The sequence below is a fragment of the Oncorhynchus tshawytscha genome, unplaced genomic scaffold (assembly GCF_018296145.1).
Source record: "Oncorhynchus tshawytscha isolate Ot180627B unplaced genomic scaffold, Otsh_v2.0 Un_contig_1763_pilon_pilon, whole genome shotgun sequence".
Lineage (NCBI taxonomy): Eukaryota > Metazoa > Chordata > Actinopteri > Salmoniformes > Salmonidae > Oncorhynchus > Oncorhynchus tshawytscha.
Genome location: NW_024609008.1, coordinates 953 through 73,041, shown reverse-complemented (window position 1 = coordinate 73,041; position 72,089 = coordinate 953). Strand labels below are relative to the sequence as shown.

The 72,089-nt window shown below is 41.1% G+C and overlaps 2 protein-coding genes and 2 long non-coding RNA genes across 5 annotated transcripts; all 4 read left to right on the top strand.

Annotated features, from left to right (window-relative positions):
- The first annotated feature begins 12,984 nt into the window (after window positions 1-12,984).
- LOC121844112 lies at window positions 12,985-18,417 on the top strand. Its single transcript, XR_006081850.1, has 2 exons — window positions 12,985-13,037; window positions 17,290-18,417. It is a non-coding gene; the product is annotated as an uncharacterized LOC121844112 (long non-coding RNA).
- A 15,715-nt stretch (window positions 18,418-34,132) lies between these two features.
- On the top strand, window positions 34,133-36,038 carry LOC121844111. Its single transcript, XR_006081849.1, has 3 exons — window positions 34,133-34,242; window positions 35,704-35,793; window positions 35,948-36,038. It is a non-coding gene; the product is annotated as an uncharacterized LOC121844111 (long non-coding RNA).
- Window positions 36,039-39,335: 3,297 nt separating this feature from the next.
- Window positions 39,336-55,550, top strand: LOC112242217 (nuclear GTPase SLIP-GC-like). Of its 2 annotated transcripts, XM_042314000.1 has the most exons (11): window positions 39,336-39,763; window positions 40,013-40,101; window positions 40,477-40,563; window positions 42,215-42,308; window positions 42,404-42,626; window positions 48,147-48,374; window positions 48,553-48,753; window positions 52,201-52,461; window positions 52,822-52,915; window positions 54,900-55,021; window positions 55,122-55,550. In XM_042314000.1, exons 4-11 carry the CDS (start codon window positions 42,247-42,249, stop codon window positions 55,320-55,322), a joined length of 1,392 nt encoding a protein of 463 aa, XP_042169934.1. In that variant the 5' UTR covers window positions 39,336-39,763; window positions 40,013-40,101; window positions 40,477-40,563; window positions 42,215-42,246; the 3' UTR covers window positions 55,323-55,550. The 2 variants fall into 2 exon arrangements, with proteins under 2 accessions (XP_042169934.1, XP_042169936.1); XM_042314002.1 differs by lacking the exon at window positions 52,822-52,915 and having other exon boundaries at window positions 39,337-39,763; window positions 55,122-55,295.
- A 2,319-nt stretch (window positions 55,551-57,869) lies between these two features.
- LOC112242216 (NACHT, LRR and PYD domains-containing protein 1b allele 2-like) lies at window positions 57,870-70,481 on the top strand. Its single transcript, XM_042314003.1, has 11 exons — window positions 57,870-57,910; window positions 58,032-58,149; window positions 61,057-61,165; window positions 62,810-62,937; window positions 66,565-66,649; window positions 67,291-67,442; window positions 67,550-67,626; window positions 67,997-68,202; window positions 68,862-69,112; window positions 69,298-69,417; window positions 70,217-70,481. The coding sequence occupies exons 1-11, from the start codon at window positions 57,870-57,872 to the stop codon at window positions 70,370-70,372; spliced, it is 1,443 nt and encodes a 480-aa protein (XP_042169937.1). The 3' UTR covers window positions 70,373-70,481.
- The last annotated feature ends 1,608 nt before the right edge of the window (window positions 70,482-72,089 follow it).

Here is a 72,089-nt window from a genome sequence, read left to right as displayed (position 1 = left end):
TCACTCTGTAGTGACTTCTTCGTCGACCCCCATTTCCCCTTTTGTCTAACAAGCCGCGATGCCGGTTTAGCCCACTAGGGCACATTCCCCTGTCATTTCTTGTAACCTCATTTACCTTGTTTGTCTATGCATTTCTGTGAATTACTTAGTTAGTAATAAATAAATGATTTAAGACAATTGATGTATGGATGACTCATAGTGAAGACTGGGTTCGTGCAGATAACCAACAATTTACGATGTTTGGAATGAGACTAACGTGAGGTAAAGTAAATAATTCATTAATTCGAAGACTAATTGATCAGATAAAATATCTGAAAAGTTATTTTAGGAAATGATAACTTTGTAATCTGAATATTTTTTCTTAGTGCCCTGACATCCTAGTTAATTACAGTTACACGATTAATCAGTTGATCGCGTAATACTAATTACAGAGAATCTTTGATAAAAACTTTAAGTCTTCAATTTAATGATAGTAAAGACACGACAGAAGTATAGGAGACTGTAAGAGATGTGAAGTATAAAACACAGTAGTTGATGTGAATTATAGAAGATAGTAAGAGATGTGAAGTATAGGAAACAGTCAGAGATGTTAAGTATAGGAAACAGTCAGAGATGTGAAGTATAGGAAACAGTCAAGATGTGAAGTATAGGAAACAGTCAGAGATGTGAAGTATAGGAAACAGTCAAGATGTGAAGTATAGGAGCCAGTCAGAGATGTGACATAAAGGAGACAGTCAGAGATGTGAAGTACAGGAGCCAGTCAGAGATGTGACATAAAGGAGACAGTCAGAGATGTGAAGTACAGGAGCAAGTCAGGGATGTGAAATAAAGGAGACAGTCAGAGATGTGAAGTACGGGAGCCAGTCAGAGATTTGACGTAAAGGAGGCAGTAAGAGATGTGAAGTATAGGAGACAGTAAGATATTTGAAGTATAAAAGACAGTACAAGATGTGAAGTATAGGAGAGAGCTGGTGATGTGAATTATAGGAGACAGTAAGATATGTGAAGAAAGGAGACAGTAGGTGATATGAATTACAGGAGACAGTAAGAGATGTGAAGTTTAGAAGACAGTAAGAGATGTGAAGTATAGGAGACAGTACAATATGTGAAGTATAGGAGAGAGCTGGTGATGTGAATTATAGGAGACAGTAAGATATGTGAAGATAGGAGACAGTAGGTGATATGAATTACAGGAGACAGTAAGAGATGTGAAGTATAGGAGACAGTAAGAGATGTGAAGTATAGGAGACAGTAAGAGATGTGAAGTATAGGAGACAGTAAGAGATGTGAAGTATAGGAGACAGTAGTTGATGTGAATTATAGAAGACAGTCAGAGATGTGAAGTATAGGAGACAGTAACAGATGTGAAGTATAGGAGACAGTAAGAGATGTGAAGTACAGGAACCAGTAGGTTATGTGAACTATAGGAGACAGTAAGCGATGTGAACTATAGGAGACAGTAAGTGATGTGAAGTATAGAAGACATATTGTCAGCCAATTGTGTCAACAGTTCGGTCTGTATTTTATTGAATAATTTGCACATGAAAAAGATAATACAATATGAAGATGAGAATTAAAGGACAAAAGAAATGTACAAGTGCAGGAGAGGTAGAAAACTAAAACAGTAATATTTCCCAATGCTTCAACCCAATGACATCTACCAAGGTAATGGTGTGTGTGTTAGTGAGAGGTTGCCTGGGTAGCTGTGTTTTGCACTGGGTGAAAGTTGATTGCAACTGTTTTGGAACCGGGCTGCCTCCCGGGAGTGAGTCAGGTTCACAGTTCAAAGCCCATGGCGATGTCGGCTCAAAACAAAAGTGACGTAATTAAGCATGTGGAGTGACGAGTATGATTCTGTGTATTCACATGCAAAGGAAATAGCTTTTGATTAAAAAAATGCTTTATCTGCATTCCCAATGAAAACTAGTTTAAAATGTAAACATATGTCATGGAAGAGATGTATATTTCTGTACAATGCACAATGCTGCCTTGTTGACGACATGAACGAGCGGCACAGATTACTGTTCGATTTGAGGAGGCTTTTGTCCAGTCACGTGCCCCACGGCTCGCCCATGATAAGTGCGCAACTCAGAGGCTAAATGCTGTGTGTGATTATGATTACGTACAGTCAGATGCATATACCTCATGAAAGTCTACACACTTTTGAACAGTCTTCACATTTTGATGCCTTAAAATTCAATCGAAAATATCAGAAAAATGTAGATTTTTTTTCAAATGAATTACAAATAAAAATATGATTATGCGTAATGTCTTCACACCCCCGAGTAAATGCTGTGGGATTATTTAAAATAAAATGGTCAATTGCCCCCATTACTAAATAGCAGAATAAAAATACATTTTCCAGAATGTATTAGATCAAACACTTCTGAATGACAGAACTTTAAAACCAAATCCCTCTTTGCATTGTACAGTCCCTTCAGGATTCTGCGATCGCATAATTCAATGCAAAATCAACCAATCAGCGCATATTATGCGAGAGAACACCATTTTTACCAATCCCCACACTTTTAGTGCATAAAAATGTCCAATCAAAAGCGGGTTCGTAATTTTGACCAATTACTGCACTGTTACCGTGAAAAAAGGCCTAATCCAACTACACGTTTTTTTATATTTTTTTTTATATATATATATATACAGTGCCTTGCGAAAGTATTCGGCCCCCTTGAACTTTGCGACCTTTTGCCACATTTCAGGCTTCAAACATAAAGATATAAAACTGTATTTTTTTGTTGGATTTATTGGATATTTCAAACTTTTTTAACAAATCAAAAACTGAAAAATTGGGCGTGCAAAATTATTCAGCCCCTTTACTTTCAGTGCAGCAAACTCTCTCCAGAAGTTCAGTGAGGATCTCTGAATGATCCAATGTTGACCTAAATGACTAATGATGATAAATACAATCCACCTGTGTGTAATCAAGTCTCCGTATAAATGCACCTGCACTGTGATAGTCTCAGAGGTCCGTTAAAAGCGCAGAGAGCATCATGAAGAACAAGGAACACACCAGGCAGGTCCGAGATACTGTTGTGAAGAAGTTTAAAGCCGGATTTGGATACAAAAGATTTCGCAAGCTTTAAACATCCCAAGGAGCACTGTGCAAGCGATAATATTGAAATGGAAGGAGTATCAGACCACTGCAAATCTACCAAGACCTGGCCGTCCCTCTAAACTTTCAGCTCATACAAGGAGAAGACTGATCAGAGATGCAGCCAAGAGGCCCATGATCACTCTGGATGAACTGCAGAGATCTACAGCTGAGGTGGGAGACTCTGTCCATAGGACAACAATCAGTTGTATATTGCACAAATCTGGCCTTTATGGAAGAGTGGCAAGAAGAAAGCCATTTCTTAAAGATATCCATAAAAAAGTGTCGTTTAAAGTTTGCCACAAGCCACCTGGGAGACACACCAAACATGTGGAAGAAGGTGCTCTGGTCAGATGAAACCAAAATTGAACTTTTTGGCAACAATGCAAAATGTTATGTTTGGCGTAAAAGCAACACAGCTCATCACCCTGAACACACCATCCCCACTGTCAAACATGGTGGTGGCAGCATCATGGTTTGGGCCTGCTTTTCTTCAGCAGGGACAGGGAAGATGGATAAAATTGATGGGAAGATGGATGGAGCCAAATACAGGACCATTCTGGAAGAAAACCTGGTGGATTCTGCAAAAGACCTGAGACTGGGACGGAGATTTGCCTTCCAACAAGACAATGATCCAAAACATAAAGCAAAATCTACAATGGAATGGTTCAAAAATAAACATATCCAGGTGTTAGAATGGCCAAGTCAAAGTCCAGACCTGAATCCAATCGAGAATCTGTGGAAAGAACTGAAAACTGCTGTTCACAAATGCTCTCCATCCAACCTCACTGAGCTCGAGCTGTTTTGCAAGGAGGAATGGGAAAACATTTCAGTCTCTCGATGTGCAAAACTGATAGAGACATACCCCAAGCGACTTACAGCTGTAATCGCAGCAAAAGGTGGCGCTACAAAGTATTAACTTAAGGGGGCTGAATAATTTTGCACGGCCAATTTTTCAGTTTTTGATTTGTTAAAAAGTTTGAAATATCCAATAAATGTCGTTCCACTTCATGATTGTGTCCCACTTGTTGTTGATTCTTCACAAAAAAATACAGTTTTATATCTTTATGTTTGAAGCCTGAAATGTGGCAAAAGGTCGCAAAGTTCAAGGGGGCCGAATACTTTCGCAAGGCACTGTATATATATTTTTAAAAAATCCAACTACACATCAAGAAAGTTTTTCACACTGTCCTGCCAGCGTATTCACGTGCGAAGATGATTGTGCTAGAACACAATAGAAAGTCGACAATCAACAGTCACTTCAAATCAGCAAACCATGTGAGAATGTCAGAACAGTTCCCACAGCAGCGGCAGATCACCATGACTGAAGTGGTAGCAGGGAAGACTGTGGCAAGCGCTGAAAGAATCAAGGTTTACGTTTTACTCAAACTTTTACTCCGCTAACCTTAGTAGGGTAGGTGGAACTCTCCCAGTCTGTCTATGGAGAGCGCTGCTCAGAGCACTGAGTGCAATTTGTCAGCTTTATCGTTTTAAACTCTCTGTTAAACTTCATACGGATCCCGAAAGCACCATCTGTCTGGATTTTGTTTTATAAATGGTAATACTTTTTTAAAAGCACATATCAACCACAATACTCTATTTTATGCGAAAGGAATATTGATCCTCAAATTGAAATCGATTGATCAGCTTTGAATCTATTTGTTTTTTTTTGGAGAGAGAGACAGTGTGAGTGGGAATGGGAGGTGCATCTCGTGTTGATAGCAAGCCCCATGCCTGATGGAGAGATGTGTGAGAGTGAATGTGTGAGTGGATTATGACACACGGATATATTTTATCTAATGAATTGGGGCAATAGTTATTTTTCAGATTTGTGAAGATTGGGTACGCACTTGCACAGCAGTCAACATGCCCTGTTTCAAAAGTGATCACCCCTCAATGAGGCAGTTTCTGAAGGAGAAAGTCATCAATGGAAGTGCCATCCCTGGGTATCACCAGTTACAGGAAAACTTGGGAGATGTCTACTTGAAGGTGAAGGAAGAACTCAAGCAACATCTTGCAGGGAAGCCAGTGACAATCATCTTTGATGAAACTCCAGATGTTGAAGTAAGATGTCTACTAAACATCCTTATCGCACCACTTGAAAAGGATACCTCTGGGAGAATTCTTGCCTACCTTGCAGAGACAGTGTTTCTGGAGCAGTGCAACCATTCAACAGTTTCCATGGCGGTTTGTCAAATGTCTACAAGACTACAATATCTCCAATGATGACGAATTCATTGTCTTTGACACAGACAATGCTGCGTACATGAAAGCCTACAAAACTGCACTTCAGTCATTGTTCCCCAACTCTCTGCACATAACATGCATGGCTCACATCATGAATCTGATAGGGAGTGCTTTCCGCTAACCTTTTGATCAGCTGAACGCATTCATGCTAAGTTTTTCGCAGATGTTTTACCAGGCAGGGGCACGCAAGATAAGATACCTTACCTTCCTCACCACCAAACTGGCAGGACGGAAGAGAGCAACTATGGATCCCAATTCATGTGCAAGATGCTGGAACTCATGGTTCTCAGCAGTGCAGTACCACTCGCACACACTTTTTCAGTTCTGCCCCCAAATTTTCTATAGGATTGAGGTCAGGGCTTTGTGATGGCCACTCCAATACCTTGACTTTGTTGTCCTTAAGCCATTTTGCCACAACTTTTGGAAGTATGCTTGAGGTCACCATTTTTTTCTGAGGTCTTGGTTGATTTCTTTTGATTTTCCCATAATGTCAAGCAAAGAGGCACTGAGTTTGAAGGTAGGCCTTGAAATACATCGACAGGTACACCTCCAATTGACTCAAATTATGCCAATTAGCCTATCAGAAGCTTCTAAAGCCATGACATCATTTTCTGGAATTTTCCAAGCTGAAAGGCACAGTCAACTTAGTGTATGTAAACTTCTGACTGACTGGAATTGTGATAAAGTGAATTATAAGTGAAATAATCTGTCTGTAAACAATTGTTGGAAAAAATGACTTGTGTCATGCACAAAGGAGATGTCCTAACCGACTTGCCAAAACTATAGTTTGTTAACAATACATTTGTGGAGTGGTTGAAAAACAAGTTTTAATGACTACAACCTAAGTGTATGTAAACATCCGACTTCAACTGTACGTCTTACAATTGCTTAAGTCATTGTCATTTATATCATTGTAATTATGCAGAAAGACGAGATGTAATTTCACAGTGAATATAAGTAATATTTCCTATGTTCCTCTTTTTTATTCCTTGTCACTCACAGGTGTGCGGCCAAAGTGCACCACAGTCTGTAGAGAATCTCCATGAGAGTCAAAGAGCAGGTTCAGCGGAACATCATGACAGACAAGTGCAAAGTCATCCTGCAGCTTCTCAACATCTTCTAGAGCAGACGCCCCGTGACAACAAAGATCTTTCAGTATTTAGAGGACTTGCAGATGAACATTGTAGCCAACAAAGAACTAAAGTATGAGGCTTGTTCATACTGCTTTGACACAGTTGATGACTTGCCCTTTGCTGTGAAAATCAAACTCTTGTTTCATACAGCAATGCAGAGGAAAAACTTACAAAGTACATGTCAGATGGTCAGCCTGCCATGGAGTTCCTCCAAGAAGTTAGGGTGTTTGATCCACGTCACATTGCGTGTCCAGCTTCACGGCTATTCCAGGCTTCAGTAAGGTACCGAGAGATGAACCCGATGCCTACTTCACCAATGTAGGACCAGCACCACTGAGAGCCACATTGAGTGGGGTGGTGGATTTGGATATCTTCTGGGATGGACTTCAAGAGAGACTTCCTGTGCTGAACATTCTGACCAAACACTACAAAGATGCCGTCTCAAACTCTGCTGATGCTGAGCGAAGCAACAGTATCTACAAGCTTGTGTTGTCCAGCTGTAGGCGATAAACCTCTAACAACAACATACGAGCCTTGGTCTTCATGTACCACTACCAACGACTCCGCAGTGGAGGAATTGATAAGGAGGAGGATAGGGAGGATGAAATGGATCATTACATTGAGATATAGGCCTAGATGAGCTAGGCCCTTGGTCACCCCCCACCTCTTGTTATGTTCAGAAAAATAACTGTGCTTGTTCAAGAAAAAGAAACAGCACAAAAGAGCACTTTGTCTCTAATTGTTTTCATGGAAGATGAACTTGAGATATAATGTGTCTTAATTGCAGATTGGACCCCAGGTGTTTCTTTTGTCCTAGTTTAATCTTTTTGAATACGGAGGAATGCCTGTTGTTGGAACTCTGAGCTAGCTTCCACACATTTTTTTGTTCAGAAAAAGAACTGTTTGTTCTGGACAATTAACAAAATTGAGCACTTTAAATGTTAATTGTTTTTGTATTATGTATTCTGCTTAAAATAGTCCTAAAACTGAGCACATATGACTTGTTATTGCTTTATACGAGATTAATGTGAAAGATAATTGCAAAATGTTTAGCAGAATTTCAGAAAAGCTGCCGCAAAATGAAGCATTTTTGGTGGAAGAAATCACTTTTTTCCCGCTAAATCCTGGAGGGACTAATTGTATAACAAACTGAGATAGAATCTGCTTGTTGGCTGCTGATCAGACTTAAGCGAGCACTTCTGTGCTGTTGATATTGATGTAACTTGTTATGTAGATTTGTAATTGATCATACTCTTGTTGTTTTTAATTGCATTGAGTATGATGGGTCAATCTTGCCAACTTGCCATCTCACAGTCTAAGAGGACCACAATGAAAAGCAGCGTTCAGGGTTTATTGAGTTTTTATCCTCGATAATGTTTCATGAATGTAATGTTGTCTGGACACCGGTGCCCCCGCACTTTGACACATTAACTCTGTACAGGTACCCCCTGTATATAGCCCCACTATTGTTATTTACTGCTGCTCTATAATGTTAGTGCTTGCAGGAAAAGTTATTGCATTACCCCCCAGCCCTTGTTTCTGGGAAGGATACAAGTGTATTCTCCATAACAATTGATCCTACACTTTTGATTTAGCAGAATCGAGAGTGAAAGTAAAAGGTGGCCAAAACGTGGTCAGTGTGTGTGGTTGTGTGGGGATCAGTGGTATGTCAGACGACTGGACAGGTTTCTAATGTTTCAGAGGCTACTGATGCACAACTATCATACTGGCACACAACAAATACTACTGAGATACATCTGGGTCTAAGGAGATGCACCATGTAGTGTTTGACATGATGTGTTAGTTTATGACCTGTACACGACGCAATGTATGTGCTATACTTTTAGGTGTACTGGTTTCTCTGCTCGGAATCAGCTCACAAATGAAGATTATCACACTGCTGTACAGTTGGCAATACTTTACTTACATGGTTATACATCCTTTACAATGTATTTTCATCCAGAAGAACCAAGTAAATACTACTTATCATAGTGTGGAATTACTGGGTGTACTCCTCAGTTGGTTAACTAGGAGAACAAGCAGATGGCAGATCAAGTTGAACCAGACAACAGGGTTTTATTGCCCTCTTAATACAGGCTAAAGAAGGTTAGCAGGGCAGTTCAAAACAATAAACACTATGGCTCACTATAGCTAGCTAACTTGGTAGAACGTGTTAAGAGTGGAGGCTCTCCCTTTCAGTCCAGTTTATATTCTTCCCCTCACTCTCTTCCCGCTCAAATCCCATTCATCAGTGGCCTGAGCTGGGGGGACTCCTTCACCTATGATTTCACCATTAGCCATAAGAAAACAGTTATGGAAAAGTACATTGACAGGATAAATATGATCCAAAGGTGAAAGTACAATAGTACATTTGAGCTGTTGCTGCAATAAAAAGGACAGGTGTGTTCTCCCCTGGATCCTAAAGTACTTTGATTTAAAAGTCTTAAAAGTCATAGAGGTGTTGTATGAATGTAATCCCAACATTTAGTTATTAAAATATATATATATATTGCAAAAGAAAAAGACAAAACCATATGATGAGAATTGAAAGACAAATGAAAAGTGCATGTGCAGGAGAGAAAAAAAACGAGTACAATCATGAATCTTTTAAGAGAAAAGATAAACTAAAAGTTGCATGTAATGAGGTTGGGCACTGATGTTGGGCAATTAGGCCTGGCTCTCAGTTGGCGTTCCAATTCCTCCCAAAGGTGTTCGATGGGGTCAAGGTCAGAGCTCTGTGCAGGCCAGTCAAGTTCTTCCACACTGATCTCGACAAACCATTTCTGAACCTCGCTTTGTGCACAGGGGCATTGTCATGCTGAAACAGGAAAGGGCCTTCCCAAAACTTTTGCCACGAAGTTGGAAATACAGAATCGTCTAGAATGTCATTGTATGCTGCAACATTAAGATTACCCTTCACTGCAACAAAGGGGCCTAGCCCGAAACATGAAAAACAGCCCCAGACCTTTATTCCTCCTCCACCAAACTTTACAGTTGGCACTATGCATTGGGGCAGGTAGAGTTCTCCTGGCATCCACCAAACCCAGATTTGTCCGTCGGACTGCCAAATGGTGAAGCATGATTCATCACCCCAGAGAGTGTGTTTCCACTGCTCCAGAGTCTAATGACGGTGAGCTTTACAAATCACATCAAAGTTTATTAGCCACATGCGCCAGATACAACAGGTGTAGACCTTACAGTGAACTGCTTACTTACGTGTAGTTCGCTCACCTCTTTCTTTTAAAAAAACTAAGTTTGAGATGTGGTATCCACTCGGCTCACTGTCTCTTAGATCAAAGGTGGGTCCATCTGCTTCGTTCCCAAAGTGGGGTCTCCCTGAGATCCCAAGTATGAGGGATCCCTCGTGCACGATTTACCTATGTTGTCAGGAGCGTTCACCAAGTGAAGATTCACATCACATCCTCGTCGCCAAATGTGGTGGTTAATTTCTTTACTATCAAATGACCCGTGTCTGTCCCTCCGACTCCAAACTGGAACCATCTCTCTCTGGTACCATATAGAACAGAAACATTAACTCATGCTCTGGAATGTTCTTTAGGATTTATCACCCAAAAGACGTCTACCTTCATTCTTCCATTTGTGTATTTTTAAACCGGTACCGGTTACCTATAGATGAGTCCTGTGACACTTGTGAGGGTCATAGAGCAAAACGTATTGTTAGAGTCTCCCCTTTCCATAGAGTGGTCATAATACTCTGTAGGCTAAAATGTTCTGACACTACAGATGTTTTCAGGAAAACAGATTTTCAGGATGTCTCATGGTCTGACAAACATCTCTCTAGCTCTGACACCTTTCACCGCAGATGCAGAAGTGGTGGATTGAGACATATCTCCAGCTTAAACTGATGGATTTTGATGGGATTTTTAAAAAAATCATTAGGTTAACGCACCGGTGCGTCAATCGACCATAGACAGTTTAAGAATTCACTAACTTTCCGGTCCAACACACCTGAACAAGTTTTTCTGCCTTGATGATACCTATTCTGGTTAGAGCCAGAATGGGCCCTCTCTCTCTCTCTCTCTCTCTCTCTCTCTCTCTCTCTCAATACAACTATCTCTGACAGTATTAATAAGAGTAGTATGTCAGATAGAGAACCAGACTGTCCATGGAGAAATTATTTAAACAAACTCAAGGGGAAGCAAATTTAGATCATGTCATTTTCTGAATATGCTCGCATGTAACCTTTGTGGAGAGAGCAGATTGAAATGTGAAACTACACTGACCCATTGAGAAACCAATATCCCCAAAACTTCCACCAATGCTCTTGAATGGGGAATCATTCAAAAACACCTGTGTTTCTGTATAAAGCCTTCAAAAGGGTTTAAGTCTGTGAAAAGACAAGTATTTAAATAGACAACTGTGCTTAGGTGTGGTCTCAGAATGAGGAGGTCGATTAATTTTCTATCCACTGTGGTTCCACTTTTATGAAACACATACATGTTTTTAATATTCTCTACGCCCAGTTAATAATGACATTAAATATTAAAACCCACCTGAGTGACTGGACCTTAGATTCTTTAGATAAATTCACACTTTTTATGAACAAATAAACCCAACCAAATAATGTTGAATTCAGTTGTGACAGAGAACTAGCCTAAACTGGTGCTCCCCACACAGTAGGTGCTCCATTATTCCAACATGACTGTAAAAACAGTGTTTTGGTCTACTGTATTTAGCTATGACAGAGTTTAAAGGTGAGGAGGACTGATTAGTACATACATTAGGAGTGACTCTTTACTTGAAACCACTTGTTTCTTTGTTATTATATGTCTTACAGTAGGTACTGTATGTGACTGATTAGTACATACATTAGGATGTGACTCTTTACTTGAAACCACTTGTTTCTTTGTTATTATATGTCTTACAGTAGGTACTGTATGTGACTGATTAGTACATACATTAGGAGTGACTCTTTACTTGAAACCACTTGTTTCTTTGTTATTATATGTCTTACAGTAGGTACTGTATGTGACTGATTAGTACATACATTAGGATGTGACTCTTTACTTGAAACCACTTGTTTCTTTGTTATTATATGTCTTACAGTAGGTACTGTATGTGACTGATTAGTACATACATTAGGATGTGACTCTTTACTTGAAACCACTTGTTTCTTTGTTATTTTATAAACCCCTTGTTTCTTTGTTATTATATGTCTTACAGTAGGTACTGTATGTGACTGATTAGTACATACATTAGGAGTGACTCTTTACTTATGTTTCTTTGTTATTATATGTCTTACTTTACTTGAAACCACTTGTTTCTTTGTTATTATATGTCTTACAGTAGGTACTGTATGTGACTGATTAGTGATTAGTACATACATTGTCTTACAGTAGGTACATACATTAGTGACTCTTTACTTGAAACCACTTGTTTCTTTGTTATTATATGTCTTACTAGGTACTGTTGTGACTGATTATATACATTAGGATGTGACTTTTACTTGAAACCACTTGTTTCTTTGTTAGTCTTACAGTACTGTATGTGACTGATTAGTACATACATTAGGATGTGACTCTTTACTTGAAACCACTTGTTTCTTTGTTATTATATGTCTTACAGTAGGTACTGTATGTTTGTAACTGTTGTTAAGGGAAATGTTGTTCATGCTCAACATTTCACAAGACTGGAAATAAACACTGTATTGAAAATGTTGATCCCAAAGGTTCACTTCTTCTTGTTAAGTTATGAAAAGTGTGTTATTATATTGTGTTTGTAAAAACTACGTTCACTTCTACATCCTCATAACTTCATGTCCAGTTTCATGTTTATCTTCTCTTGTATTTCAACATTTGTCTGTGGACTTTATCCCTCTGAATGTTAATACACAACTAACTGCATACTTAAATTTGAGAAAGTGGCCTCCAAAGTTTCTGCACTAATTTCCACATCTGCCAGTCAGAACTTCTTATTACCCGTGTATTTAGAACACTATTTACAGATACAGTATGATAACTATTTTAATATACTATCTCGAATGGTGCCGGTGTGTTATAATTGTCTTGTATCATGTCATTTCTTTCCCTACCGAAGTAGAAAACTGCAAAATAACTTCCAGTTTTGGCAACACATTATTATTACGTTTAAAAACACTCAATAAAAGATGCAAGAAAGCTGTTTTCTTAAATGATCAGAAAAAAAATTGCTGCTAAAACCATTAGCTTGAAACATGACATTTTTTACATGAACATGTTACAGCCAAGAAATGATGTAGCTGAATAAAGCCAAAGTTATTGTACAACAGGATTTGTTCTTAGTTTAAATGAGTTTAAGCACTATTGTTCAATCACAGTAATATACTGAGCAAGGTCATTCTATTTTATAGAGGGGAAATTAGGGTTAAGTACCACACTGAGGTGTTTTTTTGTAGCTTGAATATGAAAACCAGTCAGAACAAGTCAAAGAGCGGCAACACCCATCCTGTTGTACTCCTTTATCCAACACCATATACATTGTTCAGTATGTTTGTGTGCTGTAGAGAGGTGAGTAAGTAGCACAGAATACATTTGTAGAAGATTGCCTTTGAGGTAAAGTATCAGCATATGTTTGTTTGAACTTTCCAAACATTTCACGGTAAACTCTTAGTTGATCAGTGTGGGCTCATTTACAGGAAAGACAATTAATTGGTCATTTCAATTTCCTCATGAAATAGGTTTCTGAAACTGCTTAGAAATGCCTAAAATGGCTTTAAATAAGTAGCATCATTAAAATAAATGATATTAAACGAGGGTTTACCAAGGGTTTTGATTCAGATCTTGTAAGGTGATAATTGAATGCTAACATTACTGTAAATGAGATAAGGAAAAGTAATGTAAGAGATTTCTTTCTTTCAAATAAGTGGCAGCATGAATTAGGTTAGCTTGAATTAGTAGCAGAATGACTGAGTGATGTTTTACAGATATTACAAATCTGTTCTAAATATAAACAACCTTTTTAAAATGGCCAAATCACCTTTAAGTAAGGTCAAACTGAATATTGAGTTGATTTCAGTGGATTTTAGTTGATTTGGCCATGAAGTATTTAAGTAGAATGGTTTCGCCAATCACTACCAATGATTATTAGCTAAATGACCAGTTTTCCAGTCCCATCAACTGTTTTCACGGTGAGGAATATACTAAATCAAATCAAACTTTATTTGTCATTTGCACCGAATACAACAGGTAGACCTTACAATTAAATGTTTTATTTATTTATTTATTTTATATGACCTTTATTTAACTAGGCAAGTCAGTTAAGAACAATATTCTTATTTACAATGATGCGAAAGATGATGCCAAAAGGCAAAAGGCCTCCTGTGGGGACGGGGGCCTAGGATAAAAATAATAATAATAATAATACAATATAAATATAGAACAAAACACACATCACAACAAGAGAGACACAACACTACATAAAGAGAGACCTAAAGACAACAACATAACAAGGCAGAAAAACAACACAGCATGGTAGCAACACAACATGACAACAACATGGTAGCAACACAACACATGCTTACGTACAAGCCCTTACCAACAATGCAGTTTCAAGAAAAATAAGTGTTAAGTAAAAAACACAAGAATAAAAGTAACAAGTAATTAAAGAGCAGCAGTTAAATAGCAATTGCGAGGCTATATACAGGGGGTACAGAGTTAATGTGTGGGGGCACCAGTTAGTCGAGGTAATTGAGGTAATATTTTATTAAATTATTATTAAACCTTTATTTAACCAGGAAGGGCTCATTGAGATTTAAAATATCTTTTTCAAGAGCGTCCTGGCCAAGATAGGCAGCACCAAGTCATTACAAAAATGACAGACAAACAACATGAAAAACTACAAGTAATCTGTACATGTCGGTAGAGTTAAAGTGACTACGCATAGATAAACAGAGAGTAGCAGCAGGGAAAAAAGGGGGGGATGCAAATAGTCTGGGTAGCCATTTGATTAGCTGTTCAGGAGTCTTATGGCTTGGGGGTAGAAGCTATTAAGAAGTCTTTTGGAACTAGACTTGACGCTCCGGTACCGCTTGCTGTGCGGTAACAGAGAGAACAGTCTATGACTAGGGTAGATGGAGTCTTTGACCATTTTTAGGGCCTTCCTCTGACACCAACTGGTATAGAGGTCCTGGATGGCAGGACCTTGGCCCCAGTGATGTACTGGGCCGTACGCACTACCCTCTCTAGTGCCTTGCGGTTGGAGGCTGAGCAATTGCCGTACCAGGCAGTGATGCAACCAGTCAGGATGCTCTCGATGATGCAGCTGTAGAACCTTTTGAGGACCTGAGGGCCCATGCCAAATATTTTCAGTCTCCTGAGGGGGAATAATCTTTGTCGTGCCCTGTTCAAGACTGTCTTGGTGTGTTTGGACCATGATAATTTGTTGGTGATGTGGACACCAAGGACCTTGAAGCTCTCAGACTGCTCCACTTCAGCCCCATCGATGATAATGGGGGCGTGCTCGGTCCTCCTTTTCCTGTAGTCCATAATCATCTCCTTTGTCTTGAAGTTGTTGTCCTGGCACCACACGGCCAGGTCTCTGACCTCCTCCCTATTGGCTGTCTCGTCTTTGTAGGTGATCAGGCCTACCAATGTTGTGTCATCAGCAAACTTAATGATGGTGTTGGAGTCATACCTGGCCATGCAGTCATGAGTGAACAGGGAGTACAGGAGGGGAGTGAGCAAGCACTCCTGTTGAGGATCAGTGTGGCGGATGTGTTGTTACCTACCCTTACCACCTGTGGTTGGCCCGTCAGGAAGTTTAGGATCCAGTTGCAGAGGGAGGTGTTTAGTCCCAGGGCCCTTAGCTTATTGATGAGCTTTGAGGGCACTATGGTGTTGAACGCTGAGCTGTAGTCAATGAATAGCATTCTCACATAGGTGTTCCTTCTGTCCAGGTGGGAAAGGGCAGTGTGGAGTGCAATGGAGATTGCATCATCTGTGGATCTGTTGGGGCTGTATGCAAATTGGAGTGTATCTAGGGTTTCTGGGATAATTGGTGTTAATGTGATCCATGGCCAGCCTTTCAAAGAACTTCATGGTTACAGACGTGAGTGCTACGGGTCTGTAGTCATTTAGGCAGAGAATTGTAATGGAATTCTGCCCTATGTGCACACAAGTGACCACAGGACACTTCTTTGATCAGAGGTTAGTTTGTTTAATAAGGATTGCAACCTGGAGTATACACTTACAGTAATTTGCAAGCTAGACACTCAACACAAAATATGGTGTTTTCCCTTTTTATCCCCTACTGAGGATCACCCCGCCCAGGGTGATGTCCCTTATCTTTAATACCATATAAGCTCATAATTAATAGTTGCTATTACAAAGATGTCTCTGCTAGGCGGAGTTCAGCTTATTGTTATTTGCAGTTAGTTTCCCAATCCTTCTTCCTCCTATTGCTACAATGTGCTAGCAGAAGTAAGACTGAAACATAGTATCAACAGGAACTGAAAGTATAGTTTCAACACACACACACAGGGTTCAATTCTCAGGCCGACTCTCTTCTCTGTATACATCAATGATGTCGCTCTTGCTGCTGGTGATTCTCTGATCCACCACTACACAGACGACATCATTCTGTATACTTCTTTAGACACTGTGTTAACTAACCTCCAGACAAGCTTCAATGCCATACAACTCTCCTTCCGTGGCCTCCAACTGCTCTTAAATGCAAGTAAAACTAAATGCATGCTCTTCAACCGATCACTGCCTGCACCTGCCCGTCCGTCCAACATCACTACTCTGGAGGGCTCTGACTTAGAATACGTGGACAACTACAAATACCTAGGTGTCTGGTTAGACTGTAAACTCTCCTTCCAGACTCACATTAAGCATCTCCAATCCAAAATGTTATCTAGAATCGGCTTCCTATTTCGCAACAAAGCATCCTTCACTCATGCTGCCAAACATACCCTTGTAAAACTGACACTCCTACCGATCCTCGACTTCGGCGATGTCATTTACAAAATAGCCTCCAACACTCTATTCAACAAATTGGATGCAGTCTATCACAGTACCATCCTTTTTGTCACCAAAGCCCCATATACTACCCACCACTGCGACCTGTACACTCTCGTTGGCTGGCCCTCGCTTCATACTCTTCACCAAACCCACTGGCTCCAGGTCATCTACAAGTCTCTGCTAGGTAAAGCCCCGCCTTATCTCAGCTCACTGGTTACCATAGCAGCACCCATCCATAGCACGTACTCCAGCAGGTATATCTCACTGGTCACCCCCAAAGCCAATTCCTCCTTTGGCCGCCTTTCCTTCCAGTTCTCTGCTGCCAATGACTGGAACGAACTGCAAAAAATACTGAAGCTGGAGACTCATATCTCCCTCACTAGCTTTAAGCACCAGCTGTCAGAGCAGCTCACAGATCACTGCACCTGTACATAGTCCATCTGTAAACAGCCCATCCAACTACCTCATCCCCATACTGTATTTATTTATTTATTTATTTATCTTGCTTCTTTGCACCCCAGTATCTCTACTTGCACATTCGTCTTCTGCACATATACCATTCCAGTGTTTAATTGCTATATTGTAATTACTTTGCCACAATTGTCTACTTATTGCCTTACCTCTCTTTTCTTACCTAATTTGCACATGCTGTATATAGATTTTTCTACTGTATTATTGACTGTATGTTTGTTTGTTTATTCCATGTGTAAATCTGTGTTGTATGTGTCAAACTGCTTTGCTTTATCTTGGCCAGGTCGCAGTTGCAAATGAGAACTTGTTCTCAACTAGCCTACCTGGTTAAATAAAGGTGAAATAAAATAAAAAATAAAATGCTTCTTTGCAGATGTCTCTGAGGACGAGAAATTGCCCAGCAGCACCAATGCAGCAACAACAACTGCCTGATCAAGAAAAGCCTGTCTAAGAGCACAGTCAATCTGGGATTTGCAGGCTAATTAGATAATCATAAAGAATGTTTATGTTTTTTGTCTCAATGTATTTTCTCTTCTCTGTCATAGCCTATTTGATATGCACCTTTAACTAACCCAACAGTACAATGACTTAATGTTTAATATTAGTAATGTAAAGGTTATGGGTAGAAGTTACTGGATAATGATAAACACTAGGATAAATGTTTGGATCAGCATGTTATAAATCTAGTATATTTGCAATACTCTATGTTAAGAGATGTTATTTTGTAATTTTGTCAATTTAAACTGTAGCGTAACTGGCTGCAGGGAAGTCAGGCGCAGGAGAGCAGCACTGTAGGAAACGGAGCCCTTTATTACGGCGAACAAACACACAGCACTAAGAAGAAGAAACAAATACGGGTTGATATAATCCGGCGCAAACCAGCCTGACGTGCACATACACGTAACAACAAACACTTCCACACACAGACATGGGAGGAACAGAGGGTAATATACATTCAGTCTGATGAGGGAATGTGAACCAGGTGTGTGGGAAAACAAGACAAAACAAATGGAAAATGAAAGGTTGAGCGGCGATGGCTAGAAGACCGGTGACGTCGACCGACGAACGCCGCCCGAACAAGGAAGTCGTGACATAAACTTTGTTACACAGCAGTATTTATCAAACCCATCGTTCTCATGCCTGAGGGACCGCTTACCAGTCACCTGTCCACAACAACAGTCCCTGAACTGGTTTTGACAAATGTTTAACTCTGATCTACTGTTTTTTTTCCCTTCTTTTTCATATACTCATTGTACATTAATATGGTTCTGTATCTTTGTGTGATTTGTAACCATGTATGTACATGTACATTTTATATTGTAGATGTTAACTTAATAATACATTTCTTTAGTCTGTAATATATTACTGGACTCTACAACAGTATGGTGTGTTTTCTATTGATCATTCATTTCTGCTCACTCAATGTCATCTCTATCTCAGTTTGAAATGTAAATGTTGCATGTCATGATTTTTCCAGCAATAAACATGACTGCTTACAGAATATATTCACTTATATGAAAAGACACAGCCATTTAAATATCAATACTTAATATCATTGGTAAATCTGAAGTAATACATCCAGCACAGGCATGTGAACAGGAAAACAGTACAAAATGTTTGGTATTCAACACACACATTACAAAGTTAACTCATCATAACCAGTGAACAACAACACCAGAAATCCATCACTGCTACAAAAGGACATGTATGGTGGTTCAGTGCTGTTTAAGCAGATACGTGAGCCAGTTATTAATATACAAATCCCCCTAGCAACTGACTCAGGGTCAGTATCCAACTCTTTCATAGAATGACATCTTAGTGTATGCTGTATCCCACCCAGGATTGCTCTAGGTCGGATACATCAGCCCCAAGGTGGGGTACATCAGCCCCTAGGTGGGATACATCAGCCCCTAGGTGGGATACATCAGCCCCTAGGTGGGATACATCAGCCCCTAGGTGGGATACATCAGCCCCTAGGTGGGATACATCAGCCCCTAGGTGGGATACATCAGTCCCTAGGTGGGGTACATCAGCCCCTAGGTGGGATACATCAGCCCCTAGGTGGGATACATCAGCCCCTTGGTCGGATACATCAGCCCCTTGGTCGGATACATCAGCCCCTAGGTGGGATACATCAGCCCCTAGGTGGGATACATCAGCCCCTAGGTGGGGTACATCAGCCCCTAGGAGGGGTACATCAGCCCCTAGGTGGGGTACATCAGCCCCTAGGTGGGATACATCAGCCCCTTGGTTGGATACATCAGCCCCTTGGTCGGATACATCAGCCCCTAGGTGGGATACATCAGCCCCTAGGTGGGGTACATCAGCCCCTAGGTGGGATACATCAGCCCCTAGGTGGGGTACATCAGCCCCTAGGTGGGATACATCAGCCACTCAGCCACTAGTGGGGTACATCAGCCCCTAGGTGGGATACATCAGCCACTAGGTGGGGTACATCAGCCCCTAGGTGGGATACATCAGCCCCTGGGTGGGGGGATACATCAGCCCCTAGGTGGGGTACATCAGCCCCTAGCCCCCCTAGGAGGGGTACATCAGCCCCTAGGTGGGGTACATCAGCCCCTAGGTGGGGTACATCAGCCTCTAGGTGGGGTACATCAGCCCCTAGGTGGGGTACATCAGCCCCTAGGTGGGGTACATCAGCCCCTAGGTGGGGTACATCAGCCCCTAGGTGGGATACATCAGCCCCTAGGTGGGGTACATCAGCCCCTAGGTGGGGTACATCAGCCCCTTGGTGGGGAAAGAAGACTTCCCTGGCTAACGCTCTTGTACGTACCACAAGCTCTCCTCTCACTGTGTACCACGTGGGCCTGCGTGTCAGCCAGGCTACAAGAAGACTGCTCTGAGAAAAGGATGTTATAGTTACTGCACACTGGAGAGTTACTTTGGTCTTAATTTTCAATGTTTTCTCTGTAAACCCTCTCATATACACTGTCAGCATTCAGATATCGCAGTCATGTTTATATGTGAAAGGCAGCTACATTTCTGTGTGTGAGATATTCTAATCTGAAGGATCTTCAAAGACAGGCTTGTCTGTCAGCGACAGCTCCAACATGCAGGTTAACAGACCATCTGAAACCAAAGCATGGCTCTATTGGTACAGTGTAATATAAACATGAAAATAGTGCTTTCAATAGTAAATGTTCTGTCATTTGGCCTTGATGTTTCTCAGCAAAACACATTGATGTATTAAAACGGCACACACCACACACAAACCTCTTTGATATGTTACAGACTTCACACAGAGCAGATACAAAAGCCTTGTTCAGCACCGTGAACCAGACGGAGAGAGCCCGTCAACTGAAAAATTATATTAGAAATAAATATACCTTTTTTTACATGACAACTATCTATGTGACTACCAGCAGGGTTATTTGACATTGTAAATGCTACAATAGCAAAGACTAAAGCTAGGGATCACAGAAGGATTATGTAAAGAGGGAAGAATACGTTTGTGTGCATGTGTGTATGCCTGTGTGCATCCATGTGTGCATACGTCCTTGCAATAGCGTGTGTGTGAGAGTGTGGGTGTATGTGAGCATGTGGGTGTGTGTGTGTGTGTGTGTGTGTGTGTGTGTGTGTGTGTGTGTGTGTGTGTGTGTGTGTGTGTGTGTGTGTGTGTGTGTGTGTGTGTGTGTGTGTGTGTGTGTGTGTGTGTGTGTGTGTGTGTGTGTGTGTGTGTGTGTGTGTGTGTGTGTGTGTGTGTGTGTGTGTGTGTGTGTGAGCAAGAAAGAGAAAGGGGCAGTTATAAAGGCATGTAAAGGCATTTCTCAGGACCAGTAGAAGAGTGTTCACTTCTCTTCCTTCACGGGAAACAATGACCTCTATCTCTGAGGTGTGTCTGTATCTGGAAAAAAACACAAGTGTGTTTTGCTGCACACAAACCTCATTGTCTTACGTCAGATGGAGCGTTGACTACGTTGAGGTTATGAGTGAAGGAGTGGCACCACCTGTCAGAAGACAATCCATTCCCCTGATTAACGGTCTCAGAAGACAATCCATTCCCCTGATTAACAGTCTCAGAAGACAATCCACAGCCCTGACTGACAGTGTCAGAAGACAATCCATTCCCATGACTAATCTTGTCAGAAGACAATCCATTCCCCTGACTAATGGTCTCAGAAGACAATCCATTCCCATGACTAACGGTCTCAGAAGACAATCCACACCCTGACTAACAGTGTCAGAAGACAATCCACACCCCTGACTAATCTTGTCAGAAGACAATCCACACCCCATGACTAAATGTGTCAGAACACAATCCACACCCTTGACTAACAGTGTCAGAAGACAATCCACACCCCTGACTAATCTTGTCAGAAGACAATCCACACCCCTGACTAACTGTGTCAGAACACAATCCACACCCTTGACTAACAGTGTCAGAAGACAATCCACACCCCTGACTAATAGTGTCAGAAGACAATCCACACCCCTGACTAACGGTGTCAGAAGACAATCCACACCCCTGACTAACAGTGTCAGAAGACAATCCACACCCCTGACTAACAGTGTCAGAACACAATCCACACCCCTGACTAACAGTGTCAGAACACAATCCACAGCCCTGACTAACATTGTCAGAAGACAATCCACACCCCTGACTAACAGTGTCAGAAGACAATCCACACCCCTGACTAACAGTGTCAGAACACAATCCACACCCCTGACTAACAGTGTCAGAAGACAATCCACACCCCTGACTAACAGTGTCAGAAGACAATCCACACCCCTGACTAACAGTGTCAGAAGACAATCCACACCCCTGACTAACAGTGTCAGAAGACAATCCACACCCCTGACTAACAGTGTCAGAACACAATACAGAACCTTGACTAATCTTGTCAGAAGACAATCCACACTCCTGACTAACAGTGTCAGAAGACAATCCACACCCCTGACTAACAGTGTCAGAAGACAATCCACACCCCTGACGGACAGTGTCAGAAGACAATCCACACCCCTGACTAACAGTGTCAGAAGACAATCCACACCCCTGACTAACAGTGTCAGAACACAATACACGCCCTTGACTAACAGTGTCAGAAGTCAATCCTCACCCCTGACTAACAGTGTCAGAACACAATACAGAACCTTGACTAATCTTGTCAGAAGACAATCCACACCCCTGACTTTCAATGTCAGAAGACAATCCACACCCCTGACTAAGTGTCAGAACACAATCCACACCCCTGATTTTCAATGTTAGAACACAATCCACAGCCCTGACTAATAGTGTCAGAAGACAATCCACACCCCTGACTAACAGTGTCAGAACACAATCCACACCCCTGACTAACAGTGTCAGAACACAATCCACACCCCTGACTAACAGTGTCAGAAGACAATCCACACCCCTGACTAACAGTGTCAGAAGACAATCCACACCCCTGACTAACATTGTCAGAAGACAATCCACACCCCTGACTATCAGTGTCAGAAGACAATCCACACCCCTGACTAACAGTGTCAGAAGACAATCTACACCCCTGACTAATAGTGTCAGAAGACAATCCACACCCCTGACTAATGCAACTTAATGGGACCGACTTTTGACATGTTTCTTTAAAAGTTTTCACATTGGGTCTCTGAGTGGCACAGCTGTCTAAGGCTTTGCAGTGCAGTGCTTGAGGGGTCACAGAGAAAGTGAGGGAGGAACCTGTTATCCCAGAGAGTTCTGCTTCTTCAGGCTGTCTGAGCACCTCACTCACTCTTTCTGTCACCGATCCCGTAGAGGTTAATAAAGATTGCAACCCAGAGTATAGACTTAGAGTAATTTGCAAGTAACACACTCAGTTCTCAATTTGGTGTTTTCCCTTTAAATCCCCTACTATGGTTCACCCCGCCCAGTGTGATGTACCGTAACTTAATACCATATAAACTCATAATTATGAGTTGTTAATACATAGTTGTCTCTGCTGGGCAGAGTTCGGCTTATTGGCAGTTAGTTACCCAATCCTTCTTCCTCTTATTGCTATCATGTGCTAGCAGAAGTAAGACTGGAACATAGCATCCACAGGAACTGGCTTGTATCCTCAAAACTCCTCATTATATATAGTTTTGCTTGATTTTACAAGGCAAGTCAGTTAAGAACAAATTCGTATTTTCAATGACGGCCTAGGAACAGTGGGTTAACTGCCAAGTTCAGGAGCGGAATGACAGATTTTTACCTTGTCAGCTCAGGGATTAGATCTTGTAACTTTTCGGTTACTAGTCCAACGCTCTAACCACTAGGCTACCTGCCACCCTAACAAAGAAAGATAGCTCTTTACATTTGTTATTAATTACTATGTAGCAATATGTGTAAACAAAACATAATGCCATAGGGTTTTAGTAATCATCAGTACATTTAAACAGCAGTTCTGTTTCAGGTCTCTTTCTCACACTTCATAGATGGGAACTGCGCTTTATCACACAGATAGAGTAATTGTATTGACTTAACCATGGATAAACATACAGGAGTACCTATGTACTAAGAATTACATTTCCTTACAGAACCCAAAAGGGTTATCCAAAAGGGGTATCCTTTTTTCTAAGAGGGTAGTTGTATCAGTGGAGGCTGCTGAGGGGAGGATGGCTAATAATAATGGTTGGAATGGAGCAAATGGAATGGCATCAACCACATGGAAACCATGTGTTTAATGTATTTGCACAAATTGCACTCCAGCCATTTCCACTAGCCCATCCTCGTCAATTAAGGTGCCACTAACCTCCTGTGAGTTGTATCATTACATTTTTATGAGTTAAGGAATTAAAGAAGTAGGGAAGAGAAATAAAGAGAGAGGGAGAAGTCGAGAGGTTGGCGACTGTACTCACCCCTGTTGGTTTAGCTGACCTGAGATTGAGGTGTTCTGACCCTGACTTGGCTTCGGGATCCCGAGGGGGAGAGAAAAGACAGAAAGGGGAGATAGATAGTATACCACTGTCCTGTACTGATACCTAGAACACTCTCCCCTCAATAGCCTCCACTGATCTAGAGGAGAACTGTTTCATATGTACAGCTTTATTTGAAAGTATAGGAGACTCATTCCTGGCACATTCACAGCCATATAAGGAGACATTGGAACACAGCCCATTCAAAATCTGGGGCATTTCCTGTTTGAAATTTCATCTTGGTTTCGCCTGTAGCATCAGTTCTGTGGCACTCACAGATAATATCTTTGCAGATTTGGAAACGTCTTTCCAAAGCTGTCAATTATATGCATAGTCGAGCATCTTTTCGTGACAAAATATATTGTTTAAAACGGGAACGTTTTTTTATCCAAAAATTAAAAGAGCGCCCCCTTTAACTCAAAGCGAATTGCACAGACTTATCTTAAAATAGTCGTAGATTTAGTCTGTACCGGATTACAAAGCTGATTGCGAGAGGGAGGTTTAGAGCTACTCTAGGACTAAATTCAAGCTTAAATTAATCTTTCAAAGAGGTAGGTTTAACTTCTGTTTAGTACTGTTTGTGAGGCAGCAGGGATTATTTGGAATATCGAAATGAAGATCAACATGCACTGCAGAGGCCAGCAAGATGAGTAATTGTGGATACGAGTAATCCATTAAATTACTTTGATGAAACCGCTTTTCGAGACCGCTTTCGTATGTACAAAGAAAATGCATTGGATATAATATTTATGCTTGAGCCTAGACTTTCCCGTCTGTCTCAAAGAGGAAGGCCTTTACCCAATTCTCTCCAAGTTCTGATCACTTTGAGGTTTTTGGCATCTGGAATCTTTCATCATGAAACTGGTGATTTGTGTGGTGCCAGTGAAGCAACTGTGTGTAGAATAGTTCAAAGTCTGCAGGGCCATTTGTGAACTGAGGAGTCTTTACATCAAGTTTCCTGATGCCGCTGGCCAAGCCAACTATAAAGTGAAATTCTATTAATATGGGCATTTCCCAGGAGTGATTGGCTGTATAGATGGATGTCATGTTCCCATCAAGTGTCCATCAACTCCTGAAGCTGAGGACTACAGGAATAGTAAGAACTGGTTTTCCATCAATGTTCAGGGTGTATGTACTCCTAATTTAGAGTTTTTAAAATTGTTGCCCGTTGGAAAGGTGCAACTCACGATTCAAGGATTTTTCTCAACTCTTCATTGTGTGCTCAGTTTCAGAGAGGACAACATAGTGGACTACTACTTGGTGACAGTGGTTATGGTCAGAGTAACTTTTCATTCACTCCATACATACATTTCACAACAGCTGAGCAGCAAAGATACAACAGAGCTCATGTCCGTACGAGAGGGATGGTCGGGCATATGTTAGGGAGAATGGAAAAATCGATTCCAGTGTTTACGCAATACACTCAGTTTCAAGCCAAGAAGATGCTGCGAGGTGATCATTGCTACAGCTGTGCTGCACGACTATGGAAGATCAGGGTCAAGCAGATGTGCCCATGGCTGAGGCAGGCAATGACCAATGAGGACTTGCACACAGAGTTGCTTTCACATTGCAGCACTTCAACTAGATGAGATGCATTTAAATATGAAATGTATTCATTGTGGCAAACATTGCTTTGATAATGTTTGTTCTGTACAAAATTCAAATAGTGTGCAGCCAAATTAAATGAGTTACTAAACCAAGGCTGGTTTAAAATGTAGTTTGTGGTGATTAAAATACTCTCACTCATGAATATCCAAATGACAAAACATTTATTTTTTACATATCATTGTTCACCATGGCTGGTAATCACAATTGTCTCATTACTGTATCTTTTTTGGATCATACCTCTCTCTTCCAACTTCATATCCAATTCAACCTGTAGAATTCTCATTTTATTTTCGTGTTCTTCCTTCAGATATTTCATTTTATGCTCATGAAATTCTCTGGGTAACTTTTCATGCATGGTCATATTTTTTGTTCTCTGCTGAAAGGTGGTGGCAGAATCTTTTCTCAGGGATGCTAAAGCAGATGTAGAGGGTACACACTCACTGTGCACTGGCTCTTCCAACCATTTCAGATTCCTTTCCTCTGGAAAAATAACACTGTTAGAAACACAAATAAACTCATATGGTCCTTAGAATGAAAGAAGAATACAGATTAACACAGACAGTGGAGTATATTTACCAAAGGAAGTAACCAATTTACTTTCTTTGGTATATGTACCATTTGTGCTCAGTTCTTCATCTGAAATTATCATCCAGAGGTTGGTCATCATGTGGTATACCATCCAGAGGTTAGTCATCATGTGGTATACCATCCAGAGGTTAGTCATCATGTGGTATACCATCCAGAGGTTGCTGGTGCTCTATTATTCCAGACAGCAAGTCACTCAATTCATCAGTCTTGTCTTTTTTTGGTGGTCCACCACCATTAGTAAATCGCTCTCTTCTGATCTCAGCATTCTCTCTTTTTAAAGCCAGTTTAAAGGTTCTTCCACAGAGTCTATAAAGGCAGATATCATTCAATATGTCATGTCACAAAAATATGAATATGAGAAATGTGACATACTGATAATAACGTGAAGTTGTTGTACTCTTCTTGTGGATACATTTTCATTTGCATTGAATTCACTGCAAATTGCAGCCCAACCACTCTTTTATTTTTTGCTCAGTAGCAGTACTATGGGTTTTACTTTCAATAACTGGATGGTTTGACAACATTTGTTTTAGTAGCGTTTTTTCATACTCACTACAGTTTTTAAAAACGTTTTTTGTTGTTGCCTCTGCCATTTTGTCTCAAGATTCACACCAGTAATGGTGTTTTCTATTCCATTCCGGGTTTTTATGAGCACCATTAGACCAATAGCATGTGCTCATACTTAACCGAATCAGGCTTAACCCAGGTGTTCTCATTTAGGCTTACTTGCATTACTGCAACGACTCCATAGTCTCAGACTAACTAACACGGAACCCAAACCGGCTGCGCGCGTGCGCCATTGTGGGCTATCATGTATACATTTATTTTATCCCCCTACACCAAACGCGATCACGACACGCAGGTTAAAATAGCAAAACAAACTCTGAACCAATGACATTAATTTGGGGACAGGTCAAAAAGCATTAAACATGTATGGCAATTTAGCTTGTTAGCTTGCACTTGCTAGCTAATTTGTCCTATTTAGCTAGCTTGCTGTTGCTAGCTAATTTGTCCTGGGATATAAACATTGAGTTGTTATTTTACCTGAAATGCACAAGCTCCTCTCCTCTGCCAATTAATCCACACATAAAACGGCTAACCGAATCATTTCTAGTCATCTCTCCTCGTTCCAGGCTTTTTCATCTTTGAACTTATATGGTGATTGGCATCTAAACTTCCATAGTATTACCACGACTACCGGCAAAACAGTTCGTCTTTCAATCACTCGTGGGTATAACCAATGAGGAGATGGCACGTGGGTACCTGCTTCTATAAACCAATGAGGAGATGGGAGAGGCAGGACTTTCAGCGCGATCTGCGTCGGAAATAGAAAGGAGTTCTATTTTAGCTCAGATCAGATCAGAACAACAGTTTAGTTCAATTAATTTCTGTTTCAGGAAATCCATACAAACATTGACTATATGACAAATTATTACATTCCCAATTGTCTTAATAACATTATCTCTACAACAAATGTCAAAGAGCATAACAACATACTGTTGTTGTTGAAACCATTTTCAAAATTAGTTCATACTCTCTTATGTTACTGGCGATCTCTCGGAAGAGTTACCAGCATCCTAACACATGGGGGTATCGAAACAATCCAGCAGACCCAATCTGGTGAAATTTGTATTGAGCAAAGACAAAAATGAAATCAGCAATACACATATCACAATCCATTTGGAGAAACTGTCAAACTTTAACATAGATTTTCCCTTCTATATGCAGACTGAACAAAATATCAGGGCCCCAGGGAACTGGTAATTTCCCCTTAGAACACGATTCAAATCGTGATTCAAAAACATGTTAACGACTCACTAGTTTCTTTTCCCCATAACCGCACAACCATGTTCATGAACTAAAAAAAATGTAAATCTATTTCGTAATAAAACGTCTCATGAGATTAGATTAGTTGTCTGAGTTTGCAAGTAGCGTTTGGCCAGATCATTTTAATTTGTTACTGTAATGATGGGGAGATGAGTCGGAAGGAGGTGCAGGTGAAACGTTTTAATAAAATAACAAACCAAGAACACGACACTAACATAATGCAGTATGCCGATACACAAGAACAATACCAACTGGTGAGTGAACATGGGAGAGTGACATATAAAGGGGAGGAAAGGTGTGGAGGTGTGTCATGGGGGACAGCATCTGCTAGGGAACCAGGAACCACCGGCCTGAAAAGGGAGACATGAAAAGAGGTTGAGATATGGTAGGGACTGGGTAATTGTAACCTGTATGTCACCTCATTGACCCTCTGGAAAACCTTGAATGGCCCCACAAACCATGGGCTCAGTTTCTTGCAGGGCAGGTGGAGTGGGAGGTTCCTGGTAGAGAGCCAGACGCGATCCCCAGGATGGAACACAGGGGTCTCACTGTGGTGATGGTCTGCCTGCTCCTTCTGGCGATGGACACTTTGCTGGAGTCTCACGTGCGCATTGTTCCACACCTCCTCCGCGCGCCAGAACCACTCATCTACTGCAGGAGCCACGGTCTGGCCCAGGGTCCACGGAGCCAGGAAACCCAAAACACATTGGAAGGGGGTCAACCCAGTGGAGGAGTGATGTAGAGAGTCGTGGGCGTACTCTGCCCAAGGAAGGAATCGTGACCACTCACCCTGCCGGTCCTGACAGTGACTCCTCAGGAACCTCCCCAGCTCGTGATTCATCCTCTCCACCTGCCCTTTAGACTGAGGCCGATACCTGGATGCTAGGGTAACCGTTTCCCCGAGCTTCTCCAAGAAGGCCCTCCATACTCGGGATGTGAATTGGGGGCCACGGTCCGAGACAATGTCCTCCGGAAGGCATAATGCAGAAGACCGTATGGAAGAGTGTTTCAGTGACCTGGAGAGCAGTGCGAAGACCAGGAAGAGTGATGAATCGACATGACTTGGAGAATCTATCCACTACCACCATCAGAAGGGGGAAGATCAGTAACAAAGTCAATGGATAGATGGGACCAAGGTCGCTGAGGCACAGAAAGCGGCAGGAGCTTCCCTGCTGGAGCATTCCGGGGGGACTTGGTTTGAGCACACTGAACAGGAGTTGACATACCATGTAACATCCTGCACCAAGGTGGGCCACCAGTATTTCTCAGTGAGGGAATGGATAGTGTGAGAAATACCTGGATGTCCAGAGATGACAGCTGTGTGTTCCCAGGTCAACAGCAGATCCCTTATCCCAGTGGAAACATAGATGCGTGCGGGAGGACAATTCTGGGGTGCGGGCTACCTCTCTAGAGCCTGACGGATGTCTACGTCCCAAACCACTGGATCCACGACTCGGGAGGATGGGATTATGGGTGCCCTCTGGACAGGACCCTCTCCCGAATCGTAGATTCCTCTACTGCCAAATTCACCGCCAAGAGCTCCAAATCGCCGACGTCATAAATCCTCTGCGGATGACAGTTTCTTAGAGAAGATAGTACAAAGATACAATTTTAGTTGGTCCCCCTGTCTTTGTGACAAAACTGCCCCCACACCCACCTCCGATGCGTCTACCTCAACCACAAAAGGTAGCGTGGGATCTGGGTGTTTTAGCAAGGGGGGAGGTGAAACGCCCCTTGAGGAGACAAAAAGCCTTGTCAGCTGCTGGAGACCAAACCAACCTATGAGGCCCACCCTTGAGGAGAGAGGTGAGAGGGGTGGCAATGGTGCTGAAGTTCCTGACGAAGCGACGGTAAAAGTTGGCAAACCCCAAAAAACGTTGCAACCCCTTGATGGTGGTTGGGACTGGCCCGCACTACCTGTCTCCATGACCTTACCGCATCTACGTTCTTGTCCTCCATCCTCAGTCCCTGCGGGCTGATTTGGTAGCCCAAGAAGGAAACAGCACTCTGGTGGAATTGGCACTTCTCTGCCTTGACGAACAGGTGGTTAGCCAAGAGGTGTTCCAGGACTGCTCGAACGTGAGTGATGTGATCTTCTAGGTTGGTCGAGAAGATCAGGAAGTCATCAATGTACACAATCACCTGAAGTCCGAGCATGTCCCTGAACACCTCATTGATGAATGCCTGGAACACTGAAGGAACATTGGCTAAGCCAAAGGGCATAACCAAGTACTCGTAGTGACCAGACATCGGGCTGAATGCCGTCTTCCACTCATCCCCCTCCCAGATGCGAATGAGATTGTAGGCACTCCGCAGGTCCAGTTTGGTGAAGAACCGGGCCCTGCAGAGCTGCTGAATGGCTAACGGCACCAGCTGGAGAGTGTACCGATACATTGTGGTGATGTCATTGAGTCCACAGTAATCGATACAAGGGCGTTATCCTCCCTCCTTCTTGGCCACGAAGAAGAAACCAGCCGATGCAGGGAGTGTGGACCTGCGGCTGAAACCCTGTTGGAGCGCCTCTTGAATGAAGTCCTCCATGGCCTGGGTCTCAGCCGCAGACAGAGCGTAGATGCGTCTGCGTGGAGGTGTAGCACCGGAAAACAGGTCAATGGCACAGTCCAAGGGGCGATGAGGATGGAGACAGGTAGCGCGGGCCTTGGAGAATACTTCCCATATATCCTGATATTCCTCCGGGATGTTGGGCTGGAGGGCAACCACAGGACTCTCAACTGGTGTGGAACCACAGTGGACAGGAAAGCAGGTCTTACAGCATTCAGATGACCAGTCAGTGATTCTTATCCTCGACCATGAGATGGTAGGGTTGTGGCGCTGAAGCCAAGGTAGGCCGAGGATGATCTTGTGAACTGGTGCACTGGTGATGAAGAAGGGGATGTTTTCCTGTTGATTGGGCTCCACAGTGAGGGTGAGTGGTTGGGTGATGTGTGTGATGGTTCCGGATCCTAGAGGCCGACAGTCAAGACCTTGAAGTGAAAAAGGAGAGGAGAGCGAATAGGTAGTTATATTGAGAGAGGAGGCAAGGGTCTGATCCATAAAGTTCCCTGCGGCGCCGGAATCCACTAAAGCTGTAGCCACAGGGCATGAAGGACAGTCAGCCAGAGTGATGGGTACTAAAAAAAGTCTAACAGGAAGAGCAGTAGATAGAATACTCAGTCCTTGTCCGGGGGATGTAACATCACGTGACCGTTCCTCTGCTCTAGTGGATTCCGGATTCTAAACTAACGGACACCGCTGGCGCTTGTACCCTCCCTGGCCATAGTACAGACAGAGCCCCAGCTGTATCCGTCTGCGTCGTTCCGCTGTGGGGAGACATGTGGGCTCCTACCTCCATGAGTTCAGGCTCTGATTCTGAACACTCGCTGAATGAGGGAGAGAAGCGATGGAGATGCCGACGTTCCCGGAGGTTATCCAGACGGATGACCATTGCAATGAGTGTCCAGGGTGAGGTTGTCATCTTGGCCGGCCAGTTCCTTCTGGACCTCCTCACGCAGACCTCCTCTAAATAACTTGCTGAACGCCGGCTCATTCCATCCACTGGAAGCTGCTACTGTCCGGAAGGTAAGCACATACTCAGCAGCCGCCTGATTCCCCTGCTGGATCTGAAGCAGACGCTTACCTCCCTCTCTGCAGGATGATCGAAAATACATTTAAACAGAGACATGAACTCCTCCTAAGACTCAAGCTCCTCCTCTCCTCTCTCCCAGACGGCCGTAGCCCATTCCAATGCCCGCCCAGTCATCAGAGAAATAACCGTAGCAACATTAGACCTCTTGGTGGTGGGAGCTTCCATCTGATGTGCAAAATAGAGGGAGCACAGAAGGAGGAAGCCACGGTATTTGGATGTTGTCTCGTCATATTTGTCTGGGAGGATTAGACATGCATCGCTGACCTGAGCGGGTTGCTGAATGGGCTGGTGTACTGACTCATTGAGTAGACTGGCAACAATTTTTTTGAGTTTTATAGCCAATGTTTACTTATGCCTGTCATAGCAACCAAGTTCAGGGTGTCTGTAAATTCTTCAATCATTCTGCGCTCTGGCACTCAAATCAGTAGATTGCCTGTGTGAATTTACGAACGCACCCTTTATGTAATGTGACTATAAACATATTTTTTTGTTTCAAAGTGGCTGCATGAATTAAGTTAATTTGAATTAGGGTTAAGTTTGAGTAAAATTGGATTCAGATTTGGATTACTATCTTGTAAAGTGATAATTCAATACTAAAGATATTGCAAAAGAGATATGGAAAAGTTCTGTTTTACAGACATTACAAAACTGTTCTACTATAGAAAGCAATCTCCACTCTACTGGTGCGTTGGTGAAACATACAATGTCTATTTTTAAATGGCCAAATCACTTTAAAGTAACGTCGAACCAAATATGGAGTTGATTTCAGTGGATTTTAGGTGATTTGGCAAAATATATATATATATATTGCACAGTTGTCCGCATCACTTCCAATGATTAATTGCTAAATTACAGTTTTTTCCAGGCCCATACTTTCAGGGTGAGGAACTATCCGTTTAACATTGAGGGGGAATTCATAAAAAAAATAAAAGCACCTACTATGCAGTAACAGCACCATCTAGTGGTCAGAACGTAAGCCAAACAACTTCAATGACTAACTTCGATGAACAGGAGGGACCACTAGATGATGTGATAATAGTAAACCTATGGTTGATTTGCTGGAAGGTGTGGTGTCCTCAATTAACCACATCATATGAAATCAATCTTGTCTGAATGAAAAAAATGTAATTGACCATTGTAATTATTTTTTATGTATTGTATTGTATTGTGCTCTGCATGCACTCTGACTACTCTGCCAGATCCTCCTCGCTAAAGAGGTTTCTAACCTCAAGGTTCTTTTCCTGGTTAAATCAAATGTCAAATGCACAACTAAATTCAATTTTTATGAAACCTGTGACACTTCCTTTATTGTTTACTTAAAGTTAAAGCGAAGAAAAGAAAAGAAAATGCCCTCGAAAGGTTTGGAAGAGAAGGAGGATGGAGTGTAAATCCAGTTTTGTCTGGAAGGGATACAGCTTTTGTCAAAAATTGACTTTTTGTAGCAGGTTAGGAGGAGAAAGTTAAGGTTAGGAAACCGGTTAGGGCATGGGTGAAACTCATTCCATGGAGGGCCTAGTGTCTGCTGGTTTTTGTTTTTACATTCAATTGGGCTCCCGAGTGGCGCAGTGGTCACTGTATCTCAGTGCAAGAGGCGTCACTACAGTCCCTGGTTTGGATCCAGGCTGCATCCCATCCGGCCGTGATTGGGAGTCACATGGGGCGGCGCACAATTGGCTCAGCGTCGTCTGGTTTTGGCCAAGGTAGGCCGTCATTGTAAATAAGAATTTGGCCTTAACTGAATTTCCTATTTAAATAAAGGTAAAACAAAATTAAAAAGACCTAGATATCCAGGTGAGGGAGGTTCCTGACTAATCAGTGACCTTAAATCATCAATCAATTACAAGGGAGGAGTGAAAGACCGCAGACACTCTGCCCTCCATGGAGTGAGTTTTATATGTGGTGCATCAGGAAAATTCTCGGCAACAAGAGTGACCAAGTTAAGATATTTGATTCCCAAAATCAATCAATCTCTCTCTCTATCTCTCTCTCTCTCTCCATAATACAGTATAAGACAAACAATAAGGGGTAAAAACACAGATAGACTTGCATTCAGATAATCAGTTTACTCATGTGAGAATAAATATGTCTCTGTGTGTCTTACTATTACTTGAAATTTGATGTGAAACATTCCTGCGAACATCCTACAATAACAAAATGGTTAGGAATCACAAGAACATGAGCACTTGATTTTCTCTTGAAAATGAAGCTTAAATACTGAATGGCTTGTGTTTTTGTAGTTTTAATAAATCATAGTGTTTTTCTTTATAGTTGCACTTGCGCCTTTTGGAATAAAATGTATGTGATATCGCCTACCACAAATATGTCAATTGTACTATGTTTCTCTTCCTTCATAGTAAAGTCTCATGGCATCATTTGATTTCGTCAGAGACAAATTAACTGAGTGGAACCTCAGTGACTTGATTCAGAGGTTTGAAGGTAAAGACATTTGTGATGTATTATTATACATTGTATAATACATTGTGTATTAATGCAATTATTGATTGATTTGATTCAAATAATGTATTATTAAGTATAATTAAGTAAAGATAACACCTGAATTGTAAACACGTATGTTTATTTGTTAATTTGATACAGTCATTCTTATATTCTGATATTAATATGCCTAAAATGTATATTTCCTTAATTTCAGAAGAAGAAATTGATGAAGAAGGTTTCCTCTCTCTTGAGGAGACTGACCTCATCAACTTGATTCCAAAAACAGGACCAAGGTCTAGATTTAGAAAAAAACACATCACATTTCTAAAGGTACTTTACAAACTAGGTGTACAATAACTAATGTTACACAGAGTGAATGGGTATGGTCTATATTTATCAGTACTGCATCATTAGTGCAGAATAAACTGTTTGCATTTAGTTCTAAGCTGTGACATTGTACTCTGACATGTCCACCGTACTGGCATATTTTTTCAGTTTACAAATGTTTTAGCATAACAGGCAATTTTGCGTTAAACAGGTAGGATCTTAATTGGAGTCCGTTTGCTACAGCGGAAAAATAGTCCTGCAGCAACAGGACATGTGAATTATTATGTGCATTATAATTAATGGACATTTTTGTAGAAGTTGATACATTTTTCGAAAGGGAGAATCAACTGTGAAATTTAAAATTGTAAATTACAAACATAAGAAGCCTTTTTAAACCTAAAATACACTACAAGTTTTAATGTCCTGCATTGAAGCAACACATGGTTAGTGTGTGTTATAACTAGCATCTAAAATGTTATTGTACCTTTCTTGTTCTTTGCTTAATATTAACAACTGAGAGTAAAATGACATTTGAGGGACAGTGTATCCTACTGCACATGTAGCTGCACCGAACTAGCTAATTGAAGCACGCTGATAGGCTATTCCTTTGCCTCTGCAAAGTTTGGTCATGCAGAAACGAGAGACCAAATGTGTGTATATTTTATAGAAATCTAGGGATATTTGGCCAAGGAAACATTTCTGGTTGGTCTTAGGGAATGTAAAACAGTTAGGATGGGATACTTTTAAAACGGGATTGAGGGAAGTAGCAGCAAATTTGTTAAATGAGCATCTAATGAGCATATAGAGCCTCACAAGTTAGACAATGTATATCTTTTCAGTTTACATAGTTTTGCAGCTCTTCGTCAGAAGGATGCTTTTTTAACTATCCTCCAAGTTTAGCCGGAATTTAGACCGAAAGGATTTGACAAATGTGATTGGTTGAAGATATGACATTGACCTTGCGCTGCACAGAATATTAGATCTCAAAAACTATTGGAGAAGTGTTTAATATAACCAGTACAACATCCTTATGACATATATCATGTCAAAATTGCAACGTGACTGCAAACAGATCTGTATAAAATGACGAGATGCTCATGTCTCCGCCCTAACAATGGGAGTCGTTGTCTTAAAGACGGGAAGGCAGGTGAAAAGCTTAGGTCCAAATTAAGCCCATAGAAATGCATTGGGCTTATTTTGGAAAGATGTTGATGAGTGAGAGCTCTCGCTTCGCCACTTCCTGTCTGCTGCAAAAGAGACAGGTTGGAATGCCTGACTGAAATACGAAACAAATCAACCTTTGTTGTAAATGAGTTAACTTAGAATTGTTTTTATAAAATGCGGGACATGATTGTTTGGTTGTGGAACGTGGGGCAACAGGCCAAAATGCAGAACTGTCCCACACAATCTGGGACATGTGGTCATGAGACATATAACTGAGACATATAATGTTTTTAACTGCAGATACGGCAGCAACCCAATTATGACAAGCACAGTCAAGATACCACGTCGTTATCAACCTCCATTGAGGACTTCGAGAGTTCCTCAGGAAATGTACCATTTTTACCCTCCTATATAACCATTTACATGACACCTCAGCTCTAAAGTACAATTAATTAACCAAACCAAATGCATAGTGTTTTACTTAGATAACCATACAGACCTTTATATTTGTCACCCTATAACTCAACATGGCTTCTGTCCCCAGGTTACTGGTGAGATGGTCAACCAAGAGTCTTGTCAAAAGGCCATCATAAAACCCAGAAATCAACCTCCTAAACAAGCAGAGACTAAAAGGTAAGAAACACATCATTCCTTTATTCATCACTGACTACATATAATGACCCTTTGGAATGTACAAAATGACAATTGTTGTGACTCTGTCGCCAGGTCATTGGATAAATGCTTTTGTACACTTGGAGGAAGTGCGCCCACAACCGACACCTCTGAAGAGGGAGAAACACTACATGACCAGGTGGGTAAAATCTAGAGCTCATTTGTCTGTGGTCACAACTAAGGCAGTGCTCAGTGGTGATCCCAAGGCATCACTTCTGGGGATGTGTCATGCCATTTAACAGAGATGGACTATCATACATTAACATTAGGATATCAGTGCACTCCAGAGGGACTAAGATAATTACAATCAAATGCATTTATCAAGCGCTTTACATTTCAGTCATTTGGCAGACACTCTTATGCAGAACGACTTACAGGAGCAATTAAGGTTACGGTCCTCACTCAAGGGCAAGTGCTTTTTCACCTAGTCGGCTTGGGGATTCACACCAGTAACCTTCCGGTTACTCGCCAACGCTCTTAAACCGCAAGGCGACCTGCCACTTTCTCATAGAAGCTTCTCGTCCCATTTCAGTTTGCCTATCAGCCTAGCAGAGGAGTTGATGATGCCATTCTTAACCTCCTTAACATGGTCTATAGACATCTAGAGGGTGCAAAATCCCATGTTAGAGTTCTGTTTGTTGCCTTTTCCTCTGCCTTCAACACAATCCAGCCCTACATTCTGGCACAGAGACTCATTTGGGACTTCTCCTTAGATGGGGGCTGGTTTTGTGGTTGTTGGACTTCCTGAGCCAATGCTCACAGCGAGTCAAAATAGGTCCCCACGTGTCGGACATACGCAATACCAACACAGGCTCTCCTCAGGGATGTGTTTTGTCCCCACTCCTGTACATCTTGTACACTAATAGTTGTACTAGTTCCCATCCTGACAGACACCTCCTTAAGTTCGCTGATGACATTGCCTTGATCAGCCTGTTGCATGATGACGAGGAACATCATGGCCCGGTCCTAGATGACTTTGTAGAGTGGGGTGAGGAATCACACTTGGTCCTCAATACCAACAAGACCAAAGATATGTGCATAGACTTCAGGAAGTGTACAACACCTACCTCTGCAACATCTACCAGAGGTCAGAATATAGAGATTGTAGAGGAATACAAATACTTGGGTGTCCTCTTGGACAATGAACTTCAGTGGAGTAAATGTACAGACCTGATCTACAAAAAGAGCCAACAGAGACTCTACTTTCTCAAAAAGCTGGGATCTTTTAATGTAGACTGTATCATACTGACTCTTTTTGTATGTTTTGTTGGTTTGGCAATGCCACTGTCAGCCAGAGAAATATGCTGAGAAGGATTATCACCACAGCAAGCAAGGTACTTGGAGTCAAACAGACAGGCCTGGATGAGATATTTAAGGTCAGGGCACTCCACAAGGCTCACAAAATCATTTTAGACCCAAGCCACCCCCTGTACCCGTTTTAGACCCAAGCCACCCCACTACTCCCCTCTCGGCGCAGGTATAGGGCACCCGTCAGAAGGAAAAACAGAACCAAACAATAATTTGTGCCAGGTGTGATATCCCTCCTAAATAGCTTGGGCTAGTGTTCCTATTGACTCAGTAAGGCCAGCAGGCTAGTCTTTATTATTTTTATTTTATTTTTTAAATGTTTTATTGGTATGTAACTGTTATGAAAGTTATATTGTCAATTTTGTTTTGTATTTAAATGCCACTTTAAATGTGTACATGACACTGCAACAAAATTTCCCCATGGGGAAAATAAAGTCAGTAAGTAGTGGTTAGAGCATTGGACTAGTAACCGAAAGGTTGCAAGATCGAATCCCCGAGCTGACAGGGTTGTTCTGTTGTTCTGCCCCTGAACAAGGCAGTTAACCCACTGTTCCTAGGCCGTCATTGAAAATAAGAATTTGGTCTTAATTGACTTGCCCAGTTAAATAAAGGTAATTTTTTTTTAGCAAACATCTAATCTTTAAAGATCAGTCAAAGGTAATCAGTGAAAACAACATACAGGAAGAGACCAAAATTATTAAAGATGCATCTCAAACTAAGGCAAAATGTATTCTGGAATGATTTCTTTAATAACCTGTTGCTTGGCCTCCCGGGTGGCGCAGTGGTCTAGGGCACTGCATCGCAGTGCTAGCTGTGCTACCAGAGACTCTGGGTTCGCAGAGACTCTGACTCCAGGCTCTGTCACAGCCGGACGTGACCGGGAGGTCCATGGGGCGACGCACAATTGGCCTAGTGTCGTCTGGGTTAGGAAGGGTTTGGCCGGTAGGGATATCCTTGTCTCATCGTGCCGCAGCGACTCCTGTGGTGGGCCGGGCGCAGTGCGCGCTAACCAGGTCGCCAGGTGCACAGTGTTTCCTCCGACACATTGGTGCGGCTGGCTTCCGGGTTGGATGCGCGCTGTATTAAGAAGCAGTGTGGCTTGGTTGGGTTGTGTTTCGGAGGACGCATGGCTTTCGACATGGCTTTCGACCTTCGTCTCTCCAGAGTCCGTACGGGAGTTGTAGCGATGAGACAAGATAGTAACTACTAACAATTGGATACCATGAAATTGGGGAGAAAAGGGGGTACAATTCATTGATGTTGATTATCTATGTGTTTCTTCAGAGTGAACCCTCAACCAGTAAGAAACCTCCACTTCATGTGAATATTTCAGGTAAAAAGCAGATGTTTCAGATTTACACTTAAAGAAAAACGCAAAAATACTGGTATTAGAAGACGACAATGAGAAACATGTAAAGTGATAATATATATATTTTTTTACATTTTAAAAATAAAAATCACTTTGTTAATCATAAGTCATACTAATGAATTATAAGGTACTTTACACCAACTTAATATAGCCACACAGAAGAAAGGCACATGGACACCCACACTTCAGGTTGACTTGGTTTTTATCTGCAGTAAAAGATATCAAACAGTGATGACAGGCATTGACAGGACGGTCACAGTCACACATTCACAAGTTAGGTAAGGATATATTTTAGGTATATATTTTAGATAGCAACAGTAATGATACATACCCTCAATGTGAAGTGACATCAATCCATAAATACAGAGCACAAGTACAACCCTTTTTATATCAATCTTTTACGTTAATAAGAAAATAAACATTCACTTAATATTTCAAAAAAGAAGTCTTGAATTACCAATTCATCGCCTGTTAGCAATAGCTAGCGTGACATTACAGTGCACTGACTGAGCGGTGTTAACCACACAGCTTGTGTAGCAAAATAAATGTACACGTCATTCAATCATTGCGCCCACACTGCTCGCGTCAATGAACGTCTGAGTAGCCAGGCACTAAAATAGAACTTTGTTCTTTTTGTGAGGCGTGAAGCGCTGCGAGTCCTGCCTCTCCCGTCTCATCATTGCTTTTTAGGAGAATATACACACATAGGTGATTGAAATATGAATTGAGGTCCATATAAAGAAGAAAAAAACCTGAAGGAGGAGAGATTACAAGAAACAAACTCGGTTTACCCTTTTATCTGTGGATTAACTGTCGGTGTAGAGGACCTTGTGCCTTGTTTATACCTCTATACAAATTAACTAGCTAAATTGACATAAATGTTTAATGCTTTTTGACCTGTCTCCAAATTAATATAGTGGGTTCAGAGTTTGTTTTGATATTTCAACCTGCATGTCCTGATCGTGTCTGGTGTGGGTGGACAAAATCAACATGCGCGCGCGGTGCGGTAAGGTCAGCATGTGACGGTGCTAGTTAGATCGTCATTAACATGGCTAGCTAAACCAGCAAACACCTGATTAACATTCAAAAATATGCTTTAAATACATTAACGGCAACATAAATATATACATAGTCACATTCACTATTGACTTTGGAATATATGAACCATTTTTCCAAATACACTATTGTGTTATAAAGTTCTAAACAATTTTATGTACAGAGGAAGGAGAAATGAACCTGCTCTCACAATATCTCTTTCAGATTGAAGAGCAGGCAGACCAACTTTCCAAATAGTGGAAAAGCACGCAAAACCCACTAGTTGTTATTTCAAGGAAAATAATACAAAAATGGTAAGGCTGAAGACCTCTCATATTGCTTTACTACAAAGGCAGCAAATATTTTTATGAATTCGACAACACATAATGAAAGGAAACGTTATTAATATCTCATCTTTATCTGAAGTGAATGGTTTCATCCACTACTCTGCCCGCGAACAGTGGTGTTCTTTGATATCTACGTTGCGCTCATTTTCTACATTTTCACTTTGTCACACAAGTACCATTTGTGCCTTATACCATACAGTAAGTAGACAATCTTAAATGCTTTTTCACCGACTGATACAACTAATTTGCATAACAGCATTGGCTAATAAGAGATTGGAAGATCTGTCACTGCTGTTGGATGTTTTGTGTATTAATTAATAAAATGTTTCCAATTGTTTCCAGGCAAAAGGAAATCTGATGAGAACCATGCAAACAAACAAACAAAGAAACGACAATGTGACGCTGCATCCAGAATAACTGAAATATTTGGTATGTGGATGGTGTTTATATGGACCACAATCATTTTAACCCTTTACAGTTGTGGGAATTGACCTATATGCATAGGGCTTAATTGAAATGTTTCTTACAGAAGAAATATGGAAAGCATATGCATAACCATGGTAGCAATTAAAAGGGAACAGTTTGGAGATGATGGGAAAATGATTAGACTAAAGGTGATAACACCACAGTACACCTCAATCCAAACATTACACTGATTGATTTTATGTTATTTTTACATTTACTGTGCTATTTGCCGCATTTGTTTATAACGAAACTGAAAAATCACCTGGACACATTTAGTAACATGAAAAGAATAGTCTTGGACAATTTGGGATAGGTGCATCGTAAGACAAACAAATGACAAGGGTTTGAGTGAGAGGACTAACTGGTGTTTCCAAGTGGCCACACCTCTCCAAAGTGTGCACAGTTCCTAAGTAATTTCAATGTACTTTTATGACTGACAGAAGAGTCTTCAATGATGAGGTGCTTTAGGAACTATTGCAAGCACACTTGTAGTTGTTTTTGTTTGGAATGATCACACATGATCACACAATTACTGTTGTTTACGCGATCCAAAAACGGTCCATTATAAATCCCAGTCTGGGTCTGGTCGGCATCATTTGAAAGTTTGTTCTATTGCCAACATGACTAGCTAAATTATAAAATATGATATTACAATGTTAGGATTTCACAAGGCCACTCAGAGAAGCAGATTGAAAAATGTGTCATGAGTGCATTCAGATTTCTTCATAATACAAACACATGCTCATTCTGTTCAAGACAACCCAGGTTGTAACTGTACATCAAACATAGTGATCAATAACCTTGACACTCTATATTACATGAGGTTTATGATATACGGTAAGAATTTGAAGTGCACATTTGGACTAACGGATGTTTGGCTTGTGTGTATGACATCAAAGCATTATTTATTATCATCCTCATCATCTTTCAAAAAACACCGTCCTCCTAATTTACAGTATTTTCCTCACTCAGACAACAATTTTGTTTTGCAGAAGTTTCCCAATTAGTGGAAGGATGGGGGCAACTTCTTGTCCCGCGCGGTGTTCAAGTTCAGAATGTCTGTCAGTCAAAACCCATACAGAGCTGTGAAGTGGAGACCCTGACCTCTGACATCATGTACAGCATGTTACTGTACAGCCACTGCGATACAATTTAGGCACTTATCCCTTATTTTCAATCCAGTGGAGTACTCCTTTAACTCAAGACCTGGTACGAGTGCAAAGGGCTAAAAAAATATTTTAAATTGAAACCATTTAAGATCATTTATTGTAGACATTACTAATTGAGAATCCTACAAATGTACATGATTGACAGTTCACTGTTCAGTTCACTGTTCACTGTTTACAGGTTGCACAGTTGGAGAAGCTACAATTATAGTTCACTCCAAAATCAACGCTTTTCTGATGTTTTCAGACCTCCAAAGTGATGTTATTAAGTCCAGTGTCCTGCTCTTGTAGCCATCTCTCTAACAGTAGTAAATACTCCTTTAACTCAACATATGCTTTGAATTCTTCTAACATCAGGACACAGCAAAATGTTCTCAGTTTATGATATTGCAGATCTGAATGTCACTGTGCATTATAGCTGGTTGGTGACCTGTGTTTAACTCTGCCAGAAACTGAAACCAAGACAGAGGTGAAGAAGATCATGCAACGTGTCAAAAGCAAACTTGATGATCTGCCTTCTACGAAACTCATTGACTTCCTCAGGTAAGCATTTTTAAATGTGAAGTGAAAACACATGAAGAGAGATGCATACAGGCCACTAAATTGCTTTAATTGTTTTTATCTTTCATTTCTAACAGAGGTAAAATCCAAACATTGGAGAAAGACAAAAAAGAGATAGTGGGTGTTTTTGGGAAGACTGGAGCTGGTAAGAGCTTCTTGATTAACACCATCTTGGGTGAGACAAAATTGCTGCCCTCTGGAAACCAAGGGGCATGCACCTCGGTCATGATTCAGGTGGAGGCCAATATGACAGACTCTGACTCTAAATACATCGCAGAGATTGAGTTCATGACAGAGGAGGTAATAGCATCTGTTTCATCTGTTTATATCCTAATCTCACCATGTTTTGGATGTGGTGTCATGAGGAATAGTAAAATTAATGAAAATCCTTTTTTGAAACATCAAAAACTAAGATCTGAATCATGGTCTGTCATTGACCCAATTGACACCTTGCATTAATTTAAAAGAAGGAGCAATGATAAAAGAAACATCAATACAGTGCCTTGCGAAAGTATTCAGCCCCCTTGAACTTTGCGACCTTTTGCCACATTTCAGGCTTCAAACATAAAGATATAAAACTGTATTTTTTTTGTGAAGAATCAACAACAAGTGGGACACAATCATGAAGTGGAAAGACATTTATTGGATATTTCAAACTTTTTTAACAAATCAAAAACTGAAAAATTGGGCGTGCAAAATTATTCAGCCACCTTAAGTTAATACTTTGTAGCGCCACCTTTTGCTGCGATTACAGCTGTAAGTCTCTTGGGGTATGTCTCTGTCAGTCTCTCGATGTGCAAAACTGATATTTTTTCCCATTCCTCCTTGCAAAACAGCTCGAGCTCAGTGAGGTTGGATGGAGAGCATTTGTGAACAGCAGTTTTCAGTTCTTTCCACAGATTCTCGATTGGATTCAGGTCTGGACTTTGACTTGGCCATTCTAACACCTGGATATGTTTATTTTTGAACCATTCAATTGTAGATTTTGCTTTATGTTTTGGATCATTGTCTTGTTGGAAGACAAATCTCCGTCCCAGTCTCAGGTCTTTTGCAGACTCCATCAGGTTTTCTTCCAGAATGGTCCTGTATTTGGCTCCATCCATCTTCCCATAAATTTTAACCATCTTCCCTGTACCTGCTGAAGAAAAGCAGGCCCAAACCATGATGCTGCCACCACCATGTTTGACAGTGGGGATAGTGTGTTCAGGGTGATGGGCTGTGTTGCTTTTACGCCAAACATAACGTTTTGCATTGTTGCCAAAAAGTTCAATTTTGGTTTCATCTGACCAGAGCACCTTCTTCCACATGTTTGGTGTGTCTCCCAGGTGGCTTGTGGCAAACTTTAAACGACACTTTTTATGGATATCTTTAAGAAATGGCTTTCTTCTTGCCACTCTTCCATAAAGGCCAGATTTGTGCAATATACGACTGATTGTTGTCCTATGGACAGAGTCTCCCACCTCAGCTGTAGATCTCTGCAGTTCATCCAGAGTGATCATGGGCCTCTTGGCTGCATCTCTGATCAGTCTTCTCCTTGTATGAGCTGAAAGTTTAGAGGGACGGCCAGGTCTTGGTAGATTTGCAGTGGTCTGATACTCCTTCCATTTCAATATTATCGCTTGCACAGTGCTCCTTGGAATGTTTAAAGCTTGGGAAATCCTTTTGTATCCAAATCCGGCTTTAAACTTCTTCACAACAGTATCTCGGACCTGCCTGGTGTGTTCCTTGTTCTTCATGATGCTCTCTGCACTTTTAACGGACCTCTGAGACTATCACAGTGCAGGTGCATTTATACGGAGACTTGATTACACACAGGTGGATTGTATTTATCATCATTAGTCATTTAGGTCAACATTGGATCATTCAGAGATCCTCACTGAACTTCTGGAGAGAGTTTGCTGCACTGAAAGTAAAGGGGCTGAATAATTTTGCACGCCCAATTTTTCAGTTTTTGATTTGTTAAAAAAGTTTGAAATATCCAATAAATGTCGTTCCACTTCATGATTGTGTCCCACTTGTTGTTGATTCTTCACAAAAAAATACAGTTTTATATCTTTATGTTTGAAGCCTGAAATGTGGCAAAAGGTCGCAAAGTTCAAGGGGGCCGAATACTTTCGCAAGGCACTGTATAATGTACCCTAACATCATTGCACATCACAGATTTGGGGGGAGGGGGTTCTCGCTAGAAGAGCTGGTCCTCTTAAATATTTATTCCAGGATCCACATCAAAATATTTAAGGGCATATCCAATGGTTTGCTCTACCCATACAGTCATGAGGATCTTAAATTGGAGGGAAAAGTGAGATCCGGACACAGTGCAGACACAATGCGGCCAACAATCAAATCAATTGATTTCCCCCCATCTATCGTCAGAGTTTGTTCTGTTAGGTGACCTAAACTGGGATATGCTTAACACCCCGGCAGTCCTACAATCTAAGCTAGATGCCCTCAATCTCACACAAATCATCAAGGAACCCACCAGGTACAACCCTAACTCTGTAAACAAGGGCACCCTCATAGACGTCATCCTGACCAACTGGCCCTCCAAATACACCTCCGCTGTCTTCAACCAGGATCTCAGCGATCACTGCCTCATTGCCTGTATCCTCTACGGAGCCACAGTCAAACGACCACCCCTCATCACTGTCAAACGCTCCCTAAAACACTTCTGTGAGCAGGCCTTTCTAATCGACCTGGCCCGGGTATCCTGGAAGGACATTGACCTCATCCCGTCAGTTGAGGATGCCTGGTCATTCTTTAAAAGTAACTTCCTCACCATTTTAGATAGGCATGCTCCGTTCAAAAAATGCAGAACTAAGAACAGATACAGCCCTTGGTTCACTCCAGACCTGACTGCCCTCGACCAGCACAAAAACATCCTGTGGCGGACTGCAATAGCATCGAATAGTCCCCGCGATATGCAACTGTTCAGGGAAGTCAGGAACCAATACACGCAGTCAGTCAGGAAAGCTAAGGCCAGCTTCTTCAGGCAGAAGTTTGCATCCTGTAGCTCCAACTCCAAAAAGTTCTGGGACACTGTGAAGTCCATGGAGAACAAGAGCACCTCCTCCCAGCTGCCCACTGCACTGAGGCTAGGTAACACGGTCACCACCGATAAATCCATGATTATCGAAAACTTCAACAAGCATTTCTCAACGGCTGGCCATGCCTTCCGCCTGGCTACTCCAACCTCGGCCAACAGCTCCGCCCCCCCCGCAGCTACTCGCCCAAGCCTCTCCAGGTTCTCCTTTACCCAAATCCAGATAGCAGATGTTCTGAAAGAGCTGCAAAACCTGGACCCGTACAAATCAGCTGGGCTTGACAATTTGGACCCTCTATTTCTGAAACTATCCGCCGCCATTGTCACAACCCCTATTACCAGCCTGTTCAACCTCTCTTTCATATCGTCTGAGATCCCCAAGGATTGGAAAGCTGCCGCAGTCATCCCCCTCTTCAAAGGGGGAGACACCCTGGACCCAAACTGTTACAGACCTATATCCATCCTGCCCTGCCTATCTAAGGTCTTCGAAAGCCAAGTCAACAAACAGGTCACTGACCATCTTGAATCCCACCGTACCTTCTCCGCTGTGCAATCTGGTTTCCGAGCCGGTCACGGGTGCACCTCAGCCACGCTCAAGGTACTAAACGATATCATAACCGCCATCGATAAAAGACAGTACTGTGCAGCCGTCTTCATCGACCTTGCCAAGGCTTTCGACTCTGTCAATCACCATATTCTTATCGGCAGACTCAGTAGCCTCGGTTTTTCGGATGACTGCCTTGCCTGGTTCACCAATTACTTTGCAGACAGAGTTCAGTGTGTCAAATCGGAGGGCATGCTGTCCGGTCCTCTGGCAGTCTCTATGGGGGTGCCACAGGGTTCAATTCTCGGGCCGACTCTTTTCTCTGTATATATCAATGATGTTGCTCTTGCTGCGGGCGATTCCCTGATCCACCTCTACGCAGACGACACCATTCTATATACTTCCGGCCCGTCCTTGGACACTGTGCTATCTAACCTCCAAACGAGCTTCAATGCCATACAACACTCCTTCCGTGGCCTCCAACTGCTCTTAAACGCTAGTAAAACCAAATGCATGCTTTTCAACCGTTCGCTGCCTGCACCCGCACGCCTGACCAGCATCATCACCCTGGATGGTTCCGACCTTGAATATGTGGACATCTATAAGTACCTAGGTGTCTGGCTAGACTGTAAACTCTCCTTCCAGACTCATATCAAACATCTCCAATCGAAAATCAAATCAAGAGTCGGCTTTCTATTCCGCAACAAAGCCTCCTTCACTCACGCCGCCAAACTTACCCTAGTAAAACTGACTATCCTACCGATCCTCGACTTTGGCGATGTCATCTACAAAATTGCTTCCAACACTCTACTCAGCAAACTGGATGCAGTTTATCAGAGTGCCATCCGTTTTGTCCCTAAAGCACCTTATACCACCCACCACTGCGACTTGTATGCTCTAGTCGGCTGGCCCTCGCTACATATTCGTCGCCAGACCCACTGGCTCCAGGTCATCTACAAGTCCATGCTAGGTAAAGCTCCGCCTTATCTCAGTTCACTGGTCACGATGGCAACACCCATCCGTAGCACGCGCTCCAGCAGGTGTATCTCACTGATCATCCCTAAAGCCAACACCTCATTTGGCCGCCTTTCGTTCCAGTACTCTGCTGCCTGTGACTGGAACGAATTGCAAAAATCGCTGAAGTTGGAGACTTTTATCTCCCTCACCAACTTCAAACATCTGCTATCTGAGCAGCTAACCGATTGCTGCAGCTGTACATAGTCTATTGGTAAATAGCCCACCCATTTTCACCTACCTCATCCCCATACTGTTTTTATTTATTTACTTTTCTGCTCTTTTGCACACCAATATCTCTACCTGTACATGTCCATCTGATCATTTATCACTCCAGTGTTAATCTGCAAAATTGTAATTATTCACCTACTTCCTCATGCCTTTTGCACACAATGTATATAGACTCCCCTTTTTTTTCTCTACTGTGTTATTGACTTGTTAATTGTTTACTCCATGTGTAACTCTGTGTTGTCTGTTCACACTGCTATGCTTTATCTTGGCCAGGTCGCAGTTGCAAATGAGAACTTGTTCTCAACTAGCCTACCTGGTTAAATAAAGGTGAAATAAAAAAAAAATAAAAAAATATCTATTCGACAATATATCCTCCGGGACAATTGGTTTTTCAGTAGGACCGATTGGAATAATGGCTACCTCCTGTATTTTACACGAGAATCACTCTGGGAGCCATCAGGTGACCAGTTGTGCAATGTAGCTGCCTATGGGTATTCTTCAACATAAATGCGTAAAACTACGTCACAATGCTGTAGACACCTTGGGGAATACATAGAAAAAGTAATCTGGTTGATAGCCAATTCACTGCTCAATAGGGACACATTGGAACGCAGAGCTTTCAAAAGATGAGTCACTTCCGGATTGGATTTTTCTCAGGCTTTCACCTGCAATATCAGTTCTGTTATACTCACAGACAATATTTTTTACAGTTTTGGAAACTTTAGAGTGTTTTCTATCCTAAGCTGTCAATTATATGCATATTCTAGCATCTTGTCCTGACAAAATATCCCGTTTACTTCGGGAACGTTATTTTTCCAAAAATGAAAATACTGCCCCCTAGTCACAAAAGGTTATTAAAACAATTCCATATGGCCTAGGACCCCTAGACATTGCATTGCTAGTGTAGAATTAGAAGTAGGCTGGCTAGGTGGTTTCGTAACACTTGATACAGTATGTATTACACATGTGTTATGGCTTTACCTTTTATTAGGAATGGAAAGAGGATCTATGGTCCATCTTCAGAGGCAGATCTTATGAGGATGGAAATGATCAAGACCAGGATGATGATGATGATGATGATGATGAGGATGAAAAGATATCAGCTTTGTATGGAAAAGATGGACGTGGGGCAACCTTAGAAGAACTAATGGACAGGAAGCACTTCAGAGAAATTCCAGAGTTTCGTTTATCAGTCAAGAAAATATTTCTATGTGACACAGTAAGTTACTGTCATGCTAGTTCACTTTTGTGAAGATTGTGTGATTTGGTGAAAACATTTTTGGTCAGCAACCAGGTCTGATTGCAACTTACTACATCTGCTAGGTTCTTTGATCTTCCTCAAAGATTATATATTTATTTTAATCAATGCATATAATGATGCTTTTTTACAATTGCAGGCAGAAGAACTCTCTGAAAAGATCACTTGTTACACACGGAGTGACATACAGAGTGATACATTTAAAAGACAGTATTGGCCGCTTGTGAAGTGTATAACCATCAAGGTGCCAAACTCCAAAGACCTGCTGGAGCATGTTGTGCTGGTTGATCTTCCAGGCAATGGAGACTGCAACAAGAGCAGAGATGAGATGTGGAAATTGGTAATTACTTACAATTCTTATTGATGATGATCCCATGTTCTGTTTAGAATTGTATTCTTGCAACTTCTAATTGATGTTAGATCAACATCATAGGGATCTATATCATAGGTACAGGGCCAAATGGCTAGGTATATCTATGTATTTTAGTTTATTTATATTAAATACATAAATACATAATACAGTGCATTTGGAAAGTATTCAGGCCCCTTCCTTTTTACCACATTTAGTTAAGTTACAGCCATATTCTAAAATGAAATAAATCTGCATCAATATAATCACAATACCCCATAATGACAAAGTGAAAATAGGTTTGTAGACAATTTTTGCAAATGTATTAAAAAAACAGAAAAATCTTTTTTTATGTAAGTATATAGACCCTTTGATATGAGACTCGAAATTGAGGTCAGGTGTATCCTGTTTACATTGATTATCCTTGATGTTTCTACAACTTGATTGGAGTCCACCTGTGGTAAATTCAATTGATTGGACATGCTATGGAAAGGCACATACTTGTCTATATAAGATCCTGCAGTTGACAGTGTATGTCAGACCAAAAATCAAGACATAAGATCGAAGGAATTGTCTGTAGCGCTCCGAGGATTGTGTCACAGATCTGGGGAAGGGTACCAAAACATTTCCGCAGCATTGAACGCCCCCCAGAACACAGTGGCCTCCATCATCCTTAAATGGAAGAAGTTTAGAACCACTAAGAATCTTCCTAGAGCTGGCTGCCCGGCCAAACTGAGCAATCGGGGGAGAAGGGCCTTGGTCAGGCAGGTGACCAAGAACCCGATGGTCAATCTAACAGAGTTCCTCTGTGGAGATGGGAGAACCTTCCAGAAGAACAATCATCTGTGCAGCACTCCACCAATCAGCCCTAATGGTAGGCCTTTATGGTAGACTTTATAGTAGAAGGAAGCCACTCCTCAATAAAAGGGCACATGACAGCCCGCTTGTCAAAAGGCACCTAAAGGACTCTCAGACTATCTCTGGTCTGATGAAACCAAGATTGAACTCTGGCCTGAATGTCAATTGTCACGTCTGGAGGAAACCTTGCACTAACCCTACGATGAACCACGGTGGTGGCAGCATCATGCTGTGGGAATGTTCAGGGGCAGAGACTGGGAGACTAGCCAGGATCGAGGGAAAGATGAACGGAGCAAAGTACAGAGAGGTCCTTGATGAGAGGTCCTTGATGAAAACCACCTCAGACTGCGGCGAAGGTTCATCTTCCAAAAGGACAACGACCCTAAGTACACAGCCAAGACAAGGCAGGAGTGGCTTCGGGACAAGTCTCTGAATGTCCTTGAGTGGCCCAACTAGAGTCCGGACATGAACTCGATCAAACATCTCTGGAGAGGCCTGAAAATAGCTGTGCAGCGATGCTCCCAATCCAAATCAAATCAAACTGTATTTGTCACATGCGTCTAATACAAACTTAGAGTGAAATGCTTACTTGCAAGCCCTTAACCAACAATGCAGTTTTAAGAAAAGTAAGTGTTAAGTATAAAGAATAGATAAGTAAAAAAATAAAATAATAATAATAATAATAATTACAGAGCAGCAGTGAAATAACAGTAGCAAGGCTATATACAGGGGATACCGGTACAGAGTCAATGAGGGCACAGGTTAGTCGAGTTAATTGAGGTAATGTGTACATGTAGGTAGAGGTAAAGTGATAATAAACAGACAGCAGCAGCAGGGGGCAATGCAAATAGTCTGGGTAGCCGTTTGATTAGCTGTTCAGGAGTCTTATTGCTTGGGGGTAGAAGCTGTTAAGACTAGACTTGATGCTCCGGTACCGCTTGCCATGCGGTAGCAGAGAGAACAGTCTATGACTAGGGTGGTTGGAGTCTTTGACAATTTTTAGGGCCTTCTGACACCACCTGGTATAGAGGTCTTGGATGGCAGGAAGTTGGCCCCAGTGATGTACTGGGCCATGCCTGACAGAGCCTGAGACGATCTGCTGATAAGAATGGGAGAAACTCCCCAAATACAGGTGTGCCAAGCTTGTAGCGTCATTTTATTTAACCTGTATTTAACTAGACAAGTCAGTTAAGAAGAAATTCATATTTTCAATGACAGCCTAGGAACAGTGGGTTAACTGAAATGTTCAGGGGCAGAACGACAGATTTTTACCTTGTCAGCTCGGGGATTCAATCTTGCAACCTTTAACCACTATGCTACCCTGTCGCCCCATACCCAAGAAGACTCGAGGCTGTAATCGCTGGCAAAGTTCTTCAACAAAGTACTGAGTAAACGGTCTGAATACTTACGTAAATGTGATATTTCAGTTTTTAGATGTTTATAAATTTGCAAAAAATTCTAAAAGCCTGTTTTTGCTTTGCACTTATGGGGTATTGTGTGTAGAATGATGAAGGGGTGGGCGGAAACAATCCATATTAGAACAAGGCTGTAATTTAACAAGATGTGGGAAAAGTCAATGGGTCTGAATACTTTCTGAATGCACTGTATATAGTCATAGCTGCGGAAAGTAGTTTGGTATGCAGAAGTAAAACAATTGCCCATGCTGAAGACGTCTATATCGGTCCTTCATACAGGACTAGTAAAAGCCCATACAGAACTAGAAAATGTAAAATTGTATTGAGTGTTAACAGCATTTGATAACAAAACAAAAATCTGATAATACTTCTGGAATATACAAATACTTGCTTAATATAGCCTACAATATGTTTTCTGGAAATACTTTGCAAATTCAACTTATTTCTATGTGAAAACTGAAATGGTCTATTCATTCCTTTCCCAATTTAGTAGACACTCTTATCCAGAGGAACTTACAGTAGTGAGAGCATACATTTCCGTACTGGTCCCCAGTGGGAATCGAATCCACAACATTAGCATTGCAATCACCATGCTCTACCAACTGAGCAACATCAACACATAACATCATCATAAACCTCTTGATGTCTCAATGTACTCATTTACTGTATTGGTCATTGTTTTTCTTCACGGTTATGGAAAGTCTACAGGTACAAACCTAGTTGACCAGCCTCTGCTTAATACAATAATGTACATTTACATTAAGTGGTTGGTAAGGATGGTAAATTAATGCTGCATAAAAAGCGGTTGTTTTCCATGTTATTTGATCAAATATTTCCATGTTATTTAATGTAAATATTTGAAGATAGGGTTTAGGAATGACAATCGCAGAGAAAGGGAAATAGCAAGAACTCTTACAATTCCAACTATAATCCTGCAACATACTGTTCTTAATTATACAACTACTTTTTTGCCAAAGCAGAGGTGCTGAAAGAATTGTTTTGACTGCGCTACAGATGTCAATGCTGCAGCACCTTCAGCATCCCTACTTCCCGCGGCTATGTATGTACAGCAGGCCTATGAAAGCTATGTATGCTATGAATAATATATTCTGAATATTGCACCTTTAATGTTGGAACGTTTTAAGTTCGTGTTAAACTTCTACAGTTTGTTGGAAACTGCTCTGCTGTGTGGATTGTGAGCGACATTGCAAGAGCAACTTCAGAAAAGGAATCTTGGGAGATTTTAGACAGCACCGTTAGTCTCTTTGGACCTGGTGGAGAATGTCGAAGCATCAGTTTCATCTGCACCAAGACAGACGACATTGAGGAGAATCAAAAGGCTGATGCACGTACCTGTATTTTAAGAAGAAATGAAACAACCAAGAAGCAAGTGAGGGACAAATTCAACAAACAAAAAGAAATTAAGGTAAATTATGTCTGTCATAAAGGAGCATTCTGTGACTTGTCAACATGCTAATACTGTATGTTGTAGTGGTGAATATTTAGCAATTTCATGGAATTCCTTGAGAGTAAGATTACAGTGTACCATAAACTTTTTCATCAGACATTTTTGTTGTCTAATATACAAAATAAATGATTGAGTAATGGTTATTCAGTTATTCTAATCTGGTGTTTATCAGTCATATTCTTCAAAATCTTTAAAATATATTTGATTACTTTAAATTAGTTGAAGCACAACTACTTGCCTATTCATTTTTACACCTTGCAAAATGTCAGTGTTTTTACTTAATTGAATTGGCTGTCATTGTCTCAAAACACCTTTCAGAAACACTTCAATGAGGAAAATGATTTCCTTAAGGTGTTTACTGTGAGTTCCAAGGAATACGAAAAGGGAAACCATTTGCAACAAGTAGAGACAGGTACGATAACTGAACCTGTTTTTTGATTCTACGTCATACACTCTTAGAAAAAAGGTGCAGGGCCTCCTATGGCACAGGGGTCTAAGGCACTGCATCCCAGTGCTAGCATGCATCACGACAGACTCAGGTTCGATCCGGGCTTTATCACAACCAGCTGTTTTTGGGAGTCCCATAGGGCAATGCACAACTGGCCCTGCGTTGTCCAGGTTAGGGGAAGGTTTGGCTTGGGGGGCTTTACTTGGCTCATTGCACTATAGTGACTCCTTGTAGCGGTCCGGGCCCCTGCAGGCTGACCTCATCAGTTGAACAGTGTTTCCTCCGGCACATTGGGGCGGCTGGCTTCCAGGTTAAGCGAGCCGGTGTTAAGAAGCGTGGTTTGGCGGTCATGGTTCAGAGGATGCATGACTCGACCTTTGCCTCCCGAGCCCGTTGGGGAGTTGCAGCGATGAGACAAGATCGAAATTGTGGAGAAAAAGTGCTAAGTAGAACTATTCAGTGTTCTTCGATTTGTCTCCCCAGGGGAACTTTTTTGGTCCTCTATGTACTGTTCTTCAAAGAATCACTGTATATGGTTCTACCTAGAACCCTCTATGATGGGTTCTACCTAGGATCCTCTATGATGGGTTCTGCCTAGAATCATCCTTGAAGGGTTCTTGCTAGAAACCTCTATGAACAGTTCCACCTGCCTTATTAGCCTTTAAAATGTTATTATTTATGACAATACATTACACATATCATAAAGCCTTTCTTTGAGGGCCTAGTTATACCCTAACACAGTTGTGTTAGGAATCTCCTGGTTTACAGGCCACATCAGGCCTGCAAATCACATTATGCTGGCTTGCAAAGTAATGTGTAATTCCTTTTGGAATCCAGCCATAGTCAGGATATTCCAACAAATGGAATTGCTAATCACCCGCAACTTGCATGTAGAATGACTGTCAGGGTAGAGAAGTTTAAATATTGCGACTCCCTCAATCATCTAAACTGGAGCAACCATCTCAGAAATGGTTGCAATAAATCAAACAGATTGGATAAGTTTAGAAAACAGTATGTTATTTAACTTTGTGTAGCATACAATTTATCAACCAATCAATGTGCATGCAAAGGAAACCAGATATTACAGTAAAACAAACTATTCTGAAAATCTCCCTGCAATAGAGCATGCTGGGAAATATTATATATGGTTCTATGTAGAACCCTTCTTGCCTTCCAAAGAATCCCTTTGTCTTCCAAATAATTATCTAAGAACCCTTTCTTCCAAAAACGGTTCTTAGGGTGTTAAATGTTCAAGGTAGAACACTTTGCCTTACAAAGAACGATTGTCTTCCAAAGGGTTTTTTATGATCAAACGGTTCCTTGAAGACCCCTATCCCTCCGCAAATAACCCTTTTGTAGCCCTTTTTTCTAAGCATGGAGAGACAGATTACATCTAATTGTGTCCTGTATTCATATGCCTAAACTTTTTTTTAAATGATTTGTGTGTATTGCAATGTAAACTGCTTTACATAGCAACAAACATCACCCAAGCAGAATACCTATTTCAGTATGACCTGTAGTATCTGTTAAATTGAAACATGCAATATGTCCTTGTCAAGAACAACCCCAAGTGTAACCTGGACAATATGATAGTCAATAATGCAGGTTGTTGTTTTCTATCAAATATTGTGGGTAGTGTGTATACATATAGCATGCCAAGCTATCCTCATGTCCTCTGAAACATTTCACTGCATTGTAAGGAGACTTGTCTTCTAGGCAAAGTATATCTGTCTCTTTTTACCACTGCTAAATCCTGATTCCTAACTTCAAATCTGCATGCATAACTATAATTATGGCCTTAATCAATACTTTTGTTAAGACTGAAACTGAAACAGAAATAGGAAAATCAAATGATCAAGACTTGAATCCAGGATCAATAATAGCATCAAAGAACACTGACCTCAACCAAAAGTATAAATAAATCTCTTGTTTTTAATTGATGTTGCAGAAATACCCAAACTTCAGGAATTTCTCAGAAATCTCAATGATCGTCGCACAAAGACTTCAGATTATGTTTCTGGAGCCTATGGGATCCTCTCTCTGATACAAGGAGCCAAAAGCAGCGACAAGGTATTGTACTTCCAGCAGAACAAATGTTTTTCTCATAATTAACACACTCCCTACATGTGAGTCAGTGTATTAAATTGATTATGTTGAGTTTGGATTTCAGACAGACAGCAAAGAAGAGGTGTGCCAGGTTCTGGAACAGAGGCTCAAGGACGAGATCAAATCCATTGGTCGAACTATGGATGAGGCTTATGAGACTTTTGAACGATGCCTCTCAGAAGGAGTTCGACAGTCAGAAGCATCATGCGAGATATTAATGAATAAAGTGATAGCACCAGTAAGCTGTAAAAACAAAACGTTATAACATTAAGCGCTTTTCCATTGTCACTATACAGTATATCCTTGCTAGCCATTTTGTTCTAGTACCAGAGAAGCTGAAAATTTCAAGACTCAACCAGGACCCCAAAAACGATTTGATTACGTTTTGTAACTCACATTAGAATGAGATATATTCAGACTGAAATACAATGCATTCAGAAAGTAATCAGACCCCTTCCCTTTTTCCCAATGTTAACCTTATTCTTAAATGGATTAAATTTAAAAAAAAATCCTCATCAATCTACACACAATACCCCATAACGACAAAGTAAAAACAGGTTTTTAGACATTTTATCAAATGTATCAAAATTGAGTTCAGGTGCATCCTGTTTCCATTGATCGTCCTTGAGATGTTTCTACAACTTGATTGGAGTCCACCTGTGGTAAATTCAATTGATTGGACATGATTTGGAAGAGGAAAAACCAAGCCATGAGGTTGAAGGAATTGCCCGTAGAGCTCCGAGTTGAGGCACAGATCTGGGGAAGGGTATCAAAAATTGAAGGTCCCAAAGAACACAGTGGCCTCCCTCATTCTTAAATGGAAGAAGTTTGGAACCACCAAGAATCTTCCTTGAACTGAGCAATCGGGGGAGAAGGGCCTTGGTCAGGGAGGTGAACCATGAACCCGATGGTCACTCTGACAGAGCTCCAGTCTTTCTCTGTGGGGATGGGAGAACTATCCAGAAGGACAACCATCTCTGCAGCACTCCACCGATCAGGTGGTAGAGTTGCCAGACGGAAGCCACTCCTCAGTAAAAGGCACATGACAGACAGCTTCGAGTTTGCTAAAGGCACCTAAAGGACTCGGACCATGATTCTCTGGTCTAATGAAACCAAGATTGAACTCTTTGGCCTGAATGCCAAGCGTCACATCTGGAGGAAACCAGGCAACATCCCTTCGGTGAAACATCGTGGTGGCAGCTGAGTACTGCGTAAAGGGTCTGAATTCTTATGTAAATGTGATATTTCAATTTTTTTTATTGTAATACATTTGCTAAAATTCTAAAATGTTTGCTTTGTCATTATGGGATATTGTGTATAGATTGATGAGAGGATAAAAAACAATTTATTCCATTTTAGAATAAGGCTGTAACGTAACAAAATGTTGAAAAAGTCAAGCGGTCTGAATACTTTCCGATTGCACTGTAAATGGGAGAGTAATCTCTGGAAGGACGCACGTAACATAACTGGTATTGGCAGCATCTGTCAGCAGAGTGTGGGATGCGATATCTAAAGAGGAATTTTGTTCCAGTAAACAGATTTTTTGTCACTGGTCATTTGGACTAATCATGATTTCGCAGGTGTTCACATCTTTCGATTTTTGGAAGGGGAGGGGACATTTGGCCCATAGACTTGCCCGTAACTTGCAAAGGAAGGTACCACCCTTCTTCCACTGGTTCAATCTACAACCTGCGCAGGCCCCGAGCAAAGACCAATAGACAAGATAATCTTGGCCATAAGGCCATCTTTGCCGGCGATTGTCCCTCAACGAATCTACCTCAATGGATCTAAGCTCCGGAATGTCGAAAACTTCACATACCTGGGGAGCATCATCTCTGAGGACGGCTCACTCGACCAAGAAATAACTAGCGGAATCCTGCCCAAGCCAGTCATTGGGAAGACTGAGGAACAGGATACTCAACCATCACACCAACTCGCTTTCCACAATACCGAAAATCAATACTATGGTAGTAATCACAACCCTGCTGTAGGGCTGTGAAACTTGGACCCTGAACAGTCACCACATCAAATAGATGGAAACATTCCATACACAATCTCTGAGACCTATTATGGGTATCCGGTGGCTTGACAGGGTCTTCAACCTGGAGGTAATGCAGAGAGCAAACAGCATAAAGGCACAGCTCCGATGCCACAACATCAGGATGCCCCAACACCGTCTCCCAAGAAGGATTCTCTTTGGCGAGCTGCAGCAGGGGTATTGAAAGACAGGCCGGCAACAAAAAGTGTTGCAAAGACCATCAGCAACAGGCAACTTCGAGCGGGAAAGAAACAACCATCTAACTGAAGCCAGAGAAAAGTGTAATTACTGTTCAACCGGGCCAACAACACCAACAGAAGAACTTGTCTTTCCCTCATGTCTCAAAGTCTACATTTCAAAACTGGACTCCTGAGCCACTCAAAAACCCACAATAAACCAAAGTGACGTGCACAAGATGTCATTATCCAAAACGACGGACTCCCAGAGAGTGAGAGAGAAATTGGAGAGTGGTACGTTCCTATAGAAAGGAAATGATCGTGTGTTGAGTCTCTCAATTTCCACATTTATCTGGCGATAGCATGAATTGGCTCCCACAGATATAGGCTTTCACAATAATGGAAAAGCAGCTATTGATAGAAACTTATGCATGATAGATTTCGAATGCTGTGCTGTTAAAAACATTGAACATATTTTATTTTTTTATTCCCAGAGAAAAAAAGCTAGTGGATATCAATTAGTGAAGTCTTTATGCAAGAATGGTGGAGTTTACAAACCAGAAGGGAAATAAACCTTAATGAGAGTATAGCCTCATGTATGAGAAGTCTCATTGATGAACAGTTTAAGACATATTTCCCGTAAGTCATTTAATCATTATCAGTCAAAAATAAAATAAACAATTAATACTGGAATTCAATCAACATGGAATTTAAAAAAAACTGGTAACCATACTTTTGATTTGGACATATTGTGTTTCAGAAACGAGGGCAAACATGGCCCAATCAGGGAGCAGATTGATACATTCACCCTTGACACAAACAGCTTGTTTCGGAAGCACCCAGAAATGTCACTACATCTGATATTCCTCAAGACAGAGGTAGGCTTTTTTTTTATATTTGGAAAAGCAGCATTGACATACACCCTTGTTGGGGTTCGTACCTTGTTCCTTGTCAATCATTGGCTCATAGATGAAATTAGCATTCTGACAATATCTTTAATTAAATCATTCAAAAACCTTTATTAATGCAATTGCAGACAGAAGTTGACACCAGGAACATAGCACGCATGGTTCCGAGTAAGTTGTGCAAATTAGAAAAGGGTCCTAGTTGTTTTATCATGCCTACAGTCATATATCTTAGTGATGTCACTGCCTTTGTCGTTACCTTCTACTCATGAAACCAAACCCATGCCTTCATAGCTATATAAACAAGAGTGTTAGTGTTATCTGAAAGCTTAGCAGTAAATGTCCAAGTTGATTTATAGTGAATGTCTGACTAGTCTCTTATCTCTTACACTCCCCTACAGAGTTCTGTCTTCACAGTCACACATTTCTCAGACCGTTTCTTTATAAAGGGTAGACTAGAAAACAACTGTGGAACAATATTAAACCTTTATAATGTGTATATATATATTGTTAATCTGTAGTCTAGGACCCTATACATGTAAGGAGGGAGGTGTCTTATAACCCCTCCCCTTCTATTAATACAACATAAGATAATCAATTGTTATAATACATCAAACATTTGGTACAACCCCTATCATGACCCCTAGGTGAACCCCTGACACCCCCCACTCCACCCCCACCACCACACACACAAACACACACACACACACATACACACACACACACATACAGTGCCTTCAGAAAGTATTCACACCCCTTCACTTTTTTCACATTTTGCTGTGCTACAAAGTGGAATTAAAATAGATTGTAATTTTTAGTCAATTCATCTACACAAAAAATCTAATCAAATCAAATTGTATTGGTCACATAGATGTATTTAGCAGATGTTATTGCGGGGGTAGCGAAATGCTTGTGTTCCTATCTCCAAAAGTGAAGTAGCATCAAACAATTTACAACAATACACACACATTTCAAAGTATAATAATGACATTAAGAAATATATAAATATTAGGACGAGCAATGTTGGAGTGGCATTGACTAATATACAGTACAAGAGAATTAGTAAAAATAAAAAAAAACTCTGTAATGTCAAAGTGGAAGAACAATTCTAACATTTATTGACAAAGTATGAAAAATAAAACCCTAATATGTCTTGATTAGATGAGTACCCCCTTGAGACAATACATGTTAGAAACAATTGTCTCAGCGATTACAGCTGTGAGTGTTTTTGGGTAAGAGCTTTGCACACCTGGATTTTACAAAATTAGCACATTACTCTTTTTAAAAAATCTTCAAGCTCTGCCAAGTTGGTTGTTGATCATTGCTAGAAAGCCATTTTCAAGACTTTACAGCGATTTTCAAGACGATTTAAGTCAAACTGTAACTAGGCCACTCAGGAACTTTCGATGTTGTCATGGTAAGAAACTCCAGTGTCTTGTATTTTAGGTTATTGTCCTACTTAAAGGTGAATTAGTCTCCCAGTGTTTGTTGGAAAGAAGAGTGAACCACGTTTTACTCTAGGATTTTGCCTGTGCTTAAGCTGTATTCCGTTTCTTTTTATCTTAAACAACTTCCTAGTCTTTTCCGATGACAAGCATACCCATAACATGATGCAGCTACTACCATGATTGAAAATATGAAGAGTGGTACTCAGTGATTTGTTATGTTGGAGTTGCCCCAAACATAACGCTTTGTATTCAGGACAAAAAGTTAATTTCTTTGTCACATTTTTTGCAGTATTACTTAAGTGCCTTTTTGCAAACAGGATGCATGTTTTGGAGTGTTTGTATTCTGTGCAGGCTTACTTCTTTTCACTCTGTAATTTTCATTAGTTTTGTGGAGTAACTACAATGTTGTTGATCCATCCTCAGATCCATCCTCAACTATTAAGCTCTGTAAATGTTTTAAAATCACAATTGGCCTCATGGTGAAATCCTGAGCAGTTTCCTTCCTCTCCGGCAACTGAGTTAGGAAGGACGGATGTATTTTGTAGTGACTGGGTGTATTGATACACCATCCAAAGCTTCACCATGCTCAAAGGGATATTCAGCGTCTGTTTTTTGTTGTTGTTCTTTTACACATCTACCAACCTTACAGATAATCGTATGTGTGGGGTACAGAGCTGAAGTAGCAATTCAAAAACCTTTATGAACCACTATTATTGAACACATAATAAGTCCATGCAACTTATTATATCATATGTTAAGCATATTTTTACTCCTAAACATATTTAGCGTTACCATAAAAAATTGGTTGAATACTTATTGACTCAAGAAATTTCAGCTTTTCATTTTTTATATTTCCTGGTTGCTAAAATTCTAATAGGTTGCCTAATTTCAGTTTATGTGACAAAACAAACAGTCAGTGTAGAAAATCATTGTACCATTTAAGCCGCTGTGAAGGGTATTTTCCATAAGCAAAAATATTGTATTTCCAGCATATCTGACATCACTCATTAAGGTTAAAACAATCCAATACAGCACAAGAACACAAGATTTGGTAAATCTAGTGCTATGCAAAGTAGTTTCAGAATTAGGAAAAAACGACTTCAATTTTCATGCTCATGCATTAGTGGAATATGCTGAAAAATGTGCTCAGGCTTGAACGCCTTGTGCCTTTTAAATTAATTTGAAGCGTTGTTTGAGGAAATGCTTAAGGAGAAATATACTTGTTTCTGATGTCTGTTGTGTGCTTGTTGTGAAATGTATTTTCCTGTTGGAGTGCTTACATGTTTATAATTACAAAATAAAAATGAATGCACACAAAACAAATACTGCTTACAGGGTAAGGAAACCACTTATATATATTTTTGTAATTTGGGTGAACTATCCCTTCAACTTAAAAAATGGGTCTCCTTGATCATGTTTTTCTATCTGAAAGGAAACTGAGTTCAAGGCAAAACTAATCTTTGACCTCCGCGAGAAGAAGAAAAAAATCTACTCCACTTTAACCGAGTCAATCAAGGACTCCATGCATCGATGCTATATAAGTAAGTCTTGAAATTAATTTGTATTATCTGAAAAGTATTCAGACCCCTTCCCTTTTTCCACATTTCGTTACATTACAGCCTTATTCTAAAATGGATTAAATAAAAAAAAGTCCCTCATCAATTTACACACGATACCCCATAATGATAAAGCAAAAACAGGTTTATAGAAATTTTTGCAAATGTATAAAAAATTTAAAACAGAATTCAGACCCGAAATTGAGCTCAGGTGCATCTTGTTTCCATTGATCGTCCAAGGATACGTTTCTACAACTTGATTGGAGTCCACCTGTGGTAAATTCAATTGATTGGACATGATTTGGAAAGGCACACACCTGTCTATATGAAGTCCTACAGTTGACAGTGCATGTCAGAGCAAAAACCAAGCGATGAGATTGAAGGAATTGTCCATAGAGCTCAAAGACAGGATTGTGTCGAGACATAGATCTGGGGAAAGATACGAAAAAATGTCTGCATCATTGATGGTCCCCAAGAGCACAGAGGCCTCCATCATTCTTCAATGGAAGAAGTTTGAAACCACCAATACGCTTTCTAGAGCTGGCCGCCCGGCCAAAATGAGCAATCGGGGGAGAAGGGCCTTGATCAGGGAGGTGACCAAGAACCCGATGGTCACTCTATAAGAGCTCCAGAGTTCCTCTATGGAGATGGGAGAAACTCCCAGAAGGACAACCATCTCTGTAGCTCTCCACCGATCAGGCCTTTATGGTAGAGTGGCCAGACGGAAGCCACTCTTCAGTAAAAGGCACATGACATCCAAAAGGCACCTAAAGGACTCTCAGACCATAAGAAACAAGATTCTCTGGTCTGATGAAACCAAGGTTTAACTCTTTGGCCTCAATGCCAAGCGTCACATCTGGAGGGAACCAGGCACCATTCCTACGGTGAAACATGGTGGTGACAGCATCATGCTGTGGGGATGTTTTTCAGCAGCAGGGACTGGAAGACTAGTCAGGATCGAGGGAAAGATGAACGGAGCAAAGTACAGAGAGATCCTTGATGAAAACCTTCTCCAGTGTGCTCAGGACCCCAGACTGGGGGTGAAGGTTCACCTTGCAACAGGACAACAACACTAAGCACACAGCCAAGAAAAAGCAGGATTAGCTTCGGGACAAGTAGCTGAATGTCTTTGAGTGGCCCAGCCAGAGCTCGGATTTGAACCCGATCAAACATCTCTGGAGAGACCTGAAAATAGCTGTGCAGCTACGATCCCCATCCAACCTGACAGAGCTTGAGAGGATCTGCAGAGAATAATGGAAGAAACTCCTCAAATACGGGTGTGCCAAGCTTGTAGCGTCATACCCAAGAAGACTCGAGTAATCACTGCCAAGGTGAATCAACAAATGATTGAGTAAAGGGTCTGAAGACTTATGTAAAAGTGATATTAAATTTTTTTGCAAAATTTCTAAAAGCCTGTTTTTGCTTTGCCATTAGGGGGTATTGTGTGTAGATTGTTTTTGATCCCTCATCAATGTCATCCATTTTAGAATAAGGCTGTAACGTAACAAAACGTGGAAAACGTCAAGGGGTCCGAATACTTTCCAAATGCATTGTATGTAGAATGTGCAGTATTAATGGCAGATGAAGTCATACAATTGTTATAGAAACAATATGATGACTGTGTTTTAGGGTCATCAGAGCATACAGGAAAAGATTCTCTGAAAAGGATGAAAAATGAGCTACATCATCACATGAAGAATAACAACATTTTCCAGAAGGCCAAGGAAGATATGCTGAGTGGTTTAATAAACCTGAAGGTTTGACACGTTCAGGGCCGGATAGCATATGATAGCAAAATGTGTAGAATATCAGGCAATGAGCTTTAAAACTGCAACATTTTCTCTGAGCCTCATGACAACGTGTAAAATAGCATTATAAAACACACATTTTTCTGTCTGCACCACCGCAAAATGTGTTGAAATGCAGTAAGTTAGCTGATACAATCCCTGGACACATTATACAGTATAGTTAGAATAATGTGGTACATTTTATTGATTGGACATCCTCAAACTGTACATCAACTATACACATTCATGAATTTAAAAAGGACAGTCGATAAAAGAACAAATAGGCACTGAAAAATAAACATATTTGTTGGAGGATAGAGTGGCAGGCTATGGCTCAGGCATTTACATTATTGTTACCTGATAAAATGTCACAATGTATTATTTTCATCAAGACTGTTAAATTTTCATATTGTTTGGACAGCTGACAAAAAGATCATCCTTAATTTAGTTGAATAATCCACAGTAAAGCAAGGCATGACGTTATGTTTCAATGTAACCATTGTTGCGAAAAGTACATACACGTTTATCTATTGGTGTGTTTTCTATCGGCCAGTCTCAATAGAGGGAGGGGGGTCGGCCTCCCGAGTGGCACAGCGGTCTAAAGCACTGCATCGCAGTGCTAGAAGCATCACTACATATCCGGGTTCGATCACGGGCTGTGTTGCAGCCGGCCTTGACCGGGAGAACCATGCGGCAGCGTCGTCCAGGATAGGGGAGGGTTTGGCCGGCTGGGATGTCCTTGTCCCATCGAGCTCAAGCGACTCCTTGTGGCGGCCGAGCGCATGCACGCTGACTTTGGTCGCCAGTTGTACGGTGTTTCCTCCGACACATTGGAAGAGCTGGCGTCCGGGTTAAGCGGGCAGTGTGTCATGAAGCAGTGCGGCTTGTAGGGCATGGTTCAGAGGACGCATGGCTCTCAACCTTCATCTCTCCCGAGTCCTTACAGGAGTTGCAGCAATAGGACAAGACTGTAACTACCAATTCGATATCACAAAATAGAAAAAGGGATAAAAAGTACCAAAGAATATACACTACAAGTCAAAAGTTTTAGAACTACTACTCATTCAAGGGTTTTACTTTTTTTAAACTTTTCTACATTGTAGAATAACAGTATGGACATCAACTATGAAATAACACATGGAATCACTTTTTAAAAAAGTGTTAAACAAATCAAAATATATTTTATATTTGAGATTCTTCAAATAGCCACCGTTTGCCTTGATGAAAGCTTTGCACACTCTTTGCATTCTCTCAAACAGCTTCACGAGGTAGTCACCTGGAATACATTTCCATTATATTCTTAAAAGTTAATTTGTGGAATTTCTTTCCTTCTTAATGCGTTCTTTCGGTCTTAATGAGCCAATTAGTTGTGTTATGACAGTGTAGGGGGGTATACGGAAGATAGCCCTATTTGGTAAAAGACCAAGTCCATATTATGGCAAGAACAACTCAAATAAGCAAAAAGAAACGACAGTCCATCAATCCTTTAAGACATGAAGGTCATTCAAGTGCAAGTGTATCTTCAAACTGGCTCTGATGAGGAAATCCACAGGAAAGGAAGACCCAGAGTTACCTCTGCTGCAGAGGATACGTTCATTAGAGTTAACTGCACCTCAGATTGCAGCCCAAATAAATGTTTCACAGAGTTCAAGTAACAGACACATCTCAACATCAACTGTTCAGAGGAGACTGCGTGAATCAGGCCTTCATGGTTGAATTGCTGCAAAGAAACCACCACTAAAGTACACCAATAATAAGAAGAGACTTGCTTGGGCCAAGAAACACGAGCAATCGACATTAGACAGGTGGAAATTTGAGATTTGTGGTGGTGTCGGTGAACGGATGATCTCTGCATGTGTATTTCCCACGGTAAAGCATGGAGGAGGAGGTGTTATGGTGTGTGGGTGCTTTGCTGGTGACACTGTCTGTGATTTACTTTGAATTCAAGGCACACTTAACCAGCATGTCTACCACAGCATTTTGCAGTGATACGCCATCCCATCGAGTTTGGGCTAGTGGGAAAATCAATTGTTTTTCAACAGGACAATGACCTAACACATATCCAGGCTGTGTAAGGCTATTTTACCAAGAAGGAAAATGATGGAGTGCTGCATCAGATGACCTGGCCTCCACAATCTAATTTGAGATGGTTTGGGATGAGTCAACCGCAGATTAAAGGAAAAGCAGCCAACAAGTACTCAGCATATGTGGGTACTCCTTCAAAACTATTGGAAAAGCATTCCAGGTGAAGCTGGTTGAGAGAATGCCAAGAGTGTGCAACACTTTCATCAAGACATAGGGTGGCTATTTGAAGAATCTCAAATCTCAAATATATTTTTGTTTGTTTTACACTTTTTTGGTTACTATATATTTGAGCTCTTCTTGCCATAATTTGGACTTGGTCTTTTACCAAATAGGACTTTCTTCTATATTCCACCCCTACTTTGTCACAACACAACTGATTGGTTCAAACGCATTAAGAAGGAAAGAAATTCCACAAATGAACTTTTATTAAGGCACACCTGTTAATTGAAATGCATTCCAGGTGACAACCTCATGAAGCTGGGTGAGAGAATGTCAAGAGTGTGCAAAGCTGTCATCAGGTGAAGGGTGACTATGTTGAAGAATCTCAAATATAGAATATATTTTGATTTGTTTAAAAAAAAAAAGTTTACTACATGATTCCATATGTGTTATTTCATAGCTTTGATGTCTTCACTATTATTCTACAGCGTAGATTCTACAACGTAGAATAAAGAAAAACCCTTGACTGAGTAGGTGTGTCCGAACTTTTGACTGGTAATGTATATAAAAATAGAGTTAGGGGCCACTCCGCATCTACATTTTGCGAAAGAGCTTCGATATTGCTTGGATAAAACAGTATGTACATAGGGTTCTGTCCTGAAAGTGCATTTAAAAAGGCAGTGGGTGTGCAGTTTGTTACTTTCAGGTTTGTTTATCAGTTGGTACCATTTTAGTTCAATGCTCTCTAAAATGGCTGATTCAAAAGAATTATGGTCATTACTAGAATACATTCTGTCAACATTGCAAGCCCATAAAAATACACATTTACATAGACGTTCATTTGCCATACTGCAAAATCTTGGCCATTTAAAAAATAAATGATGCATAGCCACTGGTGATGCCATACAGGTTTCCAGCCTGTATTGTCTTGAGTAGCAGCATTTGGCATGTATGTTAGCATTCAAATGAAGGTCAGTTGTGTAATGTCTTTATATGTAACAACCCTTCACGTTACACAGCAGATGGAATGATGTTGGCTAAAAGTAAACAGGCAATGTACTCAAGTGTTGTTGCTATTGTCATGCTGCTTTCACACTGCAGGTTATGGGTGCATTTTCAGATGGGTTAAGTTTAGTACTCCTCTTGGGATCTGCATGTTTCCACAGTCACCATAGCAATTATGATCGCACTTGCTGAATTTAGATATTTCCGGCTTGAAAGCAAACCAAAATACACTCAAGAAGAACCTAGTTTATAAACACCTGGTTTACAGCATTTAGACCTGGTTGTGGTAAAGTACAATCATCACTTGGTGTGAGAGTGGACTAAATAATAATTTCTGTCCTGTATTAGGATCACATCATGATGCAACTGAAGTGTAAACTACAAGAATCAATGGATCTCTCACTCAAGACCCCCAACAGCTCGTTCCTCCCAGGTAAATGAAGGGACCAAATGCTTTAGTTATTCCAATATAGCTATAATCAAGTCAAGTACTCGTCAGAACATGTCTGGAAACTATGTCCCCTTTATCTTGAGCTGCATTTAACTACGTTAAGTAACTCACGTTACTTTCAATCTTGTTGTTTGTAAACAATTGAGTAATAACCCTTTATATGCTCGGTTATAAAAAAGTAAGACAACAATACAAAAATATTTCAGCATTTTTGTCTATGGCAGCCTAAAATGACTAAAGAAACCCCAATATTGGATGCCAGCTAGATAGCATTTTACTTAAAAGAGAATTTTAAGGGTTTTACAACTTGATGTTAGATGGTTACTCACCTTAAAGTAATCTATGAGCCAGGAGAAACTGTAATCCATGTTAGTTTTCTTTAAACAGCCACTACAAAGATCAGGTAACTTTAGCCACCACAAGCTAACAAACAATAGAAGTGAATGGGACATTTGAGCATGTGTTTCTTCTTAAAATGAAATGGTCAAATCACCTCAAAGTAACATCAAACCAAATACAGAGTTAATTTCAGGAGATTTGTCCAATATCTAAATTCAAGTTCTAAAATCCTGAGCTTCCCCTTTAAAAGCTGATGCTTGTCCTGAATCCGTTCTCTTGTGCAGATGATGTCACTGTGGAGTATAACAAGATGAAGATGTACTATGAGAAACTGATGGGTTGCTCTAGTACAGTACAATTCACTCCAAGATTGGATTTGCACACAAAAAGTACCACATTTGAATCGCAGTCTGGGAATGGTAGGAAGCGTGTGCAGGTATGTTTGTGGGGAGTTGATTAACCACATCTCAACAATAGGAATTCAGTCTGAGAGTATTTGATCCCATGTACTAGTGTTACCTGGTCTTCCTTTTTCTGTTACAGGTGTCAACAGGTGTAACAATGTTAAATCCTGAGATTGTCAAAGATCTTACAACACATAACCACAAGCCTACATATAGGTAACTATTGATCACTGAAACTTCCACGAATTTATCATGGCATTTTCCTATGGTCATGTTTACCAGTAATCCAGAGGAGGCTGGTGGGAGGAGCTATAGGAGGACGGGCTCATTGTAATGGCTGGAATGAATAAATGGAACGGTATCAAACACATCCAACAAATGGAAACCACACGTTTGAATCTGTTCCATTTATTCCATTCCTGTAGTTATAATGAGCCCGTCCTCCTATAGCTCCTCCCACCATCCTCCTCTGTACTAATCAGTTCCACACAGAATCTACAAAGACATTAAGTCAAGAGTGGTTGACTCTTTTTGATTAAAAAAATTAGTTTACAACTGTCATCTTTTCCCTTCGTCTGCCTCACAGGCTTCAATGCTCCAAGGCAGGTCTTTTCCAGTGCAGTTCCACTGGTCTGGTGTTTCTGATGGAAGGGAAGGGAGATGTGGTTTACAAGGTGACTCAATGGGACAGGAGCCTCCTGGGCTCCATGACACCAGCAGGACCCCTATTCAGCATTGACTGTCCTGAGCAGTCTGTCTGCGAACTGCATCTCCCACACTGTATGTGTGATGGTAAGTGATGCATCACTGTATGTGTGATGGTAAGTGATGCATCACTGTATGTGTGATGGTAAGTGATGCATCACTGTATGTGATGGTAAGTGATGCATCACTGTATGTGTGATGGTAAGTGATGCATCACTGTATGTGTGATGGTAAGTGATGCATCACTGTATGTGTGATGGTAAGTGATGCATCACTGTATGTGTGATGGTAAGTGATGCATCACTGTATGTGTGATGGTAAGTGATGCATCACTGTATGTGTGATGCATCACTGTATGTGTGATGGTAAGTGATGCATCACTGTATGTGTGATGGTAAGTGATGCATCACTGTATGTGTGATGCATCACTGTATGTGTGATGGTAAGTGATGCATCACTGTATGTGTGATGGTAAGTGATGCATCACTGAATGTGTGATGGTAAGTGATGCATCACTGTATGTGTGATGCATCACTGTATGTGTGATGGTAAGTGATGCATCATTTCAGTATATTGATTGTTTTAATATGCAATATAAAGATTATTCTAATAACTCAATAATAAAATGGGTATGACATGACATTACATGACATTACCACTGAATAATACATTCATACTTTGGATGAGACTTACAGTAAATTAAACCATTATTTACAGTCAATCAAAGCATTGTTCTTATTCTGCAGAGAAGGATGACAATTTGTCCGTGGCCCATGTTACTGATGGCAACATGGAGATTGTTCAGCCACTCAAGACGACTCCTACACACGTGATTGTAAACATCACACACCTCTCCCTCTTTGGCCTCATCAGAAATTGGTTCTCCTTCCTCCCAGTCCGAAGCCAGGTGCTGCTGTTCCTCCGACCACAAGGGAACAGACCCCAGAAGCGCATACTGAATGTTATTTTGTTGCCCAAGAATGTGCCACTTTGTGAGGTAATGTTTAGAATATGTAGGAATTCATTTTTTGTTTTGTAGAATGAACTTGAACGTAGATATTGTTCTAGCTGGATAAATGGTGGTAAAATGGCTCATTACCATTACTTGATTTCTTTCAGAACTGTTAGTGTGAATGTGTTTGATCAGTTTGCCTTGAAGTAATGCACCTTTATTCTTTGAAGGTGGAATATCAACAGAGGGGGAGTACTTTCATTATATCCAACTCCAACTGCACATTGACTCCTAGAGGAAAATATGGTCTCTGCTGTGAGCTGGTGGCAAATTCAAGCATACAGCCAAAAGTAAGCATGGCCATCACATTCTACCATACATTACAATATGCACTGAGTATACAAAACATTAAGGACACCTGCTCTTTTCATGACATTGACTGACCAGATGAATCCAGGTGAAAGCGTTGATCTTTTATTGATGCCACTTGTTAAATCCACTTCAATCAGTATAGATGAAGGGAGGAGACAGATTAAAGAACATTTTTTAAGCCTTGAGACAATTCAGATATGGATTGTGTATGTGTGTCATTCAGAGGGTGAATGGGCCATTGAATGTGTCATTCAGAGGGTGAATGGACCATTGAATGTGTCATTCAGAGGGTGAATGGACCATTGAATGTGCCTTTCAGAGGGTGAATGGGCCATTGAATGTGCCTTTCAGAGGGTGAATGGGCAAGACAAAATATTTAAGTGCCTTTGAACAGGGTATGGTACAGTACTTGGCTTGTGTCAAGAACTGCAAAACAGCTGGGTTTTTCAAGCTCAACAGTTTACCGTGTGTATCAAGAATGATCCACCACCCAAAGGACATCCAGCCAACTTGACAAAACTGTGGGAAGTGGGGTTGTGACTCAATATTAGCAAGGTGTCCTTAATGTTTTGTACACTCAGTGTAAGTATTCCTTTGTAATGTGCTACTACTAGTTTGTGGTGTTGGGTTTGATGTGTGTTTTTTATGTGCATGTACCTGACACCATGAAGTTCCCACAAGAAAATTTTTCTATGTGCTATATGTCCAGCTACAGTAATTCTATCTCTCTGTTACTGTCTACATTTGGCTAATATTATTTTTCATCTTGTGTTTCAGAGTGGTCAGTTAGACTATGACTACAGCCCGAACTTACACCCCACATTTCAGGTGTTTTTGGACTGCATGTCGGGTGCGGAGAACATCAGACTGAGTCTTTTAGACAGAGGAAGTAACGACCAAAGAGTGTGGGAGAGTCTAGTTCCAATAGGTTAGATCAAATGCCAGTTTGTTATGAACCTGTACACCCCTCACCCCCAACTTATTTAAACTGTATACAACACACTGTACACCCCTCACCCCCAACTTATTTAAACTGTAATCAACACACTGTACACCCCTCACCCCTACTTATTTAAACTGTATACAACACACTGCACACCCCTCACCCCTTACTTATTTAAACTGTATACAACACACTGTACACCCCTCACCTCCTTCTTATTTAAACTGTATTCAACACACTGTACACCCCTCACCCCCTACTGTATTCAACACACTGTACACCCCTCACCCCCTACTTATTTAAACTGTATTCAACACACTGTACACCCCCTCACCCCCTACTTATTTAAACTGTATTCAACACACTGTACCCCTCACCCCTACTCTGTACCCCACCCCTCACCCCTACTTATTTAAACTGTATACAACACACTGCACACCCCTCACCCCTCTTATTTAAACTGTATTCCACACTGTACACCCCTCACCCCCTACTTATTTAAACTGTATTCAACACACTGTACACCCCTCACCCCTCACCCCCCAACTTATTTAAACTGTACTTATTTAAACTGTATTCAACACACTGTACACCCCTCACCCCCTACTTATTTAAACTGTATTCAACACACTGTACACCCCTCACCCCCTACTTATTTAAACTGTATTCAACACACTGTACACCCTCACCCCCTACTTATTTAAACTGTATTCAACACACTGTACACCCCTCACCCCCCAACTTATTTAAACTGTATTCAACACACTGTACACCCCTCACCCCCTTATTTAAACTGTACACTGTACACCCCTCACCCCCTACTTATTTAAACTGTATTCAACACACTGTACACCCCTCACCCCCTACTTATTTAAACTGTACACCCCTATTCAACACACTGTACACCCCTCACCCCCTACTTATTTAAACTGTAACACACTGTACACCCCTCACCCCTACTTATTTAAACACCCCCCTCACCCCTTTATTTAAACTGTATTCAACACACTGTACACCCTCACCCCCACCCCTCACCCCTACTTATTTAAACTGTATTCAACACACTGTACACCCCTCACCCCCTACTTATTTAAACTGTATTCAACACACTGTACACCCCCCACCCCTACTTATTTAAACTGTATTCAACACACTGTACACCCCTCACCCCTACTTAAACTTTAACCCCTCACTGTATACAACACACTGTACACCCCTCACCCCCTACTTATTTAAACTGTATTCAACACACTGTACACCCCTCACCCCCTACTTATTTAAACTGTATACAACACACTGTACACCCCTCACCCCCTACTTATTTAAACTGTATACAACACACTGTACACCCCTCACCCCCTACTTATTTAAACTGTATTCAACACACTGTACACCCCTCACCCCCTACTTATTTAAACTGTATTCAACACACTGTACACCCTCACCCCTACTTATTTAAACTGTATACAACACACTGTACACCCCTCACCCCTACTTATTTAAACTGTATTCAACCACTGTACACCCCTCACCCCCTACTTTTTAAACTGTATTCAACACACTGTACACCCCTCACCCCTACTTATTTAAACTGTATTCAACACACTGTACCCCTCACCCCCTGTGTTCACCCCCTCACCCCTACTCACCCCACTACTTATTTAAACTGTATTCAACACACTCAACACACTGTACACCCCTCACCCC

Bases quoted from the DNA above. Each gene is read 5' to 3' on its own strand.
- LOC112242216 (XM_042314003.1), top strand. From the start codon at position 57,870: ATGAGAAGTCTCATTGATGAACAGTTTAAGACATATTTCCC. The intron at 62,938-66,564 runs GTTTGACACGTT...GTCCTGTATTAG, and splicing joins GTGGTTTAATAAACCTGAAG to GATCACATCATGATGCAACT. The intron at 66,650-67,290 runs GTAAATGAAGGG...TCTCTTGTGCAG, and splicing joins CAACAGCTCGTTCCTCCCAG to ATGATGTCACTGTGGAGTAT.
- LOC112242217 (XM_042314000.1), top strand. From the start codon at position 42,247: ATGCAACGTGTCAAAAGCAAACTTGATGATCTGCCTTCTACGAAACTC. The intron at 52,462-52,821 runs GTAAATTATGTC...AACACCTTTCAG, and splicing joins ACAAACAAAAAGAAATTAAG to AAACACTTCAATGAGGAAAA. The intron at 55,022-55,121 runs GTATTGTACTTC...TTTGGATTTCAG, and splicing joins GAGCCAAAAGCAGCGACAAG to ACAGACAGCAAAGAAGAGGT.